This window comes from Hermetia illucens, chromosome 3 (genome assembly GCF_905115235.1).
Source record: "Hermetia illucens chromosome 3, iHerIll2.2.curated.20191125, whole genome shotgun sequence".
Lineage (NCBI taxonomy): Eukaryota > Metazoa > Arthropoda > Insecta > Diptera > Stratiomyidae > Hermetia > Hermetia illucens.
The window spans coordinates 50,744,810-50,816,898 of record NC_051851.1 but is presented as its reverse complement, the minus strand read 5'-3'; the positions used below and the strand labels follow the sequence as shown (position 1 = coordinate 50,816,898).

At 41.4% G+C, this 72,089-nt stretch overlaps 1 long non-coding RNA gene across 2 annotated transcripts; it reads right to left on the bottom strand.

Moving 5' to 3' along the window:
* Positions 1-37,745: 37,745 nt before the first annotated feature.
* On the bottom strand, positions 37,746-64,991 carry LOC119652535. Of its 2 annotated transcripts, none has more exons than XR_005249554.1 (3): positions 64,795-64,991; positions 38,293-38,511; positions 37,746-38,227 (listed from the first exon to the last, which is right to left on the bottom strand). It is a non-coding gene; the product is annotated as an uncharacterized LOC119652535 (long non-coding RNA). The 2 variants fall into 2 exon arrangements; XR_005249555.1 differs by having other exon boundaries at positions 38,293-38,508.
* Between the last annotated feature and the right edge of the window lie 7,098 nt (positions 64,992-72,089).

Below are 72,089 nucleotides of genomic sequence, written 5' to 3'. Positions count from 1 at the left end.
TGAGAGTAAAAGATTGAATAGCGCAAACTTCAAATGAGACAAGATTTATTCTTAAAAACCATCCTTTTTGGATGGTGGAAAATGGAATGGAAAATTTGAAGGAAGCTATAGTGGTGTCCTTACATAGAATCTAAGCCTCAAAATACATCGTTACTTGACATTTGCTTAAATTAAGTTAATAAGGGTACATTACTAAATTTTGCAAATTATCTAGAAGCCCCGTGAAATTTATCCTAAAAGCAAAAGATTTAATAGTTGTGTTAGTTAATTAATTAATTAATTATTAATAATGTCATAGAAAGTAATTATACGATGAAAGTAAATGTTCTACTGGAATGATGTAAATGAATACATTATCTTCACCATCCTCTAGAATATTTTTACATATAGTGTAGTGTATAGTGTAAGAAGTGCTAACTTTACAGTTTCCCATTTATTATGTTTCTTCTGGTGGAACGCCGAAATCTATGAACTTCGCAAAGCCTGAGTCTGAAGAGTTGTACAACCTAAAATAGTTATCTTATATATGGAATAGTTTTATTTTTATGTACAACCTATTTAAAAAGGCGATGAAAGAACTGGAAGCAGCCATTTTTAGAAGCAACAATGAACACTTCAAGAAGTGATGCAAGAATATCGACTCTGATCCATGGAGGGGTGCGTACAAGGTAGCCATGGCATCAATCAAGGGTAAACTCTCGCCACCAATCACTAACCCTGATTTTTTGCGGGATATAATTAGTACCCACCAGTAAGTTCCAAGTGAATCAAACCTGCCAACTGCCTATATAGATTCCAATGGAACTTCGGGGGTGACCACTGAAGAAGTCCTGGAAGCCGCAAAGAAGATTGTCGAAAATAAAACTCCGGGCTTAGATGACATTCCGAATAAAGCTCTGGTAGTGGCCGTTAAAACAGTTCCAAGGTGGTTCGCTGGACCATTTACGACGTACCTCAAAGAAGGGATTCTCCCGGAAAAGTGGAGGAAACAAGCTTGTCCTAATCCCGGAGCCAAATTAATCTTTGAGTGATCCCTCATCTCATAGGCGTCTATGCCTATTAAACGGTGTTGGCAAACTTTTTGAACGGGTCATCTACAATAGGCTTGTGCCGATTACAGAAAGAGAGGGTGGCTTCTCAGATCGGCAGTTCAGATTCCGAAAGACAAGATCTACTGTCAGCGCTACCGGTACGGTGACGAAAAGCAGTAGAGGCCAATAAATCTTGGGCGAAAGTTACTCTCGGCATCCCTGGAGGTCCTTCTGGGATTAACCCCTCTCCATCTGCACATACAGATGCAGGCAAGGAGATCAATATTCAGGATGGCCGGTAGCATGAGTGAGGCGGGGAGCTGCCTAAATCGAAGGAAGATTGATATCCTTTCTAGGCGGTATCCCGAATTACTGATACCGAGGGACAACATGACAACGAGGTTTCACTTCGATAAGAAGTTTGAAACACGTTGGAGTAACAAGACAAACTGGGAAAGCGTGGCTGTGACATACGGCTTAAACCAGCAACTGATTACTTGGTACACTGACGGATCCCTCACAGCAGAGGGAGCGGGTGCCGGTGTCATTGGTCCAAGGAAAATGTACTTTGAGCCAATGGGCAGGTACACTAGCATATTCCAGGCGGAAATTTACGCCATAGACAAATGTGCCTCCTTTAATCTGCAAAGGAACTACAGGGGGCAGAACATAGCTATTCTCACCGATAGCCAAGCAGCGATCAAGGCACTTAGGTCCAACCAGGTGAACTCTAAACTGGTATGGGAATGCCTTGAGAGACTGAATACACTCGGCTCGTCCAACAAGGTCTGGATACTTTGGGTTCCAGGCCATGCTGGGCTGGAAGGCAATGAGGCAGCGGATGAACTAGCCAAGAAGGGAGCAGGGATGCCTTTATACGGGCCAGAACCCTTCTGTGGAATCGGAAACGGTTTCATGGCTATGAATCTAAGAAACGAAGAAAAACGGTTGAGGGAACTATATTGGGCGGGCCTACCAGGGATGGAGCAGTCCAGGGTGCTTATTGGGGGATACGAACCCATGCGCACAAAGGATTGCTTAAACCTCACCAAAAAGAACCTCCGAATCATAGTGGGAATTCTCACTGGTCATTGTCGGCTGAACTACCACCTAGGGAAGCTAGGGATATCTACGGACACTGCCTGCAGGTTCTGTGAGGAGGAGGACGAAACCTCTATGCACGTCCTGGGACAGTGTCCAGCACTTGTGCAAAGTAGGTCGATACATCTGGGAGAACACTTAATACCAGATGCAAAGCTGAAACTTCTGGAAGTGGGGAACATACTAAAGTTCCTAACGGTTACTGGCCTGCTTGAGATACTATGATCAACAGGTACACTATAACCAGTAAAAGGGGCACAATAGTTCTTCAAGGACGCGGTGCGACTTTCCCTTAACAAAATAATAATAATAATACTCTCGACATGAAGAATGTCTTCAATACTGCAAAACGGAGCAAAATAATTCCGGGTTTAGTCAAACTGGGGCTCCCAAATGCTTGGCGCACACGATTCGCACGATGGATCTAAAATGCACAGAACAACTTGCGGGGTTCCACAAGGATCAGTCCTCGGTCCTCTCGGGTGGAAAATAATGTAAGACAGAATTGTAAAGTTGTAAATGCCCAACGGAGTAACAATGATTGTCTTCGCAGAGGGCATCGGAGTGATTATTGTGGCACAAGATATTGAGGAAATCGAGGTCCGCACAAACGAGGCAATTTTTGAAATAAGATCTTGGCTAGAAGAAATAAGATCTTGGCTTGAACACATCATATATTCGCAACAAACGCGTGAATGCCTAGGAGTTATGGTTGACCAAAGACTAAAATTCAAGCCCCATATTGATAATTTAGCAACCAAGGCTTTCGAGGTTCCTCCATTGTTGGCAAGAAGGTTGCCGAATGTAGGCGGCCCTAGACAAAGCCGTCGGTTCCTTATCTAGAGTGTTATCAGCTCCATCTTGTCTTATGCAGCTCCAGGCTGGGCATCGACAATAGAAGACAAATCGCAGCCGCACGTCGATTGAGTGCATTGTGAACGACCATCGAAATCTTCGCGAACGAAGGTCGACGCCTCTATGACCCATCACATGCAATCGGCGAGTCCTGTACCTACCGTCGACAATAAGCACGAAGTGAGGCTATTTTGGAGCGGCAAAAGACGGGATAATTCAAAATCGAACATTCGACGTCTCAAAATGGATTAATTGAAGGTACGGTGAAGTTAGCTACGACCAAACTCAATTCCTAAGTGGATACGGTGGGTCCCGTGCATACCTTCATTGCTTCGGGCGTGACGACCCCCACATTGCCCACATATTGTGGATGAAATGTTAGCCTCTTAAAAATCTTGGAGGGCGGTGGAAAAATTAATGAAGGCGATCCACAATCTATTGAGGAAGGAGGAGCTTCGAAGGAAAGTAGAAAATAACGACACGAACCACAGTTTGTAACATATCCTACCCCAGGACGTTATACGAAATGGCAGCCCCGCAGGATAAGCGAAGGAGAAGGAGAAATAACAAACAGTAGTATTTCCAACAATCCAACATTCGCTCAAGAGAATTCACTGAGGAAGATTGATATTATTTGTGAGTCGAATATTAATTTAAACTCCCTAAATGATGACCTTAATTGACTTGACGAGCAACCACCTTTTTGACAAGTTGAATTAAACTGAGGAAGATCACTGAAATTGAGGCCGACGTTTAAAATGTCAAGTGGCCTCCACATACTTGTTTCCTTTTAAGTTTTTCTTTTCTCTCCTTACTCCACTGTAACTTTCAATTGTCGAATATCATTCAATTGGATCCAAATAGGTGAACGAATCACTTTTAATGGCGTCACCCGTCACTGTTCTAATTTCTAGTAATCGCCGTGTCAGGATGCATTTCAAGCCCTGTCAGCTAGTATATTGATGAGCTTAAAGTTGCCTCAATGGTCTAATCTGTGGAAAAATAGACCGACTACGTTGTGATGACTGTTGGCCCCGAATATCCCTCGTGATTTCATCAAAAATTAATTTTCTAAAACATGGTATAAAATTTTGCAGGTTTTTTACAGGCTGCTCATGGAGTGTAGCATAACTATTTTGAATGAAAAACTGTATTGTTGAACTTGAGTTCTTTCTTGATCAACCATTTTCATCAGCGTGTTCCCCGACCAATTAAAAGCAACAATGGCAATCAACACGAACTGCCGCCACACACGAGAAAAATTCGCTAAAAACATCGAAGCTGTTTAGCTGCTCTCCATGATAGCAAGAACAATGTCAATGAATCAAAATTGATAAATAACTTTTCAGTAAGTGGAGGTGTAAAAAGTTTTAAGTGCGATGGTATCTTTGATAAAATTCACTTTAAAATAATTTTCAAGAACAAAAATTACAAAAGTATATTTTATTAATGGTGAATTTAGGCAGTAAATAGACAAACTAAGAAGTTAAGATAAATGGAATCTGACAAATCTGCTAGGAAAGAAAGAATTGACATCACAATTGCTTGAGTCATAAATGTCGGTTCTATATTGGTCAAATCTTTGAATTTACAGAACAAATCGGGTTTTCGGTTATACTTAATTCCAATATAAGCCAGGGTACGAAGGTATTCATACGAGAAGAAATTCCACATTATAAATTCATATTTAACAGTCAACCAGAAAGCTTCTGTAACTTAATTCTTACTCTGAATAGAATAATTGTTTCATCCTAATATTGACAAATAGAAGTACCTCTCCGGCTATCACAGTTTTTCTGAAGTCATATTTGCTTTATCCAATTTCGCCCCCAACTGTTTCCAAAATTGATGCCGGAGTGTTCCTGTTCCTGCTAAATTCCTTCCTGAATTTTATAATTTTCCGATAATACTCCCCATCATAACTTGATATCGTCTAAAAGTTCCCCTAAATTACAATCTACCTTCCCGAACTAATTTGAATTTTTATAGTCCAATCGAACGAATATTACGCCTGACTTACTCATGTTCAAACAGGAGCATGCCCCCACCACCGCGACACAATACTTTGCACCATAAACATAAAAAAGAATTCGATACGGAAGACTGATATCCTTTTGTGTGCCGTCGATTTCCCATCCCTCCAGGCCGTCTTCAACGAGTTTTTATCTCATATCGTATCGAATTCGACCTGTATGCAAATTTTCATTGCACATTCATTTCTCTCATTTGCGCTAAAATCTCTTCAAACAACGATTCCGAAGTCGAAGAAAAGCATTCAAAATGTGCTCGGATATGTTTGAATTCGGATGAGTCCTTTCGTATCCGCGAAATTAGTTTTTGTTTGAAAATTTATAGTCCTACTCAATATGCAGGCAATCTGAGATGGAGACACTGTGGAGTGAAATTTCGTAACTGATTTGAATAACATTTCGCTGCGCTTGGTATGTAGATACTTTTAACTTTTGATTAAGATACTCTAAAAAATATTATACAATAAATAAATGAACCACAGCTTATATCCTGGTAAAATTTCTAGAAACTGCTAAAAGCTGACGCCTTTTTTTTGAGCAAAAATTCTGAGAATATGGTCCAAAGCGAAGGAAATACTTGGATATCCAACGGAGGAAATACTTGGATATCTAACAAGATTACTCCTGAGTTAAACGATATGCGCGTCATTGTAATAATTCACTAGCGGTAGAAGAGCTTGAGAGTTATCGCAGGAAACTCACAAAGTTTAATAAAATGCCTTTTTCCAACAGGAGAATTTCTATTAAAAAGTTTTCTACTAAAATGATGAGCTAATATACGGCCAATCGAAAGTTCGGATAATGTGTGTTGAATATTCTCTGAGCACATTTAGAACCTCTACGCTCCTCGCATCCTACTACGTCCACAGAGTACATAAACACATATGTATCCTGGCGAAATTTGAAAATCAATGTGCCAAGGTTCCATGGCTGTCCGGTGTACAAGTGGACTAATAGCACTTCCAGGGGTGTCGGATTCGTAGGGTACGACGAAATGGTGAAAAGGACGACAATTATTGGGCCATAATGCATTCGATGGTATTCTGAGAAATTTATTTATTACTGCATTAATGCCGAACTTTCGACTATTGAATCAAACGCTTTACAGGGATTAAGTGGGGCGAGTGTACAAATTTCATAGTAGCGGTACCGAAAGCGGGGGATGTGATAATGTACACGTTAGGAATTTAATTCATTGATAGAAAAAGAGGCGGCTATAAATTTTCCGAAGACTAAAAGAACGATTCCAACGAAAGGATATAAATTGAAAAGTAGAAAATGGTTCAATGCAAAGGATATGATCATTTCATGTCAGCGCTGCACCAATTTAATGTTGTTTTAATTTGATTTAGGAGTTTTCGATCAGAGTTCCCCTCGTTTTGTGATGCGTTTGGCTCTAGGTTCGATTTCACTCTTTTCGGGAAATGAACAAATTTTAAATTTATTGCTTCTTCGAATCGTTTAATTTGCTGGTTTAAATTCGATTAACCAGTTTAATAGACCACATTTTGCAATAAAATGATAGTTTAAGCATTTGCTCGTATAGGAATATGTTCTTCCTCATTTTGAAATTTTATAACCAGCTGACGTAATGGTTTCTGTATTGGAAAAAGCCAATTTGAAAAATTTTAAGTTGCAAATTTGAATAAGTATCGCTAAACAAAGTAGGTTAGGTTTTAGGTTGGTCATACAGTTTGTAGAGAATGTAATGTTTTCAAAGCTTAGGAAGAGAATCTTCATAAGTATGTTGAATGTATCAGGTGCAAGCAAAGGTAAAAATTCAAATATGTCAACCAAACACAAAAGTCTGGAAAATGACTCACAATAATATTCATTAGAATGTCTGAAATCGTGATACCAATGTCTGACTATTTAAGGTATATCCATCAAGCACTACCATCTTCCTCGGCTTTATATATACATTAACTACCAATGGCTGCCATTCACCCCTTGGTGGAATATAGCGGGTACTCTGTTTCCACCGTTCTGCGGTGGCTTTGGGGCGACCCACTCGTTAACCATCTTGAAAGATTAGATTTCACTGCATGTCATAGCCCGCAAGGCAATTGTCGGATTGCGTAAGAGTGCCAAGCCTGTGCCCCAGAGAAATTATTCATTTGTAATAGTATCAAGTCGACGTGCTATGAAGCTAGAACACAAACAGGTACTGTTGAAGGACTGAAGGTTCTCAGTGGCAGTGCGGATCACTTTTCGTGTGCTACTCCCACATAGCAACGCGGAAAGGAACTGACACAGAACAGTCTAAACTTGATTTTGGTGTTAAGATAGCTGCATTTCAGATTTTGGACAAGGCAGCAAAATTGGATCTAGCACTGTTAATGCGTCGGCCAATATCCAGTTCGGTGCGAGCGTCGGTAGAAACCACGCTTCCTAGATATATAAATTGATCGACGTCTGCAATGCTCCGCCCAGTAATGCAGATAGGGAGAGTACGGTGACCCGTCAGACTAAATACCGTGGTTTCGTCGGCGTCTATCTTCAGTCCAACTCTACTTACCTCTCTTTCCAAATCCAGAACCATTTGGCCTAGGGCCATGAACCAATGAGAGAGCGAGCGAGCGTAGTCGAGACATTTGTCATTGTTCATTGAACATCTCCTCTGGACAAGCGCCCATGAAGAACTTCACCAACAACAAGATGAAATAATATTGGTGACAACATTCGACGCACTCCGCTTTGGACCAAAAAATCATCTGAGATGTTACCTCGGTGCGGCACATGATATTTTGCGCCATCATATATCCCACTGATAATAGCTCATTGGTATGAGGAGTCGACCTAACGTCCTTTAAAGGACCATCAAAATATTAGCATCCACATGCCAGTTATTTTATGATATATATGAAATAACTGGGTTCTGCGGCATCTTCCCTTTCCCCACAATAACAAATTCCCTTATGTCACGGCGCACTATACTAAGCTTCCCGGCATTTTGCTCAATATCGGAGTTCAAACATGTTACGCACACCATCCCTTGCGGCATGAATAGAGCCATCAACTCCTTCTGTCTATCGATATATTTCCACGATTCCGTAGTCAGCCAGATTTTATGACGCCTTTTCGTAAGTGACCGACGATTTGTGCAGCATTCGAGAAAAGAACATTTTTAATGGCGGCCTAATGCTCGTCGATCTTGTGTCCGGGGAGTGGTCGACAACTTGCGTAGGACTCGTTTTTAATGGCTACCTAATGCTTATCGATATTTTCTAAAGCGGGTTAGTCAGTGTATCTGCCATCCGATCAGCAAGGTAGCTGCCCCACTGTGAAGCGGCACCTAGATCATATGAGCAGTTGATGTTGAAATTGGGTAGTTGCATCCTTCAACCTTACGTACAGTTGTGGACACAATACGCAAACGAAGGTAAGAGACCATCAGATGGCGACCCCTTTCGAGGTTGATGTCAGCATATCTCTTGTTATGCACGTCCAGAAGACAATTCCTAAATCAATTGTTTATCATGAAGTGGTTGATTTGATTGCGGTATCGGCCAGTTGAAACCCAATTGATCTTATGGCAGACTCTGTGCACGATGTATGTGCTAGCAATGACGAGGCGGTGCAAGTTTCAGATATCTACAAACCTCCCACCGTTATCATTACGATCACTAAGACCGTGTTCTCCCCATTACATGTCCAAGCAAGGTGTTGTAAGAGCCTACCTTAGCATTTAGATCACCTATCATAATTTAACTGGGAAGCCTCCCCTGAACTGCGTTTAGTTGCCGGTAAAAAGCATCTTGCTCGACTATATCAGAAATCTCCATTGGTGCATAGTACTGTACACTTGTGATAATTGTGATACTCCTTAACCTGGATCGGAATTTTGCAATAAGAAGTTTGTCGAAAACCGGCTCCCAGGTCAAGAGAATGCGTCTTCCGGTAGCCGTTAGAAACAACCTGACACCAGATTCCCGTCTGCCACCACTTGACTTTCCAGAGTACAAAAGCACATTGGCAAAAGCCTGACAAGAGAGAGAGAGGAACACCCTTCTGAAACCTACCATGCTACTTTGCTTTTCTCAGAAGGGAATCGTTGGAATTCCCGCTTGAGTTGGAGAATGCAGGAGGATCCTTGTTATCGTTGCTGAGGAACGTAGACACATTCCAGAAACCTATTATAAGCCGTTTCCAATAGCCAAAGGTATTAGCTGTAAGATCAGTCCCTATTCGGGGTGTTCTTGTCGGTTCGGTGGCAGGCATTTAATTTTGCAGGTTGCTTGCACACAAATTTTTATCCCTTCTAGCCGTCTCTTACAACAATCAGGGAGGACCTTGAATGTATTCTCAAGCCCCAACCCACAGGGCTCAAATTTCATCACTTCTTATCTTACGTTCACATTTTTACAATACTTATAAAAACTGTAGAGCTGCTGGTTTTACGTTCAAGGGAGGATTGCTTTTCCAACTACGACAACTACGGGGGTAGTACTATCTAAGAACACAAAAAGAATGACAAAATTGTAGTATTTATAAATTCGGCACTAGCTCGTTCTTGAACGCGAGTTTCGTCGCTTGGAACTACTACCCTTCTTGTGAAATTGTAAAAGGATTATGTGTTCTTGGCCTTGAAAACTGCAGCACGATGGATTTTAAAATTGCAATATGGTATGGTAAGAAATTTGTGTGTTTGATATTGTTAAAATTTTAAAGAGATCGATTTCGCAAGATTGCTACATAGTTGCACTTGAATTATCAATTTTCACACACCGCTAGTCTCTTCGGATACATTCTTCCGCAATTCAATATACCACATTCTACCATTGAGAGATCTTTGGCTATAGAAAGTGTTCTTTCCATGAAGACTTCAGTTCTAAATCACGATTCCTCACATTAGCCTTATTTGCAACTGACTACTTTTAATAGTCCTCATAGGCGGTAGTCTTCATAACTTATGCATTTTCTCATACAGGTGCAAGCCCTCAGCGAGTATCCTAGAAACAATCTACAAAAAAACTATATCAGAGATGTGTATAGCAAACGCAGCGTTCTTCAAGGTTAAGGGCCAAACTGTCAGAGGCAACAAAGAACCTACGTCAAGCTATGAATGATTAAAACCAATAGAGTTTGCAATATTACCTCAGAGATTTAATTCTATAACGGACACCAACTAATCTCTTTGAAAAGGTCCGAATCTGAACTTATGTGGCTACGACAAAATCATAGGCAAAATGGTCAAAGAATCCCCACTAAACGCCACAAGCTCCTGATCAAGACTTTTAACATGATGACACGTATTGGTTACCTCTTGAATATGTGGAAAACTTCTGTTGTGATTGTAGTTACATAACCTGCAAAGGATCCGACGCTATTAGCATCATTCCGCCCGATAAGCCCGCTTCCTACCTTATCAAAGCGTTTGAAAAACTGTTGGCAGTCTACTTCCTCTTTTTTTAAGCCTTTCTCCCGTTCACAAACAGGGTCGCCTCGTCGTGATTGGTTTATTTTTTTTTCTCCTCATTTCGGATGTAAGCAAAGCGTGTCACACCACTAGTCTAATGCAACAGCTTCGTCACCATTAATGAAAGACGACAGTAATTGTCTTTTATAGTCAGCCATATGACAGGGAGTTAAATTTTAGATTTGAAACGTTTGTTGATACGACGATAACAAAGAAACCAGTTGTGGAACGCCACTTCATCCAGGTTGCGTTAATGCCTGAAGCGTTGACTCGAGGTATTGACATCACTCAGTTCTGGGCAGGTCACTGCCGCTGACAGTGATTGTGCCTATTTCAGGCGGATTGGTCGTCAAAATCTCAGTTTTATTCAAATTCATCTGAGTGTCAGATGAGGCGATTACATCATTTTTAGACAAGTTACTCGACATCATTTTTGCTATTAGACGCCAGAAAAACATCACCTGCATGAAGCAGTGTATAGGTCGCTGGACAAGAGTAAAGAGGAGTGGTGAAAGGGATTTCATTGATGAACACCAACAGAGACACGAAACGGTTTTGTTACACCCGCCACTCTTCCAACTTCACTTTTCGGATCGTTGTAGAGCAATTGAACCCAGCGCACGAGTTCTTCTGGCACTAAGTGTTGTCGTAGATCATACCAGATAAGTTCGTGTAGCACACGGTGAAACGCATTCTCTAGATCCAGAAATACAATGTGAATAGAGCGATGCTTCTCGTGGTGATTCTTCAGAGCCTTCAGAGCCTCGCTGCGACAAGCTACAACGGTACCAGTCTATACCGAATGCATGGCTCAGCATTCATATCGGTGGATGCAAGACCTACCTAAATCTCTACCGAAGGTAGCCCGAAGGTCTCTTCTCGCTTGAGCATCACCGACAACCCCCATGAAGCTCCCACTAGGAGGCCTACCGCAAACAACCGAGCTGTACTCATATACGGCAGGAGTTCTCCCGAAGTATATGAGTCCAGGGGCTACCCCGGTTCCCATGGTATCAGTATATCCCTGGTAAAATTTCGTGGCCGAAGCCACTTCAGATGAGTCCCCGTGCAGCCTGATCGCCCTAATTAAGCCTTGGAGCATTCGCCTACTGCATCACGGCCAGCAAGCCAATGCGATACAGCGTTTTCCGGTGCCACCACGTGGAGGTTCTCCTCGGCCACTTGGTTTTGGTTCAGCCGGCAGGGTTGCTGCCCCGTCTTCCTCCCTGCCACCTCTGAGCACCAGTTGCGCTGACAGTGAAGCCCATAGTGTTTTACGTAGGCACCTGTCGTGAGACTTAATCCTACGGTCCTCTTCAGACACGGATTGATTTTGTGACCACAATCAGAGCCCCGCTGAGACAAGTCACAACGGTACCAGTCTATACCAAGTGCATGGCTTAGCATTCATACTGGTGGATGCAAGAATTACCTAAATCTCTACCGAACTATGGAGTACGGCACCCGTGTTGATACGCAACACCACGTCGAGGCCCGAAGGTCTCTTCTCGCTTGAGCACAACCACAACCACCATGAAACTCCCACTAGGGGGGCCAACCGCAAATAACCGAGCTGTCCTCACATACAACAGGAGTTCACCCGAAGTATGTGAGTCCAGGGGCTTTCCCGGTTCCCATGGTACCAGTATACCGCTGGTAAGGTTTCGTGACCAATTTATCACTTCAGGTGAGTCCCCGTGCAGGCTCGGGTCTAATCGCCCTAATTAGGTCTTTGGAGCATTCGCCTACTGAATCACGGCCGGCAAGCCAAAGTAATTACAGCGTATCCCGGTGCCACCACATGGAGGTTCTCCTCGACCACTTGGTTTTGATTTGGCCGATAGGGTTGCCGCCCCGTCTTCCTCCCTGCCACCTCTGAGCACCAGTTGCGCTGACAGGTGGAATTGCTCCAAATGTCGGCAATGTTTGTGGAAGCGCAGGATGAACAAATTCTTCAGTCAGAATCTGCAGGAAATATCCTCGCCATCTATCCGTTGCAGCTCGACGGTCGATAAGCAAAGTACCGTCTTGGCATTTACGCAACAGAAGTGTTTGATATCCTGTGCGTTCATTACGGCTTTTGGCAAGTTCATACAGATCTTTCTTGCCATCCCGAGTATCCAGTTTATTGTAAAGATCTTTGTAATAGACTTTTCAGGTGACAATGATCGCTTTCTTTGCTTCCCGGTTGGCATTCTTTTAAATTTGCTAATTAGCGAGCATTTTATCATCAGAAATTTTTGGCGGAGGCGTTTCCTTTGACGGGCCTTTATTTTAACATTGTCATTCCAGTTTTCTGGTTGATGAACCGCTTACCTGGTTTGGTGACCCCGAGGGTTACAGAGGCCGCTTTGTGGATAGTGACTTTAGTTTCTTTTCGCAATTTTTCCACAATCGTAATGGTTGGTAATCGCGTAAGTGAGATCATTTCTTCTTTCTTCCCACGGTGGTATTTTATCGGTGGCTTAATTCGCAATACGGCAATCAACGTCGGATGTTGAAGTGCGATGGTCTCACAGGGAACGGCTTTGCAGTCAGTGACAGGGGTAAAATGTCGGTGTCTTACGAGAATATAGCCGATTTGCGTTTTACAATCGTTTGATGAACCATGTATTCATAAGTACAAGGTCATGGGTGTCCGCAAAATCGACTTTACGCTCTTCACTCTCACCCCCTTTCTTCCATGGCACCTGTTACTGTCTGCCTTTTCACCTACATGATCATTAAGGCCGCCTGCAATGGTGATATAGCCATCAGCAGGCACGGTACAAGTCTTTGCATCGAGGAGTTGCCAGAAGGCATCTTGCTTGCCATCGGGTCGACCTGTCTGTGGTGCATTCGCGGTCAAGAAGTGAATAGTGCGATCAGCTGATATAATGGTAACCTTCATCAGCCATAATCATTGTTCGAGTCCTTTAATGGCGTCATAGAGACGGTTCCGAGAAAAGCACGGTTCAACGAAACAGGTTCATCGTATCCTTTCAGCAATAAAACAAGCTTCCAACCAACATAAAATGTTACTCCTACGTCTTTCTTGATATAAACCAGGCTTCCGACAGAGTATGGCCCGAAGGTCTATTGAACAAAATTAGGAAAATTCTACTGGCAAATATATATATATATATCTATACATCCGAAGACCATCCTATCAAAACAAGTATCTCCCAAGAAGCATACTAAGGCCATTATTACATCTATGTTTCCGATTTATGCTCGCGGACTACACGGTGATCCTTAGCACTTAGGGTTGCCTCCAAATCTTTAGAATTTTATGAGAAAACTTTAGCGATGGCTCAATGTTTACTCTGATTAGGAAAACGTACCCATCCATTTCATTAAATGGAATCAATATTCCACAAAGTGACAATGTCAAATATCTTGGCTTCCACCTCAATCAACGTCCTACTTGGAGAAGGCACATAGAAGCTAAACGAAAGCAAAAGTAAAGAGTATCTACTGATTAATCAACCGACATTCTAGTTTATCTGTGGACAACAAGTTACTTTTGTAAAAGTCGTTAATGATTCCTTTCTGGATCTACGCAATTCAGTTATAAAACGCATTAAAAAATTCCAACCTAAAACTGCTCTAACAAACCCAGTCGATGAGCCTTTGAAGGTAGCAGATGCACCTTTTTATTTCATTGGAGCTTCAACACGTATTTCGAGAAAAATGCATCTCAAAATTAAAATTTGAATATTAACGATAAAACTTAAATTGACCATTAATCTTTTATTCCGGGTTCATTAACTTTTGGTTTCTTCAAAAAAGAGAAGTGTAATCTTGGTTTCAATATTCGCTCTTTTTGCGAAGTTATTGGAACGTCGTTTGGGCCGGCAAATTCGTGGTAATTTACGGCAGTCGGGATAAACCTGACATAGGAAAGGTTACATTTCCGAAGACTGAGGATTCCTCAGACTCGACACACGGAATGACCTTCTTAAGTTGTATGGATGGCTCATTGATTAGAGCGCTAGGTTGTCGGTCGCGGTTCAAATCTCGCTGATGGCAGTGGAATTTGTATCGCGACTGGATGTCAGATACCAGCTGACTCAGCTGTGAATCAGTACACGAGTTAAATCAAGATAATACTCACGGATCAGCGCGGTGCTCACCATATTGGCTCCTACAGGGTACCGTAATTCCGCAATGTAGCATTACTTTTGAATGAGGTGCTCTAACACGCTTCAAGGCCCAGATCCATAGACTGTCGCGCCGACGATTATTATTATTATTTTATACTTAAAGTGCCAAGTTTTTGGTTTCCGACTTATTTTATGCCTCTAGGCAGGTAATTATCGACCCATAAAAAGCCTAAAAACCAATTAAATCAACCACAAAGTGACTAAACAACATTAAAATTAGCTGCTATTGCCAGTATCTGCCAAAAAAGGGTGTCAGCTAATGTCGTCACCTTTCTGCGATCCAACAAACAAACAAGAAGGAAAAAAACTTGATAAAGGATACTTCACAAAATTCAAGGATGAAAGTACGAGAAATAAAGTAATTACCACTGGCATGAGCTGTGCTTCTCGCCGAATCGAGAAAAAAAGTCGCATAAATAAAATTAGTCCTGATGATAAATCCTCCCCCTTTCTTTCTACCCGTAAAGCAACACCTCGGCTATAACATTCCAGTAATACAGATTGAGGAATTTTTTGGTGAACAATTAAATTATCGTGAGCTGTGAATTAGGGCTGCAGTTCACGAGCATTACTCGGAGTTGGTCAGGGTGGGAAGAGGTAATCAGGAAAATGCCAAATTTTCTTGCTTCGGTTTGTTTTTCCTGGTTTTTCATTACGGCTATGTACATGTGTGAAGCGTGTAACCATATTTTGAAAATCACGTTAGAAATTTTCACGCTTGGTTCATATGCGCTATATTTAAATGCCATGGGAAATATCCGATTAAATATATTGGGCGATGGCTTGTTCTCATTGCAACTGTCAATTTCATTAAAAACATCAATAATTTATCTCTGGTTTTCTTTCATCCGTAATAACCTGGAAACTTTCCACTATCGAAAAATTGCGAATTTTGACACCGTGTTTAAAGTATTCAAGCTAAATTCATTGAATTCGACGCTTTTCTTTGACATCCATTATAATTTGACTGAAAACTTTCCTAATTAACAAAACTTTGATTCAACATGAACACAGGGAAAAGGATGTTCTTCCTCTCAGTGACGGCATTATGACGTTATTATTTGAGCATAGTGCAACGTGAAAATTTTGTTTTCAAGTCGGATACGTAGACTAAGGGTACACCTTTATGGAAATAGGCAAAATGTCTTTCATCTGCAGTTCAGTTTCAGAATGTGTAAAAAAAGTTTGCTCATTTAAATTTCACATTTGAATATATATTTGCAATACAAGACCAAGTTTCAAGGTTATTACATATTTAGGAAATACTATATGAAGCAATAATAAATGCACACCAGCCATTAGAACGGACAGTTTCCTGTCAACCTTAAAAAAGCTTTCATAGCTGGAACTATATTTCATTTTGATATAACACTTTCTATCATGACAATACACAATGAGAGAAAAAGAGCATTAATGACGGTGCTGCCTGCTGTACTGGGCGGCAATGAGTTAAACCACTACAATTTTCTACCGGCAGTGGCTGACCATAAACAAAACCGCTTACTATCTGTTGTCCAGAGAAAAATCTGACCGTAAATGTATTACAGGAAAAAGGATGCAGAATTCATAAGCGTGAAGCATAATGTAGAACTTTAGTTTACATTTTTTGTGGGAATCATACGAAACAATGCTTTTCAGAACAATAAAAAGATCGCAATACATCAGGGTTGTACAGGAAATAATATGTCCAAAATTATGGTGATAATTATATGAATTTTCGTGTTGGGGCTCCGTTTTTATCTTAACATAAAATACGAGTTTTAACAGTCAATGTTAAATTGTTCTGTGTAACATTTACGGTTTATTTATATGTTGCAAATCTTGATACTATTTTGGTAGCCAAATTGGATAATCAAACATTTAAACTGAGTACTTTTGGAAATGGCTACGTGTACTTCAAAACCAAAGATTTCACGCTGATTAGTTGTTATCTAACTTAAACTAATAGCGTCCAAGAGGCTCAACGGAAACCTATTCTTATCGAAAATAAAGCGGCAAACCTTTCGTTTCAAGGCGGTTGAATGAGGGAAGAGAACGACGAACTCAAGGAGCAAACGTACTTCAGATATGAGAGCCAGACTGAGGCTAATTATAACCAATACCGGTACCACTGCAATATTCAGGATCATGATACATGAGAATCATCATATACATCAGGCCAGTCTCTACGGTTTACATAAGTTGCTCACAAAATGGAAAGTCTCAGAAAATTTTAACAGCGTTAATCACCAGCATACCTTTTTTTTGGGAATAGGGACGGTGAATGCGTTTACGCACAGAGTGTTCGACTCCCGCAACAGTACGCTGTCGGACTACCAACTAAACACCTCCCTGTCATCAGAGAACTAGCGTGAAACCATTTGGCACATTACCTCGGGCTAGGCCTTGCGCTCTTCCGGTTTTGGGAGTCTTCATGTCAGGGAATCGCTTTCACCAACTGGAGGGTAGGGGAGGAAGGCAGTTGTTAGTTCAGCGAACCCTTTACCATCCGGTCCCTCCGCCGGTCGAGTTCAACCTTTTTCGCAATAAGATGAGCCCGAACATAATGTGCAACACAATTCCAGCTGTTAGGGTTCTTTAGCATTTCTCTGACTCCTCTCGCTAGAGAAAAGGTGCCTTCAGGTAAGCATGTAATTAGTCTGACCGTGCGTTCGGTTCAACCACGGGTCTAAATTCTTGATGCGCCGCGCAGTCCATCTGCCCCGTGGCTCGTTTTGCCAAGAGAGTTGCCACTCGGTAAGGGTGCGTTGATGTTCTTCACGGGCAACTACCTCCCTTAACTTCTCGCCCTTATGGCGGCAGATAGCTTTGTGCACTTGGCAAAGAGGTCAACGGGGATCACTCTCGCGATCACGGTCACGGCCGGTTCGAAGACAAGGCGGTAAGGAGACGCCACTCGCAAAACTCCTCGTCGCTGCACTTGAGCAACGCGCTTGCGATGCATCTCCTTGTCAAGGGCATCAGCCCATACCTCCGTGCCATAGAGCAGAACCGACTGCATTGCTCTCATAAGCAGACGTTTCCTAGTAGATAACCTAACCTTCGCCATTAGATGCAGCGCTTTGATTTGCTCGAAGAAGCTCATCTTCGAGTCAAGCACTAAACCAAGGTATTTAACCTCTGGTTTTGACTGTTAGTCAACTCACCGATCGAAATGGGACGCGGGGTCATGATTCTCTTTCTGGTCAAGATGACTACTTCGGATTTTACCAGCTCAAGGCTGAAACCGTGAGCAGTCATCCATCCGTTAACCTGTCGTAACAATATGCTATGTCTGCTTTGCGCCTGTTCAACAGTACGTCCGGCAATAAATGGCGCTAGTCTTCCGGCAGATCGAGTCTCAGCAGTCTATCATAGGAAGGTTTCGAGAGGTCTGACCCTAGGGTGGATCCCTGTGCTATTCCCGAAGTGATTTCCATCTACTCTGGCCCCGTAGCGTTTCATAGAGCAGGAAGCGGTCTTATATAATAATTCCGCAATATCCGCAAGAGATAGCTTGGCACGTGGAATGAGTTTGGGTTTCATCCTGTAGTGGATTTCTCTAAGGACTTCCGCAAATGGTTTGCCTTCCGTCGGCTTAATGAGTAAAGCCGACGCTTTAGTCCTTCTTCATTTCTTCGTCTTTTCAGCTCTTGGCTTTTGGTTTGCAACCTCCTTGCCTTTGGACAGACGTCTCTCTGGTGTTATAGTCAGTTGTTTCTTTTTTCCTTCTTCGCCTTCTTTTTTTAGGCCCTGGAAACTACTTTGATAAAATCTCCTTGAGGCATGTCGTCCTCTTTCCCCTTTTTCCCCAGTTCGCCTTGCAGTGGGCTATTTGCGGTCCGTTTAATTCAAGCAACGTTCTCAGCGGGGAGTGCGGCTGTTTTTGTTCTCCAATCGTCTTCCGCTGCTCTCCACGTTCACCTATGGAAGAAGATGCCATCCAATAGTCCTTCCAGTTCCGTCAGCCCGTTTTTGACGCCTTTGCTGGCGTTCCTCTGCAGGACGGATTAATTATCAACATTATCAACGTTGTGTCCGGATGGCTACAGTGGTTAGAGAGTTGGGCCGTCGTAGCGGAAGGTCGCGGTTCAAATCTCAATCGTAGCAGAGGGTTTTTTTATCGTGACTGGATGCCGGATAACAGTCGACTTAGCTGTGAATGAGTACCTGAATCAAATCAGGGTAATACTCTGGGTGAGTGCAATGCCGACCTCCGGTTTTGCGTCGAGATCCACCAATTCGATATCCTACTGTCTGGCGTCCTGATCTACGCCATCACTCCATCTCAGGCAGGGTTTGCCTCGTCTTCCTTTTCTCATGGCAGTGTAGAATTTTATCCTGGCAATACTGTTATGGGTGGCGTTGAAGGCAATGAACCAATGATGCAACTGATGTGCATATTCCAAAAGTTGCGTATGTGGAGAAGAAATCTGATTCGTAACTGATTTGCCAGGAGTGAATCGTCTTTGGTGTGGACCGATGATGTTCTAAGTGCATTGGGTTATCCAGCCTATCAAAATAGCGGAGAGTATTTAATAGATAATGTTCAACTGCTTGATATCTTTACGATTGCTTCGCTGTGACATATCCCGTTTTAAAGGTTCTGTATATTACAAAACTTTATTAAAATCGGTTTACTGTGTGTCTGTCTATCTGTCTGCCTGTCACATGCATTTTTTTCAGAAATGGTTATGCCAATTGACACCAAATTTGGAGGAAACGAGGAATTTAAGGGGGGTCTCCAGTCATGCAAATGGAGGGTGGGTGTAATTTTTTTTATCGAATATGGTAATGTGGGGTATCAAATGAAAAGTCTCGTTTAGTATTTTCCGAAGCGAGTCTCAATTGTGACATTTAATGCATAAGGGGGGCGGCCGTGGATGAAAAGTGGTCATTTATTTCACAAGGCCATTCTCAGAACGTACATAACCGAAAAATCTTGAAAAAAAATTACGAATATGCCGCTATACGGTGCCTAGGCTCCAAAATACCCAATCTGTTCAAATAAAATAATATAATAGGTTCATCCTTGAATTGTAAAATTCAGTAATATAGGCTATCATATATAGCATAATCCTACCAAATTTGGATGAAATGGCGCTATTGCTTACAGAGTTATAATAGGTCAAAATTTTCCGACTTGTTATGTTTTGGACAAATAATATCTTACTGCCAATCATCAGGCATTGATAGACTGTCCGAAACCTTTGCCATAAGTTGATGAATTGAATGATGTAGTTGGTGGCCAGTTCGGCTATAAATCCATTGGTTCCTTTTTCTTCTTTTAGCCTTTGTTCCTAGTTGTAACTCCCAAGCTGATAAATTGTCCAGACTAATTTTGCCATGCTTGGTGGTGCAAGCATTTGCTCTTCGTTTTCGTCTGGCGGGACCTCCAACTTATCGATATCTTGGTTGTTGAGCAGTTAATCAAAGTATGCTCCAATATGCCTATGCGGTCTAAAGTCGGTCGCGGCATGAAGAGCATTGAAGTATATATGGCTCCATCCTGCTGGGGAGATTGATTGGCTGACGCTATATCTCCTCAATCTTCGCGCCGTGTGAATTTACTGCATTTAAATGCATCTTAGAATCACAGACTAGGATTAGGTTAAATTGCTTAATGTAGTAGAAATGTGAGAAGGTGGAAGAGATGGCCCTGCACTTCATATGCAGCTGCTCGGTCTCTTCTGACCTAAAACGATGTTACCTTGGTAAGGTTTTCTTTGACGAAGAATCTGCGCATTCCCTATCTCTGGAGAATGTTCTCAGATTCGCGAAAGCCTGCGAACACTGTAGGTGAGACGCCGATGAATAGACGATCTCCGGGGATAATACAATTAGCCTAACAAAAGTCTGAGTGGATCTGCGGCTCTCCCAACTAAACTAAAAATTTCTTGTTCGCCTGAGCATTTACTGCTTCCTTTTTATTTGGTTTTTGTTGCATATTGAGATAGATACTAGGTGCAACCAACAAGATAAATAGACATTATTAGATTTACGGTCTCCTCATTCAATACTGTGATGTTAAGATTTTCCGGAATTATGCCTATTGCATGTGAACTTCGGGTGCTTTTTCCTGGCCTCCATTCAGATGATAAATTATGCAATCCAAACTCCTCAAAAAAACTCAAATTCATTAGAATCTTGTGAATTTAATACCTGGGAACATTTTCTTCCCTCCCTTGGTGTTTTTTATTGGAGCGTAAAATGCTGTATTACTGAACGGCCTAGAAACATCAATCCAAGTAGTAAACAAACGATGGCAATTATTATTGCCCACGATTTAATTACCTGTATTTAATTTTCTCATCAATCTACATCCTGATTGCTTTGTTTAGATAATAGGCCAATTTCAGTGATTCTCATCAGTGCTTCCTAAGCTTCCTATTAAATTCTATCATTTCCTACCCGAGTCAATAAAAGTACAAAATAGCTTTTAATAGCCCTCACATTAAGAAGCCTATACGGGTGATGTTTTGGTAGTATCCTTGTTGTTTTCCTTACAAAGACTTTGGTAATTTCGCCAGTGTTTGCTTAGAATCTTAGCAATCGACAAGTAACTTGGCTGAACTTAACAAGTAATCAACTTGACATATTATCTACAGGGAAAGGTATTTGAGAGAAGCTCGGATGAACTTGTGAAGTATCCTGAGGTAGCTGGACACGTGCGCAAATTTATAAAGTACTAGAACATTAGTCACAAGGATGTGATATTTTTTGTAGGTAACCAGGGAATAGAGTAGTCTTGGTTCTCGTTGGAAAAAGTTAAGTTGAATATTTAAGAAGATATTACTGTTTGAAAAACAGCATGAATGTGTATGCATGTGTAAATATATCACTATGTGACAGCCCTGACTGTCTGACTGCTGAATGGCCTGGGTACCGCTAAAACAGATACAGATTTATTTTGGAAACCGTCTTGCAAATAATTGCCTATATACCTCAGTTTGCGGTACGAAGGTCATTACTAAGATGTCTTCTATTGAAAAGATTAACTTTAGCTCTCTGTCCAGTCACACGTGGATTTTCGGTTCATCTCGATATTCGTTTTCCGCAATTTATTTCATTGGACCTTTTTTGGTTCATTTTTACGGTTAAAATATAGGAAGATAACTAGGAAAACACCGGAGAAAATGGGAATAGACGGAAGGGAGGTAGAGATAAGTCAAGCGAATGTCGAGGTATGGGGCTCTATCGTCCTTGGTAAACTGTAGAAAAGTCCGCCCAAGAGAATAACGTAGATATTCACCCACGTAAGGGATAAGATGTGTGTCGAGAAGGTAATTACATGAAAAACTACACAGGAAAATGGATTTCAAATTGAGACCAATTTCTCTTACACCCTAAGGGGCATATAGAGTTAATGATGTGAAATTTACTAAACGTTCGTGTGTGTTTCTGATACTTTGTTCATTTTTTGGGAGCTATATCTGATATTGGAGAGGAAGATAAATACGTGCAGGTATTGCGTTAAGTAGTAGGAGGACTACGTTTTGTATTGATTTATATTGATGTTTGGGATTAAGTTGTCTTGCCGAGGCAGTGTCTTATGTGAACACACAAACTTGGGATATCTAATCAAGTGTAATCGGTGTAATCGCATATCCCCATTTTAGGCGCATTGAAATATAAATTCAAGGTGTTCTTCTAACTGAAGTGTAGACATAGTCATTACACAAACGAAGAATGCCAACTTCAAAGCATACAATCACTCAGAAGAAAAATATTGTACAGGAGTTTAGTACCTCAACTAACCTTCAATTATGCAGCTACAAGGCTCCCAATTAACCACCAGACTTCGACACTGAGGCTTTTGTAATAATATATGGTGTTGGTTGATGATCAACAGACCGTCCTAAGTGGCCGTAGATGACCCAGAGTTGAAAACGATCCAAGAAACTAAAATAAGGAATGTTGGCGAAATTGACCGTGAAGGTCCGCCCGTAAATATTGATATTATAAGGAAGCGTTCTGTCGATACGCGCTTGCTTGCCTCTATGCTATCTGGAGGGAAGATCTTTTGAATACTTCAATCCCGCATGTGTTATTTTGCGATTGCGTGGGTCCGCACCGGAATCTGAAAAATCAAACAACGACAGGATAACTTGCGTACCTATCGAATGATCCACATACGAACTAAATCTGGAAATGAAATAAAAGAAATAACGACTTGACCGCCTGCGCGGTGCCGTAAAACTCCGGGCCCGAATGCAGCGATCGAAAAGGGAGATCAAAGATGGATTCCATCCTTAATTGATGCTTCTCCGCCACAGATGTGCAATAAGACGTGGCCTTTGAAGTCACACCAGCCCTCCCCCCCTTTGCTTTGGCATCCCAAGGCCAATATATTATATTAGAGGACCATCCTCCATTAAAGTGAGTTTTGCGGGGTAAGAGAGGAGGATGGGAAGAGGAAGTCCCCATATCAATAAGAATTTGTTGAAATACATGGATTTGTCCATGTCCTTAAAAAGGTGGTAAATTTAAAAGTTAGGATAAAAATAAATAAAAAAAAAAATTGAATAGACTTAAAAATACAAAGAGAAATGAAGATGAAATCTATAAACAAGAAAAACAAACTAAAAGAAAATAACAATTTTGTTGGCTGAAAAAATTTAAAATAAAACGAAAATCCTAAAATAAACAGTTTATAAACATAACATGCCCTCCCCCTTAACAGCTCGTTCACAGTGTGACAATGCAGTAATCCAGTTGGTAAGAGCAAATCAAAGTTCCTATCTGGCTTAGGATTGATGACATTTATCTACTTTAAAATCTATCAAGTACACCACCTCACAATTAGCCAAAGCAAGAATAAACAACTTTCTTTTGAGGATGCTTGAAACACTATCGGGGTTTGGAAGACAATAATATTCTCCGGTTTGTCACTTGCTAGTCTTTCAGAAGTTTCAATTGCACGTTGCCCGTATTGTGGTTCAATCTGTCCTAAATTTTGTTCAGAGAACCAGCCATACAATACTTTTTGGTACCAATATTTTGCGTCCTAGTTTCCTTGTCTTTCATTTGATCAGGAAACTTAGGCTAAAATCTATCGCGATCTACATATAATAAAACTTATGTCGGAAAATGTAAGCTTGTCGCTTCAGGTATTTGGGAACATGATGGTTCCATTTATAAATAGCACGTAGTGTATTTACATTGAATATACCCGAATTCGATATGGTACTGAAATTTTATTCTCTAGGGAGTGATAATTTGCCGCGAAAGAGGCAACTTTGACCTACTATGACTTTGTTAGTATCAGTAGGAGCAGGAGCAGGAGCAGAACCTGTGTTACTATGGGTCTAGTATGAGCTTGAGAGGAATTCACAATACATTTCCACAATATGATAATACTGTGTATTATTATTGACAGACAGATATCGTAACGAAGAGTTTTTTAAAGGCTAATTACAATGCCCATGGATCATCATAATTTTCTTCCGATTTTTCGGTTGGGTATTTTTCGAGAAGAAGTCTTTGAAACATTTGATCCTTTTCGAAACCTCGCATTCTTTTCTTTTGCAACCAATCAAAAGTGCGTGTAACAGGCAGACAGACAGCTACTAGAGATAATCTTTGGTAGAATGGACGACAGTGAAGCCCTGAACCTTGACGGAGTACTGCATAAGGCCCTGGAAGTATTCAGTGCTGCTAAGGGCTGGCTAGAGTGTATTGCGGTGACACTTGTAAAGAAAAACGCCCTAATAAAAATTGCGGCCGCATTCAAATTTTGTGATTTCACCACTTCCAAGCTGGCCACCAAATACTTGGAAGTGATGATTGACGGAAAGCCCAGTTATAGGCAACGCGTGCAGTATGTTTGCAGCAAAGCTTCCACTACAAGAGTGGCCCTGGAAAGGATGATGCCGAATGTGAGAGGGTCTCGGTATACTTCTAAGGTGTTTGAAGAAAGCTGGTTAGATCGAACATGCTCTAAGCAGCCCCAGTTTGAGGAGAGCATGGTAGATTTCAGTTAACGCAAACAGAGTGCAGTATACAGTGCAGCATAGGGGTGTGCGTTGCCTTTAGAAGTGTCGCAGATGATACAGCGTTCGTAATCTCAGGAATAACGCCGATTGACATCTTAGCAGATCAGATGTCGAATATATTTAATGCGAAGCCAATCTCTGTTTTATCGCAAACGAAGAACGCCGGAAGGTAGAGATCTATATTTACATGGCAAGAGCATTGGGGACGCTCTGGAAAGAATCAGTGGACTCACAGGTTGATTCCTGCCATCAAGGAGTGGTTGGGGAGATGGCACTGTGAAATCAAACATAATCTTTCCCAGCTTCTCAGAGGCCATGGAGGATATCTGCAGTACCTGTCTTGTCCAGGTCAGTGTCTTTTCAAGATTCCACGCTTCTCCAAAAAATGAACAAGTCGGAAAACGAAAGTTCGCCCCTTCAGGTATGAAAGGTTTTGTTGACTTTTTATGTAAAAATATTTTGATACACAATGGCTACAATTATATCAGTATATAGCTCGTAGTTTATATACGTCGAATATATCAGATGTTCAATTCGATGTGGTTGTGACGATTTATCTATTAGGGAGTAGTAGTTTGACGTGAAAGGGGCAACTTTGACCTACTATAACTTATAGAAGGATTTTTACTTTATAATAACACCCTATAAAATAAAAAAGTATATATAACTGCGTCAAACACAATATGTTTCAAGGAAACAACTAATTGATAAATAGTTGTACTAACCACATGACGGCGTAAAAATCATAAAATTTAATTAAACCCAACCTAAATAATCTCGAAATCAATGCAGAATACGTGCACGTCCAAGCAACTATTATATCGTAAAACGCCAATGTTCATTAAAAACTACGTTCAAAAATGCATTGTCGCCAGAACATTCAAAAAACTATGACAATCTATACAAGAAACATATACCTTTCAGAGACAATTATAATGACAACTAAATAATACATATTTATTATGAAAAAAAAACCATGTTCTTAAAATTGGATTGAAAATATGACTCTAATAATTTGGTCATCCTTTGTAGGCTTTAAAATATTCTCTATTTCGATTTCTGTATATAAAAAGTCCATAAAACATTTCATACCTGATTTCGCGAGCTTCCGGTTTCCAACTTATTCATTTGTAGTTTCGATTATGAGCCATGGTAAATGTTGAATTCTCAACCCTACCCTTTGATTGGAAGGGTAACCCCGTTGAAGAAGTGTGCAGTCTTAGAATAGAGCTAGCTTGATGTTAGGATAAATTTTGAAATCCTTACCCTTTCTCACTCGCATGGGCGGGGTTAATAAATTAAATTTACCATGATTGAATAATATCCTCGCCTTCCCCTTCCCCTGCCTTTGAAGCGCTATAAGTCTTTAAGGGTCAAATCGCTACGGGCTTTACTTCGGGCTGAAAAGCAGCAACCTCGTCCTGTCCCTTACATAAGCCCCTCACCTCGTTAGAGAATGAGGCCAAAGATCTAACCTTTACCAAGACAAATTCTGTTAGTTCCATGGAAATCACATGACTTTTTATACTTTTCAGTCATAATTTGGGTTCTTGGAATTCTCTTTCTTGCTTTTAAATTAGGTTTTGTTTTGAAATGGCAACGTTCGAAATAAGATTGGTAGTTTCTATAAGCATTCTTAAGGGGAAACCACATTAGGAGGTTTTGAGAATCAAGTTTTTTATGGCATAGGTCATTAGCTTAGCTATCCCCGCATTCCTTTAGATTTAATGAGTTTAAAGCAGAGCAATTATGGAGCACAGGGTCAGTCTTGAGTGCTTCATGTGCCTACGTACTTATAAATACTTAGTGTCAGTTCTTTGTACTAGTGCATTTTTATTTTTTGGAACTGTTTCTTCTTTGTAATTACGGGGACTTTTTAAACGATTCCTTTCTTTCAAACCCGCTTTTCTCAAAATTACTTTTTCATATTTGCCAGAATTCTACTTCAAAAAGTGATGAACTGGTCATTATGAAACTTGAAGTCTGCTTCCTCACAAATATATGGAATGAGATCATATTTTAAGGGTGCTTTATTGCATAATTAATGAACAAGTCAGGAAATCGGAAGCTGGATGCTTCAAGCATGAAAGATTTTGTGTATTTATTTTATAAAAACATTTGAGTGTGGATATGCTCCATATGCACCTGGCATGTAATATATGCATATATCACGGGTGATATGAATTTGCAAAACACCACATCTTGCACCTATTATAACTTTGTTAGTAATAGTGCTATTTCCACCAACTTGGTAGGATTATTCTCCATGTTACACCCTAGGTTGATCCATGGTACTAGAATGAACGTTAACGGGGGTTATGCAGCCAATTAGTAAAAATTGTAGTAATATACTATTATTAACTTTATTTGGGCAGGTATCGGTATGGATGGTATTTCGGAGCCTAGGCATGGGTAGTTTCGGAAAATGGTTCCCTTAAAGAAACCATAACTTTCGACCCCCTTCACTCCCTATCTTTCCAACAGATTTCAAAACTAAGACCGGACTCGGAAAGTGTTAACCGAGACCTCTCATTTGATACCCCACATGGCTATATTTGATGAAACAAATTTACACCCCCCTTTTGCATGTATGGGGATCCTCCTTAAATTTGATGTAGAATTATGTAACTCACTGTATGCGTGAGCGTTCAGAGTTCCTATCTTTTCACCAAATTTGGTGTGAATTGCTATAACCGTCTCCGAGAAAAATGCGTGTGACAGACAGACAGACAGTAAACCGATTTGAATAAGGTTTTGTTTTACACAAAACCTTAAAAATGGTGAAAATTGAAATATTTTTTTTTAACACCAGCAAAAATTTTTAATTTTGGCTACTTTTACCTGCATTGGGGTGCGTCTAAGAAAGAAAGTAAGCAGCGTACCTTTTTGGTTTCAGATAAAAATTGGAATCCCGTCCCGAAGTTAAAGAACTCTAGTTACAACAATCAGCGGACTAATGCCGCGTAACTTTGTCATTTCTAGCTTATATTATTAGTTGTCCGAAGTATGATTAATATGATGACTTTTCCCACAAAAAAATCTCAAAAGTACATGAAAGAATGGCTTCTAATATATCATAGTTCTCTCCTTTAAGTTAATTTTTCTAGTTATCAGCAATTTGAGAATTGTATGGTTAAAATAGAATTGTGATAGGAATATTTACTAACATTCTGGGCTACCCAAAAGTATCTCTGCCGATTTAACTAAATGGAAGTAGGAAAAACATCTAAACGAAAATGCTCAACTTATGAGCTAGTTGGAGGCTTCTAATTTTGAAATAAAAATTATTTTTTCACAAATCACAAAGATAAATCTAAAAGTATAATAAAATCGCGCTCTTGCAAATATCTTATTTTTTCACTATAGTATTCATTTGATGATTTCCATACAAATATATTCCAGGGAATAGGTTCATTTCATACCTTCAATGTTCCTCTACTCTCCAAAAAACTCTACACATCAAATCAAAAAACAATTTATGTATCACTTTTAAGCTCATCTTTGCGAAATAAGCAGATTTTCCCTTTTTCGTATGAATAAAGTTGACATCCATCTATTTTTTCCTCTTTTGTGGGCTGCAATAAAACCAAGATTTTAATCTCAACATGACGACTGTTTGGTTTCCTTGCTAGATTTTTGTATCCTTTCGTAGTTTACATGGCTCAATTCTCTAGTCGCCAGCTACCAGCTAACATGATTTTCTCAAGCAAATTTGTTTATCTTGATGTGAATGAGAATGCGTAGGATAGCAATTGTTTCGGTTCAAGTTGACTTTTTTTAGTCATTCATTTCCCATTTTTTCACTGTCCTGATTCCATCTGAATTTTGTTTTCTTCTGAACAGTCGTAGTCAAATCGTTTCCAGAACTATTATGGTTACATATGCATGAAGAGGAAAAGTGCCAGCTTAAGCCTTTTAGCGTATATAGTACAGTTATGGGGGGATAAGGATACGATGTTATAAATGTGAATGATAAGACACATGCTCGCAAGTGTCCAGATAAATCTCAGAATTGTGTAATATAGAGCGCGCTTTACAGGTTGAATTTTGTTCACAAGCCCGTAATATACTATCTTATGCATCTTTCGAAAGTGTATCCTTTATTTCAAGCAAAAATGAATACGAATTTCATATTATTTGTCCTTGATAGCTCTAGCCTGTCCTTCAACATGCTAATAAATAGATGATGACAACAAATGAAATATGTCCAGAATTGTGGAAAAACAGTCAAATCAAATCACGGCACATGTCACAAATATGTGGAATTTCTATAGATTTTATTGGAAATGTGGAAATTTTTGGTTGTCCATGAACGGTTACAATGCGGAAGAAGGAAAGTAGAGCGTAAAATCAAAGATATCAATATATTTCCAGTGAAATAAAACAAAGCAAAAAATTTCACAACTCATTTAATCACATATAATACATTAAATAAACGATTTTCTGAAGTATCCCCAAAAATATTGAAAACTTGATTCTATATTGCTAGAAACACTGAAACTGCTTGCCCCATAATATGTAGGTATGGAATCCTTGAATCACTTGTCCGGTTGGCTAGTTTTGTTCCGTATAATTGAAGATTGGGAAGTATCTTCGAGAAGTATCTGTAAAGGAGCTTCATGTGTTCGCTAAGAAATCCAAATGGCTCGACTTTGGGAATTGAAATTTTCGATTTGTTATCATGAACCATTGATGATGGTGTTTGCCTTATACCGGAGGCAATAAATTTTCTCATCACTGTCCATTACTTCCTCTTGATGAAACGGAAAAATTTGTACGGCCTACGTTTGAAGACAAATGTAGTAGGAAGAGAAGTTATACAAGGGCTGAATGTTTGGCTTATGAAAGGAGGGAAAAGTGAGTGCTTTTTTCCGTTGCCTCAATGGCGTCGCTTGAAAAATAAATTACTTTTGGGAAGACATTTACATTTATCTATGCTTTGTAACGAGAATGAGGACAGTACAATGCAAAGCACATATATTTCTTTAATCTAAATAGAGCATTTAACGACGATAGTACTACTAACAAAACCTAGCAGTTAATCCATTCCAGGAAAAATTATTTACAAAAAGCTCATAAAAATTAGTAATTTCACTATATTCAAGATAGAAGAATTTTGCATTCCGTTAACTGCAATTTATCCATCACTCTATCGTTTACTATCCAAAATGTTCGCTTGATTTCAAAATGCATTTTTCAAGAGAGCCCCATTGCACTTTCGTTGTTTTCAACTTGTGAATGTATCCATTAAGAGGAAATATGTGTATATTGCAAATCTGCATGTTGGGTACCATTGTAAAAACTGCTCAATCAAGAGTTGTGTACGAGCTCCAAAAAGATAGAGAGACACATTACCGGTGTTTTTATGCACAAATTCGAGGTTGAAATTGCAACAATACAAACCAAGAGAGGGTTGTAAAGTGTTGAAGCTTTTAACTGAAAATTGCATTCCGGCACTAGTTGAAATGGAAAGCCCGATGGTTACGATTCCAATGTTGTAAGGTAATAGCCAGGATAAAAGTCAGGAAATCGGAAGCTGGATGCTTCAAGCATGAAAGATTTTGTGTATTTATTTTATAAAAACATTTGAGTGTGGATATGCTCCATATGCACCTGGCATGTAATATATGCATATATCACGGGTGATATGAATTTGCAAAACACCACATCTTGCACCTATTATAACTTTGTTAGTAATAGTGCTATTTCCACCAACTTGGTAGGATTATTCTCCATGTTACACCCTAGGTTGATCCATGGTACTAGAATGAACGTTAACGGGGGTTATGCAGCCAATTAGTAAAAATTGTAGTAATATACTATTATTAACTTTATTTGGGCAGGTATCGGTATGGATGGTATTTCGGAGCCTAGGCATGGGTAGTTTCGGAAAATGGTTCCCTTAAAGAAACCATAACTTTCGACCCCCTTCACTCCCTATCTTTCCAACAGATTTCAAAACTAAGACCGGACTCGGAAAGTGTTAACCGAGACCTCTCATTTGATACCCCACATGGCTATATTTGATGAAACAAATTTACACCCCCCTTTTGCATGTATGGGGATCCTCCTTAAATTTGATGTAGAATTATGTAACTCACTGTATGCGTGAGCGTTCAGAGTTCCTATCTTTTCACCAAATTTGGTGTGAATTGCTATAACCGTCTCCGAGAAAAATGCGTGTGACAGACAGACAGACAGTAAACCGATTTGAATAAGGTTTTGTTTTACACAAAACCTTAAAAATGGTGAAAATTGAAATATTTTTTTTTAACACCAGCAAAAATTTTTAATTTTGGCTACTTTTACCTGCATTGGGGTGCGTCTAAGAAAGAAAGTAAGCAGCGTACCTTTTTGGTTTCAGATAAAAATTGGAATCCCGTCCCGAAGTTAAAGAACTCTAGTTACAACAATCAGCGGACTAATGCCGCGTAACTTTGTCATTTCTAGCTTATATTATTAGTTGTCCGAAGTATGATTAATATGATGACTTTTCCCACAAAAAAATCTCAAAAGTACATGAAAGAATGGCTTCTAATATATCATAGTTCTCTCCTTTAAGTTAATTTTTCTAGTTATCAGCAATTTGAGAATTGTATGGTTAAAATAGAATTGTGATAGGAATATTTACTAACATTCTGGGCTACCCAAAAGTATCTCTGCCGATTTAACTAAATGGAAGTAGGAAAAACATCTAAACGAAAATGCTCAACTTATGAGCTAGTTGGAGGCTTCTAATTTTGAAATAAAAATTATTTTTTCACAAATCACAAAGATAAATCTAAAAGTATAATAAAATCGCGCTCTTGCAAATATCTTATTTTTTCACTATAGTATTCATTTGATGATTTCCATACAAATATATTCCAGGGAATAGGTTCATTTCATACCTTCAATGTTCCTCTACTCTCCAAAAAACTCTACACATCAAATCAAAAAACAATTTATGTATCACTTTTAAGCTCATCTTTGCGAAATAAGCAGATTTTCCCTTTTTCGTATGAATAAAGTTGACATCCATCTATTTTTTCCTCTTTTGTGGGCTGCAATAAAACCAAGATTTTAATCTCAACATGACGACTGTTTGGTTTCCTTGCTAGATTTTTGTATCCTTTCGTAGTTTACATGGCTCAATTCTCTAGTCGCCAGCTACCAGCTAACATGATTTTCTCAAGCAAATTTGTTTATCTTGATGTGAATGAGAATGCGTAGGATAGCAATTGTTTCGGTTCAAGTTGACTTTTTTTAGTCATTCATTTCCCATTTTTTCACTGTCCTGATTCCATCTGAATTTTGTTTTCTTCTGAACAGTCGTAGTCAAATCGTTTCCAGAACTATTATGGTTACATATGCATGAAGAGGAAAAGTGCCAGCTTAAGCCTTTTAGCGTATATAGTACAGTTATGGGGGGATAAGGATACGATGTTATAAATGTGAATGATAAGACACATGCTCGCAAGTGTCCAGATAAATCTCAGAATTGTGTAATATAGAGCGCGCTTTACAGGTTGAATTTTGTTCACAAGCCCGTAATATACTATCTTATGCATCTTTCGAAAGTGTATCCTTTATTTCAAGCAAAAATGAATACGAATTTCATATTATTTGTCCTTGATAGCTCTAGCCTGTCCTTCAACATGCTAATAAATAGATGATGACAACAAATGAAATATGTCCAGAATTGTGGAAAAACAGTCAAATCAAATCACGGCACATGTCACAAATATGTGGAATTTCTATAGATTTTATTGGAAATGTGGAAATTTTTGGTTGTCCATGAACGGTTACAATGCGGAAGAAGGAAAGTAGAGCGTAAAATCAAAGATATCAATATATTTCCAGTGAAATAAAACAAAGCAAAAAATTTCACAACTCATTTAATCACATATAATACATTAAATAAACGATTTTCTGAAGTATCCCCAAAAATATTGAAAACTTGATTCTATATTGCTAGAAACACTGAAACTGCTTGCCCCATAATATGTAGGTATGGAATCCTTGAATCACTTGTCCGGTTGGCTAGTTTTGTTCCGTATAATTGAAGATTGGGAAGTATCTTCGAGAAGTATCTGTAAAGGAGCTTCATGTGTTCGCTAAGAAATCCAAATGGCTCGACTTTGGGAATTGAAATTTTCGATTTGTTATCATGAACCATTGATGATGGTGTTTGCCTTATACCGGAGGCAATAAATTTTCTCATCACTGTCCATTACTTCCTCTTGATGAAACGGAAAAATTTGTACGGCCTACGTTTGAAGACAAATGTAGTAGGAAGAGAAGTTATACAAGGGCTGAATGTTTGGCTTATGAAAGGAGGGAAAAGTGAGTGCTTTTTTCCGTTGCCTCAATGGCGTCGCTTGAAAAATAAATTACTTTTGGGAAGACATTTACATTTATCTATGCTTTGTAACGAGAATGAGGACAGTACAATGCAAAGCACATATATTTCTTTAATCTAAATAGAGCATTTAACGACGATAGTACTACTAACAAAACCTAGCAGTTAATCCATTCCAGGAAAAATTATTTACAAAAAGCTCATAAAAATTAGTAATTTCACTATATTCAAGATAGAAGAATTTTGCATTCCGTTAACTGCAATTTATCCATCACTCTATCGTTTACTATCCAAAATGTTCGCTTGATTTCAAAATGCATTTTTCAAGAGAGCCCCATTGCACTTTCGTTGTTTTCAACTTGTGAATGTATCCATTAAGAGGAAATATGTGTATATTGCAAATCTGCATGTTGGGTACCATTGTAAAAACTGCTCAATCAAGAGTTGTGTACGAGCTCCAAAAAGATAGAGAGACACATTACCGGTGTTTTTATGCACAAATTCGAGGTTGAAATTGCAACAATACAAACCAAGAGAGGGTTGTAAAGTGTTGAAGCTTTTAACTGAAAATTGCATTCCGGCACTAGTTGAAATGGAAAGCCCGATGGTTACGATTCCAATGTTGTAAGGTAATAGCCAGGATAAAAGAGTATGCAGTAGCAGTAATAATGACCATGATGAATCTTCCCATCTAGCACTAGAGATGCAAAAACTCAGCCCTGTTGGCTATATTAATCGCGGCGATTTTGCAAGGGCACAGTGTGCTTCGTAATGAGTTTTCCTTGTGTTTGAATACTACTTTCAAGTTTTACTTTTTAAATTAAAAAGGAGAGGTAATGAAAAGACAGAAGGTAAACGGATCGTCCTGAAATTTATATCAAATGGGAAGCAATGCTCTCGAATATTTGACTGTATGGTTGCAGGTTGTTGAAAACATCCCTGCAGCCCAATGAATTGTAAATTCGCTATAGAAATGCTGCTAATTCAGAGACGCAGAATCAATTTTTCAACTGTCGTATTTTTTGGGTGTACACTATAGGCATAAATGCAGAGCCGATTTTTGTTGACTTTGTAATTCACGTGCATATGTGCCATTTCCACTAAAGCGTTTGTGCACTTGTATTCGCAGTTATAACGTGCAAAAATTTCAATTTGCATACCGAATTTCTCTATATGGCTGGCAGCTAAAAGACTAAATGGCAATTCAACACACGATTCGCGAAAAAGGAGAGCATTGAAAAAATTCACCACTGCAAATTAATCAAACACTAAAAATAAGTTTACATTTGTGGAGGAAAAAATAATTCAGACAGCTTTTACCAACTGTTCATGTAAAGAGCACTCGAAAGATTGCCAATTGAAAAATTTGGTTTCTAGTGTTGCATTTTTTGGATGGAAAACCAAGAATCAAAGTATGTGTGTTGAAAGCCTAAAATAAGGTCTCAGGGGGCGTTATTGTAGACTGAACCCGTCCGATTATTTATTTGGAAATGGGAACATCGTACTTTTCCTTAGAATTACAAAGAACATGTATAATATATATGGTTGATATTTAACCCTTAGTTACAGGATTTCCCGAGTCGCCCGCACTTCTTCTCCACTGTTCTGTGCTAAGTGTCATTCGGGCGACTCACCCTGCCGGTCATCTTGGGGGTTCCACTGCATGGCGTAGCCAGGAAAGCAATTTTCCACCCTCCTAATAGTGTGGTCAATCCACTTCCACCTTCCGAGCATATTGCGTACGGGAGCCTGGCATGTGCGCCGAAGTGCTTCGTTTGTAACATTACCAGGCTAGAGCGTTCCGATGATACTACGCTGACGAAGCCATGGAGCTTTATTGCAACACAAAAACAATATTATCACAGAACAATCTCAACTTAATGTAAATAGGAAAAGTGCGATGATCCGGCAGATTGAAAACCTAGGTTCTGTTGGTGTTTATCTTCAGTCTGACTCTACTTGCCTCTCTTTCCAGATCAAGAGTCATTTGCCGAAGACCATCATTCGGTGAGAGAGCAAATAAATGTTATCAGCGTGGTCGAGATGTTTGAAGAAAGATGCCATTGTCCATTAAACTCCTCCATGTCGTCCGGACAGCATGGAAAACATTACCGATAACGAGAACAAGTAATATTGGCGACAAGATGCAACCCTGGCGGATTTCGTTCTGGACCTGGGAGTCCTCTCCGATTTTACTTCGGTGCAGTACGTAATTTTTGCGCCATCATACATACATACATCTTCTTCTGAAAGTAGCTGTTAGTTTTTCTGAAATGCCGCTCCTTCGTTTCTGCTTCAAAATTATCCTCGGGGTGCGGTCAATACTGGAATATCCGGAGCGGACACCATCATGTTCTCTGGTCTTCAAGCCTTCGATGTGTTCTTAGATGTGTTTCAAGATTATTTAAACTATTATCTTCCCGACGGCATGGACCACGCAAAACAGGTGCCCTTCTCTAGGATCTTAACGATCATCCTCTTCTTCAATTCCCTAGGAAAGGTTTCCCCGCATAAGCAGGTAACAGATCGACAAAAAATGAGGAACAACGATGAGTGGCTCTGATAATGATTTCGATTAGATTTGATTCGGAAAGCAGTCCGTATCTGGATAGCACAGTGACAGGTCGTTTTGTCCATGAAAGGCGGAGCTTCATTGAGTGTGATACGATTAAGAACCATTGGAAAGTCCATGAAAGGCGGAACTTCATTGGGTGTGATACGATTAAGAACCATGGGAAAGTGTTTTCTAAACATCTTCACCTAATTCATTGTGAATGATGAAGGTTAACGTCATCCAAAGGGCAATCAAAAGATTTGTGACCTCTTGCAAGTTATTTCTTGATGCCGTATACGGTTCTGAAATCGTTGCTATCTGCGGAAGCTTCTGTTCAGGTATTATAAAATTGTAAATACGCCGAAATATGATGCTGTTCTCAACAAAATTATGGAAAAGTAAATCTGCCCTTTTTGGGTAAATTTGCAGCATCCTCATATGTAATGCGTATACATTACGACCTATGCTCAAATCTAAATATCGTCTGGAAAAAAATGCTTACGTAAGAAATTCACAGAATCTTCTATACCCGAAGCATCAAGCTTTTAGTATTCAAGTTACTTCTTCTAAGTGACGGGAATCCTCAAGAGATATTTGACCTGGACATACCAACGTTTAAAATGTTTACTCATTAAAACCGCCTCTTCTCTACCTCCATCTTGTAGAATCGTTCCTTCGAAGCTTACAACAGTGTCTTTCCACTTCCTGCGGTGTTCACAGTATGTGTTTGTTAGATCCATTTTTCAATCATCCTGGCAGCTCGTATCGTCTGGATCAGGTTTTCCAGTGACGGCACTTCATCCATTTTTATGATTTTTACTTGGCTGAGAATTATGCAATTAATAAATATCCTTTAGGTAATTAATAACTATTAGATTGATTTCTTGGGCTTTGCGGAAGTTGTCTTCAGTCAGGCTATATTTTTTCATACTTTTTAAATCAAGCCCTATTCCCTAAAGCCCATAACCCGGTTGTGAACGGGACAAGAGGTAAAGAAAAAGAAGATGGTAGCATACATCACTGTAGTACCTTTTTGCGATGGAATATTTGAAACAATGCATACAATGTTAATCTAATTTGCCAGTCATCAATCTCAATCGTTTCCTCGTAGTCATCCACTTTACCTCAACTATCACTCCCTAAAAGAACCATCACTTAACAGGTCAATCTATTATGCTATAAAATCACACTCTCAAATAAAACGAAATCCAAAGCACATATATACATAAATCCTCTTAAAACGTTTTTCTCAAACTTCAACGCTCTTATGCTTTCAACCCAGTTTATGTCAAAGCAAAATGCCACTAAAATAAATAAAATTTGCATTTATCAAATGCGATAAACGATTTTCCAACCGTACAACACAACCGTTGGTTAAGAAATGGTGAAGCTGCTACACGCATAAATATCGTACACTAGCGGGGTTAAACCTAAAATATTCGTATTTTGGTGGTCTTTGGTCTCGAGCACATATCTCCTGAGATATTCACATGGGCATCCCAAAGTTTCAATTTGAATTCAGCAAAACCCCTGGCAGAGTAACACCTTTTTCGTGTCATCGTCATAGCCAAGATATTTTGCACATATTTCCGTTGTCCTCCCACGGCAGGAGCGCCAAAAACCAATTGTAAAATCTCTAAAATGGAATAGTTCCTGTTTTGGTAACGGTGACAAGGGTTGTCTATTTTGTGTAAAAAATATAAAAGGGGTTCACTAGCCCTATAGTCTTCCTGGACTAAATAATTTATTATAATGGTATTGGCGCAATTTGTGTTTACTTAACGATAAATTTGTTTCTTTGAAAGGACATCTTAAGTAGGGAATTCAAGCAAAAAAATCCTCATTTTAAATGAGAAGTAATATCACAATTGGTTACACTTGTAACGATTTGAATTTTCACGTAGACTTCAAAATGAAAAGGATGTACTATAAAGGCACAGGATATATTTCGCAAACGATGGTCGAATATCCTTTATGCGCTTTATTAAGAAAAAGTGTGAGAATTCCTTCGAATTGCAGGACCTGAATTGCCAAGAATAAGTAAGTGCACTGTTTCCTGTCTCATGAAGCGCGGAAATGTATTTATGTATTCAAATGCACATATATATACATATATATGTGAGTAGAGTAAATTTACCTCGGAAAAGTGCTTACTTAGAGAAGGTTAAGTCGTTACGGGAGTTAAAATCCTGATCCGTTGGAGCAATTTCACACTGAAATGAAAAATATGGAACAAAAATTCAAACATGTAAATCATAGCAATTTATCTAACTAGTTAATACTTGTAATCTTGGCTACAATTTTATAAATTGTCTCTGGCACAAGCCAAGCTATCTCCCCTGTAGGTACATTTCGATTTTTGAACTTCATTCTGAGAGAAGGAAAATGGTTATAACCGCCGAGGACTTTATTATGCTTCTTATTTCCAAGTAACCTGGCATCTGGTATTCTCCCTGGTCTCCCAAGTGCCTTAACCTACTTTTCACAAGTGTCGGACACTGTCCCAGAATATGTGTGCAGGTTTCATCACTGTTCCCACAGAATCTGCAGACAGTGGCCGTAGATATCTCTATCGCTTCCGGGTGATAATGTAGTATTCCAACTATAATTTGGAGGCTGTTTTGAGCGATATTTAAATAATCTTTCGAGTACTTGGGTTCGAATCCCCGCATGAGCACCCTGGCCTGTTCGATTCCTAGTAGGTTGGCCCAGTATAGTTCCTTCAGCCATTTCTCTTCGTTTTTCAGTTTCATAACCATGCTCTTTTCCTAGCTAGCCTATAATTTAGAGTATCCAGAAATTATTGAGCGATTCGGATATATTCCATCTGTTAAAACATTACCATTCTAGTTTAGCGTTCTTCTGGTCGGACCTAAGTGCCCTAATTGCTGCTTGGCTGTCGGTTGGAATAGTAATGTTTGACCCTCTATATTTCTTTTCATGGTTGAAGAAGGCATTTTATCTGTGACGTATATCTCCGCCTAGATCATACTAGTCTGCTTGCCAATTGTTGGAAACTACATTTCCCTTGGACCAATGATTCCGGCATAAGCTCCATCTGCTGGGAGAAATTCGTAAGTGTACCAAGTTTAAGCCATGACTAAAGTTTTCAAGTTTGTCATCTTGCTCTAACGTATCTCAAAATCCTAATCGAAGTTAAATCTGCTTGTCATGATATCCCGATAATAATAATCGTTGGCGTAACAATCCATATTGGATCAGGGCCTTGAAGTGTGTTAGAGCACTTCATTTAAGACCCTAACGGTGCACTACAGTACACTGTAGAAGGCAATGTGGTCAGTATTGCGCTCGACCGAGATTATTACCCTGATTTGACTCAGGTACTCATTCACAGCTGAGGCGACTGGTATCCGACGTCAAATCACGATACAAATTACACTGCCACCGGTGAGATTTGAACCGCGACCTTCCGTACGATAGCCTTGTGCTCTAACCACTCAGCTATCCGGACACTTCTTCTTTTTCAAAAAGAGGACTGCTCGCTCCAACACTTTTATAGAGAAAAATGGGCAGTCCTCAGCGATCTCCGCGCCGACGCCATCATTCTGTACAGGGTGCGCAGGGAATAGTACCCGTAAAATGCGGTCAATCTGCTCGGCCTTAAGTGAACAGGATTTCCGCAGTGTCCCGATTTTTCGGGTTATCAGTTTGTAACCGGGTCCCCACGGGTCGCCATTCACCTCGTTGATCAGATTCTGCCAGCAGCGAGCTTTTATCCTGTTTATTGTGTTGCGAAGTCTCCTTTTGGCTGATCTGCACTCTGCAATTATAGAACGCGCCTCTGCTCGGTTATTTACACCTTGTGTCAAGTGGCGGAGTCTTTGATACTCCTTTTGGAGCTCTGTACTTTTGGTCATCTACCAATACATAGAAGGTTCGCTACGCCTCGATATCCTCCTGGGTATGGAAGCTCCGCAGGCCGTTGTTATCAGCTTCATATATCAGGTCCATAACTGAATTTACAGCAGTGTCAGTTGCAGCGCTACCACCCTGAGGAGTACCCTCCAGCGTGACCCCATCTGTTCCAATAGTTTTGACAAACCCCTCGCTGTTCACCTTCGCGACGTTCCATGTACAGAAGGAGCGCGGGAGTGGCGAACACCAAGAGTTTGTGTCAACCACTTCGATGGTCGCTTATCGAGAAGTCTTTCAGTACTCGTTTCCCGTCCACCAGTGACATAAGTGACTCCGACGCGAAGATGACGTCTGGAATGCTTCCCTTGTGCCGTGGGCGTCGGAACATTGGGGTGCTTCTAGTGTTTAGAACTACAAGTCCTGTTCTCGCTGCCATTTGGAAAATTCATTTCTCTCTGCCTTGGCATTGAAGTCACCCCCGACCAAGATCAGCCCCTCTGTGCACAAGATAGCGTTCTCGAGAACATCAAGACGTCGATAGTCCGGTACCGTTTCATTCGGTGTTAGACAGGCAATGAAAAACGTTACCGCTAAGCACCGAATCCAGACAAAGCCGTCCTCTTCGTCTTGGACAAGAATCCAGAAGCCCCTTCACTGCTTGACAGAACGTATTTTTATTTTTTGCCCCCGCACTTAATTCGACTAGGACTCCACTGCTCTTTGTGCTTTGAATGGAAGACACTTCTGCTCCACTATCTTCGGGTTTGATCATGTAACGGATTTTACTGAGGACTTCCGTAAAAGTCTTGCCTTCCGTCCGTTTAATAAGCAGAGCTAGTGGTCTAAACCTTCTCCGTCTCCCCACCTTTTCTTTAAGTTCCCCATCCTTTGAAGCAGAGGTTTTCCTGATGGCGCGCCGTCTTGTTGCTTCTTGCCTCTCTTCGTCTTCTTCTTTTGAGCCCTGGAAAGTATTTGACTCCTTCAGATGCCCTTTCTTCCTTTCGTTTTTTCCCCGGTTCGCTCTGCAACGGGCTGTCTGCGATCCGTTTAGCGCTCGTGGTGTTATAATTGGGAGACGCGGTTGTTTCTGCTTACTGTGCATTTTCTCTTATTCTCCATAATCGCCCGTAGCACGAAAGTCTGTCGAGGAGCTCCTCTAGCTCTATCGACCCGTTTTTCGGGAGGAACGTCGCAGATTGCATGCACTTCACAACTGCGCATTTCTTAACAAGCCCTTACAATAACAATAAGTGTTGGCGCAACAATCCAGGATCAGGCCCTTGAGGTGTGTTAGAGCACTTCATTCAAGATTTTAACGGTACACTACAGTACACTGTAGGAGGCAATGTGGTCAGCATTGCGCTCGTCTGAGATTATTATCCTGATTTGACTCAAGTACTCATTCACAGCTGAGTTGACTGGTATCCGACGTCAAATCACGATACAAATCCCACTGCCACCAGTGAGATTTGAACCAGTATGACAGCCTTGTGCTCTAACCACTCAGCTATCCGGACACATAGCGCCCCTACTCAGTTTATATTCGAAACCATCTGGTCAGTTTCGGCAGTTTCCATTGCGCCTATTTCCGCGTTGTACTCTCTAGGTTGCCGTCTCCGCCGCAGGTGCAGCACCACTTTGCGAGTCCTCTTCTTTGTTTGCGCATCCCGATGTCTCGTCGGGTATTTCAGCCTTTGCTGCGCTCTTCGCTAGGCGCTGGGTCGAGCGACGCACTTCCGTGCTGCGTATAATCGCAGCTCCATTTCCACTATCTCCTGGTTCGTATTGTTTGTATTAAAGTTTTTACCAGCGCATCGTGTGCAAGGGAGCGGGCCGCATTAGTCAGGAACGGGTATACCCTCGTCGGCAAAGGCGCTACCCTAGTTGTCTGAGGCTTGACCTACGTATAGCTGATCCCGGAACTCCCGGAAGCGCTCGATCGGGGCAAGGCCGTCTACTGATACCAGTTCAATGTACAATATCCAAGCTGGGTTCCGAAGGGGCTGGCTCCTGATACCAGCCACAACTGCCACCTTGGATGAGCTAGGCTCACATTACTCCATCGACGTCGACAAGGAGTTGTCGCTGGCTCCGGGGACTCCCAGTCTGTACCGGCGTGCATCGGCTAGCAGTCCAGTTAGGTATAAATAGTCAGTAGTTGTAATGAATGAGATAAGCTTGAGATTTTGAATTAAATCCCGCTAGATTGTGATTTTCTTACACTGTGCTTTGGTTGCAAAGAGGAGGAGTGCAGGAATCCGAAAAGGGAGAATAGGTTCTTAGAAACTACCTAACCGAAAAATCCGAAAGAAATTAGAGTGGGCCGTACACATGGTATCTGCTACTCAAAATACCCTCCGTTAAAATATCTGTTCAAATAAAATTTATAATAGTATATTATTATATTTCGAAAATGTTCATCCTGAATCAGTAATATAGACTTTAATAGGAATTACTTCGGTTGTGTGTGTCATTTTTTCGGCTTATTTTATAATGAATGTTAAACAAGTCGGGAAACCAGAAGCTGGACGCTTCAGGTACGAAAGGTTTTGTGTATTTCTTAATACGTAGCACGTAATATATGCATATATTATGTGAGAATATCCACTTTCGGATGATATTGACATTCATAGTCTTGAATTTGCAAAGAAGCGACAACTTTGACGTATTATAACTTTATTAGTAATAGTGCGATTTCCACCAAACTTGGTAAGATCATGTTCTATGTTATATCCTATATTGTTGCGAAATTTCGTAGTCCTAGCATGAACTTAAGGGGGGTCTTGCAGCGAATTACTAAAAATTACAGTAATATACTATTATTAACTTTATTTGTGCAGATATCAGTGTGGAAGGTATTTCGGAGCCCAGGCACCATATAGTGGCAGCCTCTTGATTTTTTTTCAGATTTTTTGGTTGGGTAGTTTCTAAGAATGGCCCCCGTAAATAAATGGTCACTTTCAACCCCCCGCCCTCCCTACCTTTTCAACAAATGTCAAAACTAAGACCGTCTTCGAAAAGTACTAACCGAGACCTTTAATTTGATACCCCACATGACTATATTTGATGAAAAAAAAATCTACACCCCCTTTTGCATGTATGGGGACCCCCCCTTAAATTCATCATTAAAGGATGTAACTCACTGTATGCGTGAGCGTTCACAGTTCCCAGCTTTCCACCAAATTTGGTGTCAATCGCTGCAACCGTCTCCGAGAAAAATGCGTGTGACGGACAGACAGACAGACAGACAGACAGACAGACAGACGGACAGACAGACAGACAGACAGACAGACCTGTGAGGAGTGGCCAGATCTCCCATCAGGCGCGACCCCAGCTGGCGGATAGGGGCATACCTATTGATGTGTAAATATGTGTTCATGCACTTTTCTTTTTTGACTGTGCATGGGCTAGTGTTTGCTCATCTCTGGTGCGCGGACCAAAATGGCTATGGGAAGGATACCCAGAACATAAAACCACCATGGAAGACGAGAGAAGGAGGAAACTTACGGTGCAGGGGCTCGGAACCCCAGTACCGGCGGCTTTTGGGAGTGAGCAAGCGGGCTCCCGGTCGTCGATATCCCTCGACCGCAGTGCCTCGGTGGTGGACAACTTGGCCACCTTGGCATATAATGCTACAAGTGATTTGGATCTGGAGAAGGAAGTATTCAAGCGAAGTACGACTTTACCGAGAACACCAATAACAAGACCAAACAAAGATGAACTAAAAGCAGCTTTTTGGACAACAAAAACCGTGACAACACCCACCGCACATGTTCAAGATGCTCGACAGCAGGAGGTGCTTCAGGAACAAGGAAGAGATCCATTCAAAAGAAGCTCATCAACTTTGAGATCTCCACCCATGCCAAAGACGATTAAGGATAAAGTACAGGCCAAAAGTGAAGGACCATGTAAAAGGAGTAACCCTGCCGGGACTTATAGGGAGCAGAGTCCCGATCCGGAGGAATTACCCTTCATCCAGCTTGGAGCAAAAATAGTTGAGTTGTCCGAGTTTATCAAGGACAAGCACAACGTGCACCAAGCCATAAAGAATATGGTGAGGGCTATTAGAGTTCTCTATAATAGATCACAGATGGAGGAAAAGAATAATAAGAACACGCCGAACCCCGCTGTGCCAACAGTATCACAAGGGACCCAAGTAACGCCTAACCGTTCTACCATCGAATCCCAGCGAAATAAGCGAGTACGTGAAAAAGAGGGGGATCCTTTAAGTAATCAGCAGGCGCCTAAGAGAAAAAAAGGCGGACAGGACATCCGGAAAACCAACAACAACAGGTCAGAAGGAGGAAACCCTACAGCGAATCTATGAAACTCGACCAGCGTTGCGAAGTCTAAGACCAGCGAAAACGATGGATGGACTAAAGTTACCAATAAAAAAGCGGAACGAAAGGCAAAAGTGCGAACTCGTCCAGATGTAATTGTTATCTCCAGTAAGGGCAATCTGTCCTACGCGGAGATACTCAAAAAGGTCAAAGCGGATCCCGACCTAAAAGATCTGAGCGGAAATGTAAACCGAATCCGAAGAACCCAGAAAGGGGATCTCATGTTCGAGCTGAAAAGATCCAGCGTGGGCAAAACTGATGACTTTCGCACTCAAGTGAAAAACTCACTTGGGGAGAATGCCGCAGTGCGTGCCCAAAAACATGAGATCTACCTTCAATGTAAGGATCTCGATGAAGTAACATCGAAAGAAGAAATTTGTATTGCTCTGAAGGAGCAATTCAAGTTGAATGAACTCACCGAGGAGTCTATTGTGGGCTTACGAAAAGCCTATGGTGGTACTTAAACAGCCACAATACGAGTACCAGCGGAGGCAGCGCAGATGTTATTGGCTGCCGGAAGGGTTCGGATTGGATGGGTTGTCTGCCGTTTAAGGGAACAAATTTCACTGAAGAGGTGCTTTAAATGCCTCATGTTTGGACACTTGGCGAAGGCATGCACCAGCAGCATTGATCGATCCGATCGATGCAGAAGGTGTGGGGAGAAAGGCCATATTGCCAGAGAGTGCAATAGGGACCCCAAGTGCCTATTGTGCGAAGTAAAAGAGGGACAGGATAACCGGCATATTGCCGGGAGTGGTAAATGTCCAGAATTTAGGAAGGCGCTCACTGCAATGAGAAAATGAGGTTTATTCAAATAAACCTGAATCATTGCAGGGTCGCTCAGGATTTACTTGAGCAGGCCACGTTCGAATCTGAGATGGAAATCGCCATCATAAGCGAACCGTATAGACACCGTCATGGTGGCATATGGGTCAAAGATTCGACTGGTGGAGCGGCGATATGGGCTTGCGGTCGACAGGCCATACAATGTACTGCAAGTCAGGCAGGCAGTGGCTTCGTGTGGGCGAAAATAAGTGGTGTATATGTATACAGCTGCTACGCCCCGCCAAGTTTGACACTGTCTGAATTCGAGCCAATGCTTGATAATCTTGTTCTCGACGCGAAGGGACGAAGTCCAAAGGTGATTGCTGGTGATTTCAATGCTTGGGCCCTAGAGTGGGGTAGTAGGGAATCAAATGCTAGGGGGCGCAGTTTATTAGAAGCTTTTGCGCAGATGGACATAGTTTTGGCGAACGAAGGTGCTGTAAACACCTTCCAGAAAGGGGGATCAGGCTCGGTTGTAGACCTGACCTTTGTCAGCCCTTCGCTGGCGCGTGGTATGTCCTGGTGCGTCAGCGAACGCTACACCCATAGCGATCACCAGGCAGTTTTCTTTGAGACATGTGTCGAACCTCAGGGCAAAGAGCTATCATGCCCGAAACCGAAAAAGATTTCAGGCTGGTCTGCAAAATCTTTGGATGAGCAGAGCTTCTTAGAGGTGTGGTTGGATCAACCTGATATAGCAGGCGCCTCTACGGAAAGAGCTGTCCATCTGGCTCAATGCATCGCCAAAGCATGTGACGCGTCCATGCCTAGGAGGTGCGCATTCCCCCGTAGAAGACCAAACTACTGGTGGGATGATGAACTGACCGGCCTTCGATCAGCCTGCCACCGAGCGAGAAGAGCGGCTCAGAGGGCGGTAGGTAGAGTCGATCAAGGGCAGAAAGAGTGCGCCTACAAGACAGCCCGCAAAACCCTCAAGCTCGCCATCCAGCGAAGCAAGAGGAAATGCTTTAGGGAGCTCTGCTCAGAAGCGGACGTAAATCCGTGGGGGAGAGCTTATGGAATCGTGATGGGACGATTTAGAGGCCGTTCGTCTCCGCAGATCACGTGCCCCGCCCTCTTGTTGAAAATCATCCAGGGGTTATTCCCCCAGCAAGAGGAGAACACGGACACATTCCAACCACCTCTGAATGTGACAGCAATCCCGCCAGTCACCAGAGACGAGCTCCTGGAAATCTGCGGCAGAATAGGAGACAATAAAGCACCGGGTCTGGACGGAGTACCGAATAAGGCCCTTAAGCTTGCCGTGAAATCCAGGCCGGACATGTTTGCTGAGTTGTTCGAAGCGTGCATGTCCGAGGGAATATTTCCAGCGGTATGGAAGCGGCAGAAGTTGGTGCTTCTGCCTAAGCCTGGTAAACCACCAGGTGAACCATCCTCATACCGACCCATATGTCTTTTGGACACGGTGGGGAAAATGCTAGAGCGGGTAATCTATAATAGATTACTCCTAGTAGTTGAGAGCCAAAGCGGCCTTTCAGATCGGCAGTATGGGTTCCGTAAAGCCAGATCAACCATTGATGCCATCAAATTGGTTACTGGCTTGGCCGAAGATGCAATCCACGGAAAGGGTAGTACCAGCAAATATTGCGTGGTAGTAACCCTGGACGTGAAAAATGCATTCAATTCGGCCAATTGGAATCTAATCCGGAAATCCCTAGCGAAGGTTGGTATTCCCGCCTATCTCGCTGCTATCGTCGATAGTTATTTAACTGAAAGGAGGCTCTGGTACGACACTGATGACGGACCGCAGGAGTACGTTGTTTCCGCGGGCGTCCCGCAGGGCTCCGTATTGGGCCCACTACTGTGGAACATCATGTACAACGATGTTCTTAATCTTCCCCTTCCGGAGGAAGCCACAGTGGTGGGTTACGCTGACGACATTGCACTGGTTGTTGTCGCAAAGCATCTCGAAGATGCTGAGTTATACTCAAGCGAGGCAATCAGCGCTGTCAAATGCTGGTTGGAGAGCTCTGGTCTGACGCTTGCGGAGGAAAAAACGGAAGCGGTCCTCATCACGAAGCGCCGGAAGAGAAATTACGCCTGTGTTAGAGTCGGGAATCATATCATCACTTCCAAGCCGGCCATCAAATACTTGGGGGTGGTGATAGACAGGAAGCTCAGCTATAAGCAACACGTACAGTATGTTTGTGATAAATCATCCACTGCCAGTATGGCCTTGGCCAGGATGATGCCGAATGTGGGAGGGCCACGGCATACCTCTAGGTTGCTTATAGCCAGGGTGGTGACCTCAATCATGCTCTATGCGACCCCAGTTTGGAGCGAGGCGTTGCGGATGTCAGTTAACACTAGCAAACTGAATGCAGTCTACAGGAGGACAGCTCTGAGGGTATGCTCTGCCTTCAGGACTGTCTCAGATGATGCAGCATTCGTCATCTCTGGAATGATGCCGATTGACATCTTGGCAGATGAGATGGCGAATATATACCATGCGAAGCCAACCTCTCCTTTATTGCAGACGAAGAAGGCTGAGAGGGAGAGATCCATAAATAGATGGCAAGAGCGGTGGGAACGCTCGGGAAAGGGTCGGTGGACTCACAGGCTCATTCCTGCCATCAAGGAGTGGTTGGAGAGACGACACGGTGAGGTTAATTATAATCTCACCCAGTTTCTCACGGGACATGGAGGATATCTCCAATACCTTCACAGGTTTAAATTGGAGACCTCACCCGACTGTCCAAATTGCGATGGAGTCCCAGAGGACCCAGAGCATGTATTCTTCCACTGTCCGAGATTTGTGGAAGAAAGGAGGAACCTAGAGGAGACTCTAGGAGAGGTGCTGGTACCAGAAAATCTGGTGCCGAAAATGCTAGCACATCAAGAGAATTGGGATGCGGTCAACTCCATGATCGCATCAATTCAAGATAAATTGCGAAAGGCAGAGGAAAGGAGAAAAACGCGGTCACGTGCGCCGCGTATAGAAGAAAGGGGATTAAGCTAGAGTGAGCTGACTCCGCCCCGTGATGTAATACCTTATGGTGGTTCCGTGGGGCAGGGAGGGAGTCGGGGGTGGTTTTAGTGGGTAAAAATCCCACACGCTGGTGTGTCCAGACCAGTGTCTTTTGAAGATTTCCACCTCCTCAAAAAAAAAAAAAAAAAAAAAAAAGACAGACAGTCAGACAGTAAACCGATTTGAATAAGGTTTTGTGTTTACACGAAACCTTAAAAAAAAGAAATTTTATTTTTTAATGCGGAATAGTGAGTTTTTTATTCCCCATATACCGGTATTTCGAGGACCAGCTAGTCGCCAGCAGCTTCGGTGTCTAGGGCCAAGGTTGTCACAACATCTGGATGATGGCAAGAAAATGTGAAATTCGCTCAAACACGATCCGCTTTCGTTTATGGCACCAATTATGTTTTCGTCATGCTATATTTAATATTTGAAAACGATATAGTTATGATAAGTACATACATATTCATATCCTAGATAAGATCCATTTTTTTCCAAGATATAAGGTAATACTATGTGGAAACTGACTCTAAAACTGCTAATGTTCGTTGTTTCTACTTTTATATTTCAGCATCAATTCCCTGCGAGACAATTAAATAGCCTAAAGGTGCATATAATAATTTAACGCAGCAATCAAACGGAACAGCTTATCTCACCTAATATTTAATTCCTCTTCGTTCCTGTATACGGGGTGATGGATCTATTAGATACCCCTGTCAATTCATCGTTGATGGCTTCCTAATTTACGACACCATACGTTCGGCACCAGGACGTACCTATGTATTAAGGATAGATTGCATCGCTTTGGAGCCCGCATACAAAAAAGGGGGATGAAAAAAACGTAAACACGTTATGGCAAACATTGATGGTAAATACCTCGGAAGCTTAAACAGTTTGAACCTGATGTGATGGATTACAGCATCGATTAAGGTTGATTGCTGCTCCATAATTCCGAGGGGAAGCGTTACATTCATATGTGCGGTTCATATGAAATGCTAAGGGGGGCTATATTAAATATCTGAGATGAATTAAACTTTCTTCCGCATATGTACATTGGGAGAAGATTTCATTCCTCCAACTGCAGTGTCATGCTCGTATAAATTTCAATATATTCATCTAAATTTTAACATTTCAGTTGATTCAACTACTTCTTACTTGTTTGAACCCGAACATACATTATCAATGGGGCAGATAATATATTTTTCCCCAATTTTCAAGATGAAGCCTCCTTAGGTTGCTCTTCACTTTTCTAGGCAAAACGATGTGAATCCTGGCATGTTGACTATACATGAGCACATGTACCTTTGCTGGTAGACGTTAGGTAGTACGGGAAGATATTGGATAATTCCTGTACGCAGCGTTATACTGTGTGCAACCTACGTATAGCAGGATCATCACATAGCAATAACGTTCGTTACTTACGTTATGCTATCCACTGTATAATACACAGGCATTCTTGTGAGTATGTAATCTTTCTGTGGGATGTATTATTGGAAGTCAAGATGAAAAAGTGAAAACAGATTTTCCTAGACAATGTGAGCTTATATTATTCCAAAGTCATTTCGTAAAGTTCAACTAAACGATTATGAATGCAGCATACTCCACCTTGGAAGGAATTCCGTAGCCACAGGGATAAGTCGTGAAATGTTATTTGAATATTTGTGTTGATATTGATTCATTTTCGTAAAGTTTACAGTCTGGGATGGAAAACAATTTCAGAATCACTAGCAATACCGCGTTGTCAAAGATCCATAGTTGGGGGTTGGTCAAACAAACCTAAGTGCCATCGGAGTCGATTTCTGACAATATGTTCCAACTGCCCCCATGCTCCTAAAAACAAAACTTGAACCAAGTAATTATTCAGGTTGAGTTGGGGGTTTTGCAAAGCTGCAGAAGGGGATTCGGAATGGATTAATAACAGAACGACGGAATCTGGGAAGGACTTACAATTTACACATTTTCTTGTGGAACACGCCCTCTTTGTATAGAACAGGAACCGCTAAACATCTAGTCGATACTCTATCCCAATATAAGGGCGATGTCACAGCGTTACAAAGGATGCGCGGCACAGGGACTGGCTCCCTATAGAAAAGCCACTATATCATTATATTATACTGGCCATCCATCCATATGCAAGCAGTGGAATTCCTAGCCAACCAGAAAATGAAACCTACTGTTGTCGCCTGTCAAAACATAAGCGAACGACTATGCACCCTGCGCTTGTAAGGCAAATTTCGAAATATAAGTCTCATCGCCGTTCAACATTGTGGTGTAGAGCGAAATGAAATCTCTGATGCCTTAGCAAGAGCAGGTCCATTTTCTCCATGCCACAACCGAAACCAGCGATCGGAATATTAGTAGAATTGGGCAATGCTGCTATCGAAAACCGGGAACAAGCTTCTTATAATAGCAGGTGACAGAGATTCGTGGTGCGAAACGAACCACAGTTTTCCTGACAAAACCAAACAAACATATGGTAAAGTTTATTCGGTCGAAGAGCGGGAAGATTTTCAGGAATATTGTTTGCACTCTGAATGATCATAATTTACTAGTTGGACATATATTTAGAGTAAGGATCCTTCAAAATGATACATGTTTATCCTGTAATGAGGAAGCAGAATCGATGTGAGTGCCCCACCTATGGGCACACCAGACATCAGACTTTGGTGTTGATGTGCTCCAGCAGCAGCGGGTAGCATCAGACCGACTTCCGGAAATCCTGCGATATATAAACAAATTTGGGATATTCCGTTAGACAGGGTAAACGGGTACAATGGACCACTAGAGTCTGACTGCGCAGAGGCTTTCCCCCTCCCCACTTAATCCATACATACACACCGTTCACTAAAAGAGTAGATTGCAGGGTTGAAAAAAGGATACCTTCTACGAGGCTGTATAAGGAACCCTACCCCAAGTATCATATGAAAGTCATTCTTGGAGATTTTAACAGCCAAATATTGAGGGGTTCCAGAATATGCTCTGATATCCTGGCTTTCATAGCATGCAAAAAATTACTAATGACAACAGACTGCGAATTATTCAGCTAGGAGGGTCGCACGAACGGTTGTTTGAAAAATCTGGTTGGTACTGAAAGATGTCCACAAACAAATATGACTGTCTTCAAACGAAACCACTTTCAACCAAATTGAGCACTGAATGTTGTCACCTCTCAGTTTTGATGAATGTCAAAATGTATAGAGACGCAATGTAGATTTGGATCACTATCTCATTAATACTGTGTTCCAAGCTCGAAAAACGACATCAGATCAAATCCTCTCTTGCACAAAAGCCATGCACAAAAAAGTCTTCGATAACATTTACAATGCTGTCAGATATCCTGGAGATGAAGCTACGAAAAATGATCTTGACAACTACCAGGTGGTATCAAACATATTTGGTATCAGTCGCACGCTGTAACGCGCAGAACCCCATCGCGTGCTAAAGCGACTTCATAGATGGAAAAAGGAGTCCTGGGAGAACAAACCGCATTGTGATCTACAGATAGTCAGCAAGCAACCACACCAGGTGTGGAAGTTTCATCCGCCAGTGAGGAGGATGAAACCATATATATTTCGATATTCATCCTATCCAACTGTTTTGGAGTGATGACAAAAACAACAACAACCAGAAGATAGTCGAGATGCAGGTCCGGTAAACTCCAGACAACGTACAACTACTGTGATCATCAAGTATCGAAGAAAAGCGATGGAATTACAGTCAAGGTGACCAAATACAGAAAGCAGTTCATCAGCTTTAGCTCCAGGTTTAGGTTGATAAACAAACAGAGAAGGGACGATGCCACTCGGGGCAGCGTTTATAGTAGTAATCTGCTATCTCAGTAGGATGGATAGCTCCGTACTGCCAGAACATCTTTGGTTTGTAACAAAGAACTCTAAGCACATCAGCAATAAATAAAATTTTCATTGCGAGGCCGGGCGAAAGCAGGATCACTCTCCAGACCTTGCACCGTCAAGAACGATCTAAGACAAACTGATTGGTTAAAGTGCGGAACTTTCAATCTGGCTATGGAGACAGTCTTCCGTGATGCTGATACTACAACAAACACTATCATCTAAGGTTTCATCCATATTGATATAATGGGAAGGATAACCCGAGATGTACAAACTGCCTGCATTCAGTGTGTGAGATCTGGTACCTTGGTTTTGTTGGTGTCTAGCTTCAGTTCAACTATACTTACCTCTCTTTCCAAGTCCAGAGACATTTGGCCAAGGTCCATGATCCGGTAAGAGAACTAACAAATGTCATCAGTGTAATCGAGGTGTTTGAAGAAAGATGTTATGATTTATTGACCTCCTCCGTATCCTCCAGACAAGGCAGCATGAAAAACATGCGTCCCTGGTAGACTCCCCTTTCGATCTTAAAATTTTATGAGATTTTATCTCTGTGCAGCACATGATATTTTGCGACATCACATGTCGCTCTGATAATAGCTATCAGTTTTCCATAATGTCCCTTGCATAGAGTACATCAGATGCATTCAATGTTCACGCTATCGAAAGCTGTCTCGAAATAGATGAAGAACAGGTCCAGCGAAGATCTAAATTGCGCGCACTGTTCCAAAATGATTCGTAGAATGTTGATGTGGTCAATGTAGGAGGATCTGGAGCGGAAATCTGGCTGCTCTATGCCGATCAACCTTGGAGATGTTCTTTGATGCGTTTTAGGATTATTTTAGCCACTTTTTTGCGACGGAGATCTATCCAATTGTCACACTCAAAACGGGTGTGCTTCTTTGGAATTTTAACGATCATTTTCTTCTTCCTCTTCCTAGGAAAGGTCTCGGATTTCCCAGCTTTCTGCATGAGTGGAAGTAGCAGAACTGCAGAAACTGCAGGCGCAGCAATAAATAACTCTGCGGGGAGACCTTCGAGCCCAGCGAATTTACTCCGTTTGAGTGCACTGATAGGCCAGATGATTCCACTTCTGTTTGGAGGAATAGTCCGTATCCACATGTTACGATGATTAGCTATTTCCTCCATAAAAGGAGCAACATCACCGAATGTGATACGATTAAGAACCGTGCTGAAATATAATTTCTACCTGTTCAGCTGCTCGTCATCACGAATGAGGACTGAACAGTTAACGTCATTCACACACACATTGAAAGATTTGCGACCACCTGCATGACGCAGTATATACTTCTGAAATCACTGCGTTGAGCGGCATCTTCCACTTCCCTGACCAGCGCAATAGCAAATTCTCTCTTGTCACGACGTACACTACGCTACGGTATCGGAGTTCGAGCGCGTCACGCCCACCATCACTCGCAGCGGTCCAATCTACAAGATAACTCTCCCATTGTCGAGCGACAGCTGGATCATACAGGCAGTCGATTTTAGGGGGAGGGGGTCACAGCTTCCAATCCTCCGAGAAGTTGCGGACGCAAGCGGCCATCAGATGGTGATATTTTTAGAGACCGATGTCAGGGCGTTTCTTGTTACGCACATCCAAAGGACAACCTCCAATTCTACTGCTGATCGTAGGGTGGTTGATCTGGCTGCTCGTACATTGTTGGTCCGAGGAAACCCAACTGACTTTATGGCAGGCTCTGTGCTCAAACAATGTGCCACCAATGACGAGGCTATGGAAGCTGCAGAAAGCCACAAACCTCCCACCGTTATCGTTACAATCGCCAAGGCCGTGTTTCCCCATCATATGTCCGAACAGTCCGGTCTTGTCAGAGCCCACATTGTCATTGAGATCACCCATCATGATGACAATGTCGAGAAGGAGCGTGCGCATATTCCTGAAACCAATTAAAGAACGTTTTCGATAACCAAAAGTCGTAGTCGTTAGGTTAGCCTCTATCCGAGGCGTTGTCGACGTTTTGGTAGTAGAAAGTTAAAATTTTGCAAGTTTCTTGCATACAAATTTTTATCCTTTTATGTCACTTCCTAGGATATGCAAGGAAGATTTTGAGTTATTTTTAAGCTCCAATTCACGAGGTGACACGCAACATAAATATTCTATATCTTGCGTGCGTCTCTCTTGTCGTCCCGAGGGTCCAGTTTATCATAAAACAATTTGTAATGGACTGCTGGGGTAATAGCGATCGCTTACCGGTGGACATTTTTTAAATTTGCCAACTGGCCAGTATTTTATCTCCGAGAAACTTCTTCCCATGGACCTTCATTTGGACATTGTGATGTCAAAGCTAAGTGTCTCGGTTGATGAACCGCTTATCAGGCTTTGTGGCCCCGAAGGTTGAAAGAACGAACGATATAATTAATACCCGAAAAATTACGTACGCTTATTCAAAGGTGAAAACAAGGATTACAAAAACGATGGACAAATCCAAATCGAAAGCCTTTTGGTCGAGGTCCATGATTCAGTTTGATTACAACTAGATGTCCCCAGCGTGTTTAAGGAAAGGTGACCCTTCCAAGGCGGCGGGAACGACATCATCGGTAAAGGGGGGAAAAAGTACGGGTGACAGAATGCAACTATAGTGGTTTGGGCTACAAATTCGTCCGCTATATGTGGTTTTGATAATAGTTATTAGAGCACCCGAAATATACGTTCTGCCGACCCCGTCGAAGGACTTCCCGAAATTGACGAAGAGCGAATGGCCCGGGAATCTAAACTCCGCCCACTGGACCCACTAAGAAAACTAGCAATAGAGAGGACGCAACCAACGCTGAATTAATCACCTCATCCACAATGTATTTTATAAGTAAGAGTTTATGTTTTTGGCACCATTTCTCGAAGATCAAAGCAGACGAAAAATGTAGTTTTCCCGAAAGTAGCAATTTGACATATTTCTCAGAGACATGGACTAAATATAAGTACTTTCAAGGAATTTAAGCATGTGACTGGCAGTGTGTATACCCCTTCATATTCATTGAGACAATAATTCCTCATCTACTTCAGAATATGAATCTTATTGAGCCTAGGATACAGGATATTTAGGTAGTTTGCGTGTTATCATGTCCTTTGAGTCTATCATTGTGAAGGGAATATCTCCGTCTACTATTCCGTATGAAGGTAAATCCACTTTAAGTATTCACAACGGACTAGTTTCAAAATTCATCATATCGACGCTGTGCAGTGGAAGATATTCGGAATGAGGAGCTCAAAACTGAGATTGAAACGCCTGAAGGTCCTATCATCATTATTTCCTACTCCATAGAGGATTCATAGCTGTTTGTCAGAGGGAATGGAAATGTTACGTTTTTTGATCCTTTTATTTCCTTTTGCGTTGGCCTGGTTTCCTTTCTGCTCTCTCCTTGTGTTCTCGCCGGTAATGGCTTTCGTCTTTAGGCGACACAATAGCGCAAAAGGTATCCTACGGCAGAAAACAACCAAAACTTTCGATAATAACTCTTGGCTATAATCTTTTACGAACGTTGTGCAGGGTGGTTGTTAATAAATTGTCAATCTGTTCCAAATTTGCTTTAGATTGACTATATTGAAAACCATTTGAAAAATCAAAGCTTTTCGTGGTATGCATCTTTTCAGTTGATGAAAAATCTTTTGAAGTTTATTAAAAAGACCGAAAATTCTTTAGCTGGCATAATATCGGAGATATGAATTAGGTATGAAAATGAATTGTAAGCACCCTATATCTTATTGGACTGAACGCTAATATTTCCAAGGGAGTAGAGAAACACCTCAAGGAAGAAAAGTAGCAAACACCGCCAAGTTTTTTTCTTGATTATTACACACATGAGATTAATTGAGTGCACGCCTCCGACCTGAATACCGTTCCTGGAGCCTCTTGTTGAGTTATGCATTCACCCTTGAGTGTCCTCCATCGGTAAACAGCTCAAGAAAAAATTATCCCCCAGCCAGGAATACATTCACCCCATCTTACTTTATACCCTCCCACCCTTCAGAAAACTTACATCTTCAGGAGCTAAGCATGGTTGATTCGCATTCCTTTGGCGTGTTGATATATCAATTCTATTCGGTTATTTGTAAGCTTTACCTTATTTATTTCGTATTAATGCAAATACAGACAAGTTCTTTCGGAATAAATATTCGGGTTTTGGTTGAACATAAAATGGAACGTGTATCCATCATTCTAAGGATATTGAATTGATATCATAAACTCACTAAAACTGGTTAGGATCTTTCCGTGTTGACGTGATGCTTGCGAATTTTAGATATGAAATTTTCACGGGAAAGTTTATGGGAAATATTTGTGTTTCCGCAACATTCGTAATGCATATCATACAAAAATATTTGTTTAGAAATGATAGTAAACTGATTTGGAAAATTCAATTCTATTTTATGTGTTCTATTTCAATGGATGCTTTTTGGGAGATTTTATGAAATTTATTGCAATTCCAAACTTTAAATTGTGCCATAAAAAGACCTTTGCAATTTAATGAACCGTAACGTTTTGACTTGGAAGTATTCAATACAGCTATGCGCATACATGTATGTACGTAGTTTTCTTGACAATTATGTGTTTCTACTTTTTTTTATTTTAGTTTTTGGCAGCTTCTTCATCTTAGATTTATGGAAAGCTGGTAGAGGCTTTTGGTACGGAAATTACGTGGTTAGGAGCACTAGAGATAACGATATTCGATTCATATAAATATTATTTTTAGAAAATTGCGTACTGGATATATCGGAAAAATGGAGAACATACCAAAAGGAGGCATTGACTTCTTCCTGCACAAAATGTATTCCCTAAACGAGACTCAGAATAAATAACAAATATCTTTCTTGATCGCGTGAGGTATGAAAAACAGGGACTGACCTACTTCTACTTTTTTTTAGTCTCTGTTCCGCTCGATAGTGGGGTTGGCCCCTTTTTTCCACGGCCGGTGCGACCTCTTATCGATATTTGTTTCCAATACAGCGGCGCAGCGTTCATTGCCTTTGGTAGTTTGCAATCACTCGAATCATAGCAGGCGACAGAGTCACAGGGCGGATACAGCGAGAGTTTATATTCGAAACGTTGGTCGATAGGATGAGCACAAGTTGTGGAATGCCAGCTATTCCAAGCTGCCCATATACATGAAGCAATTTCAAGGCGCAGTCTACTATTGGTTTAGGGTACTAATGTGAAATACTTTGATCACTCCGCTCGCTGGCACAGTCAGTAATAGTGTCTGATAGGACCGGCCAAACTCTATATTGTTCGATTTTAGTCGTAGAACATGGTGCAAGAGGGGGTTTTTGAACAAATTGCTCAAAATTAGTTTTATTATGAGGCGCTAGAAGAACATTATCTTCATAGAGTAGTGTCTAAGGCCGTGGACGTTCTATTTTCTTTTCTAGACCCTAGAATCACCATAATCATCAACGGCGGAAAAATCGGTATCCGGTCTAGGTTTGCATTAATAAGACACTCCAGAGAATCCGCTTTTACGTCGAGGTCCACCAATTCGATATCACTAAAAGCTGTCTAGCGTCCTGGCCTACGCCATCGCTCCATCTTAGGCAGGGTTTGCCTCGTCTTCTTTTTCTACCATAGATAATGCCCTTATAGACTTTCCGGGCTGAATCACCCTCATCCATACGGATTAAGTGACCCGCCCACCGTAACCTATTGAGTCAGATTTTATCCACAAACTGACGGTCATGGTATCGCTCATAGATTTTGTCATTGTATAAGCTACGGAATCGTCCATCCTCATGTAGGGGACCAAAAATTCTTCGGACGATTCTTCTCTCGAACGTGGCCAAGAGTTCGCAATTCTCCTTGCTAAGAACCCAAGAATATATGAGGACTAGCAAGATTATTGCCTTGTACAGTAAGAGCTTTGACCCTATGGTGAGACGTTTCGAGCAGAACAGTTTTTGTAAGCTGAAATAGGCTCTGTTGGCTGACAACTACCGTGCGCGGATTTCGGTTGTGATTTTCGACCCTAGATAGGAGAAATTATCAATGGTCTCAAAAGTTGTATTCTTCTATCCTTATTCTTCCTGTTTGACCAGTGCGGTTTGATGTTGTTGGTTGGTTCGTTTTCGGTGCTGACGTTGCAACTAACTTTGTCCTTCATTGATGTGCAGCCCAAGATCTCGCCCCAGTTGCCGCCTCCTCGATCTGGATGAAGGTAGTATGAACGTCTCGGGTGGCTCTTTCTTTGATGTCGATATCGTCAGCATAGGCCAGTAGTTGGATGGACTTAAAGACGATCGTACCTCTTGCATTTACCTCAGCATCAAGGATCACTTTCTCGAGGGCCAGGTTAAAGAGGACGCATGATAGAGCATCCCCTAGTCGTAGACCTGTTGCTTTTATCTGGCCTCGCACATTGGTCAGGGTCAGCCTAGTCAGTCTTTTCAGTTTCGATGGAATACTGAATTCTCTCATGGTCGTGTACAGTTTTACCCTGGCTATGCTATCATAGGCGGCTTTAAAGTCGGTGAACAGATGGTGCAACTGTTGTCCATATTCTAACAGTTTTTCCATCGCTTGCCGCAGAGAGAAAATCTGATCTGTTGTTGATTGGCTGGGGTGAAGCCTCTTTGGTATGGGCCAATGATGTTCTGGGCGTATGAGGCTATCCGGCCTAGCAAGATAGCGGAAAATATCTTATAGATGGTATTCAGCAACGTGATACCTCTATAATTGCCGCACTGTGTGATATCTCCCTTTTTATGTATGAGAGAGGTAATGTCTCGTTGCCAATTGTCAGCCATTGATTCGCTGTCCCATACCTTGAGCATCAGTTGATGTACCACTTGGTGTAATTGGTCGCCTACATATTTAACCAATTCGGCTGTAATTCCATCGGCTCCTGGCCACTTATGATTTTTGAGCCGATGAATCGCACGGACTGTTTCTCCTAAACTTGGTGGTGGCAGTATTTGTCCGTCGTCTTCAGTTGGCGGGACCTCCAACTCGCCGATGTTGTGGTTGTTCAGTAGTTCATCGAAGTACTCAACCCATCTCTCCAATATGCCCATTCTGTCGGAAATCAGATTTCCCTCTTTGTCTCGGCAGGGTGAGCATCGAGGTGTATAAGGTTTCATCCTGCTGACTTGTTGGTAAAACTTCCGCGCCTGGTGCGGTTGCTCCCTGTACTTTTCTTCTTCACAGACCTGTTGGTTCTGCCAGACTTCCTTTTTCCGTGTGTGAAGTCGCTTCTCCGCTCGACGGAGTTCGTGATAAGTCTCTGCGCGTGCCCGCGTTCTTTGAGAATGCAATATTACTCGGTATGCGGCATTCTTCCGTTCCGTTGCTAGTCTACATTCATCGTCAAACCAGCCGTTCCGTTTCCTTTTGTTGCTGGGGCCAAGTATGTTTGTGGACGTATCAATGATAATGTTCTTCAGGTGGTTATGAAGATCATTTATTGATGCGTCGTCTCCAGGTCCTCTGTTGACAGCGGTTATTGCGACATCCATTTCCCTCTTATAGGTGTCGCGGAGAGCTGTGTTGTGGATGGCTTCAGTGTTAACTCTCACGTGATTGTCAGAGGAGATTCTAGGTGGTCTTGTTATTCGAGCTCGGAGCACCATGCCAACGAGATAGTGATCCGAGTCTATATTGGAACCCCTATATGTTCTGACATTCATCAAGGCTGAGAGATGGCGGCGTTCTATCAACACGTGGTCAATTTGGTTGAAAGATCCTAGAATACAAAGCTATTTTTTCTCGGGAATTTTGTTGAGTAAATAGTTCTCTTGATAAACGAGATTAACAATGGCAAGCAAAATTTTTTTCCGTATGAGATGAAAAACCGAATCGGATTTCAATTTAAAAACTCCGCCGGCTTGCTATTAATTTTCGGTACTAACACGGCTATGTTTGCTTGCTAGACACGTGATGTTACATACACTTTAATGATACAATTTAAAAACTCATTGAGCTGAATTTTGGGTCCCCATTCCTGGCTTTCCAAAGGAGATGCGCACTTTTTCCTTCTCCCGACTTTATTTCTTTCATTACCTCTTTATTTTCAGTGGCGTTGGCAGTTAAAACTGCTCAAATTATCGGCAATGCTAGCAGAAGTGGTAGATTAGCAAATTCTTCTCAAGAAATCTGTTCGAGGTAGCCTCCCTAGCTGTCGTCAGTACTCGTTGATCGGTATGCAACGTACCGTTACTATCATTGACCAACAGGATATTCGATATCCAGTGTGCGCCGTGTCGGCTTTTGACAGTGTCATAAACAAAGTTTGGAAATCAGAAACACGGCTTTTGATAGAATCAGAACAACGGCAATGACCTTGGTAAAGAACAGAGGAGTATTCTACTGGATTTTCGAATGTTCAAACTCTCAATAGAGCAGATGCGTTAACGGAACTTCTTCTAGCAGTTTAATGAATGAAATGACTTCCATCCAAGATTAGAATTGATCGTACATTGTCGTTTCAAGTGTGGTATTGTCGTTTCCTGTGAGCCAAACACGGAAACCAGAGTGTTTGAAATAGCGTCCATTCCCCATAACTTTTCTAACATCGTATTACAGACTTTAAACCCATCCACATACGGATTAAGTGTCTGTTGTGTCGGATTTTATCCACAACCAGACGGTCGTTGTATCGCTCATAGACATCATCGTTATAGAGGCTGCAGAACGTCTCAGATCGCGATAAATGTACGTGAAGTGAAAAATTTTGACCTTCTATAAATTTGTTAATAATAATTGGATATTCTTCAAACTTCCCAAAATTGAGTTTTATATTATTATTTATAATGAAAATCTAGTACCAATAGGATAAACTGAAGGGGGTTTCAGGTAAATTTCTAAAATATAGTATCACTCTCTTATTAACTTTATTTGAGCAATTTCTGGAATGGACGTACTATATTTTGAGGCCTAGTTTTCGTGTAACTACACCCCTGTTAATTTTTTTAAAATTTTGCTCCCTGACTTTCCTGTGTTCCAGTCACTATCAGAAATAAGATCATTTTCAAAACAACTAATCGAGCCCTTTCATTTGATACCCCTTACCATCATCTTATTGTGTGAAATAAAAATTATACCTCCTTCGCTACTTACTATATGTAAAGGGATACAAAGGGCCCCACATTCACACCAAATTCTATGACAATAGCCATAGCTGTTTCGAATAAATCGGGTATGACAGGCTGACAGACAGACATTAAATAGACACTAAAAAGGTTTTATTTTACACCAAACCTTAAAAATATTAGAGCCAATGGTGGAGGGGACTATAGGATTTGCCAATAGCCTATAAAATGACCGGCTTGACAAGGATAAATGCATTTAGACATTCCTCGTGAAGGAAAAATAATGCAATCAAATAATATACTGTTACTGTCAAAATGCATAGAGAGGCTTATTTGAGTGAAGAAAGAAAAAGATGACAAATTATATAGGCAGACCAAAGTGAAGCGAAACAATAATGTACGCACCACATCTTCAATAGCGAAACCTTTCAAATAAGGATACTATCCAAGCACACGCTTCCATGAAAACAACGGAAGGGACATTATTCGTAACCCAGATGTTAACAAGGCGGGGTGGATACTCCTCCTAAACAATCATCCCAGAAATCTAAGAAACTTCGAAGCTCATTCATTAGTCCTACCATTTAATAAGGTTGAAGCAACTCTACATGATCAGTGGAGTAATAGAACTTCGGCTGATGATGGGGTACTGGGAGAACTAAGGCAGAGGATACTTGAAAACTCCCTTCAAAGGTTGATTGGCATGTTGTGAACTTATGAATGAATACTTGACGACTGGAGCAAAAGGCTAGGATGCCCGTTATATGAAAAGGGAAACTCACTCCACTATAACAATCACAGAAGAGCTTCATTTTCACTGAAGAAAGTCGGAACAGAGCGTTGGCAAAGACTAAAGTTACTCAGAATTGAGTGCTCTACGATTGATCAATCAGTAAAACAGCTGCCTAAGAAGTACCGGGAATTTAACATTGACATATATCAGATTTTTGTAAGACTTCAAGCGAGCTGCGTACTGTATAAAATACTCGTTATTTGGACAAGATACAAGTCAAAAATCCAAGGAGAGTTAATACGGAGCTTTAGGATAAGCTCAGGTATGAAGCATGGAGGCAAGCTCGCTTCAACTCTCCTTAACAGAGCTCTGGCGCATGTTATTCGAAGAATCCCTATCGATACAAAAGATACTCTGCGAATATTAGTCTGATACTGACATTGAAGTCTTAGAATTTGAACCGGCGCGGTAAATTTGACCTACCATAACTTTGTTACTAGTAGTGTGATTTTCGCCAAATGTGGTAGGATCATGCTTTATATTACAGACTATATTACTGATTTTAGGATAGACGCAAGGGAGTTCTACAGTCAGATACTAAAACTTGTAGTTATATATTATTCTTAACTTTATTTAAGCAGTTATGGTTATGGAGGAAGCAAGGTGGAGGGTAAGGGTACACTCCTCACGAATGAAGTAGATAACCGATCTCTGGAGGCAATCAAACGTCGGAGTTCATCACATCAACTATCGATTCGGCAACATACCTGTGCACATGCACATGGAAAAGCCGGGGGCCTTGTGGCTATCCAAGTCTCATTGGAAGCCGGAAGGAGAACTCGAGAGGCAGCCGTGGCACCGGGATACTTCCCTGGAGCGACATCCGGGTTTCCCCGGCATAAGTCGCAAAACTGGTGAAGTACTGTGAGAAGAGGACGCTACCATTTCTCCTCAGCTGCGATGCCAACGCTCATCACGAAGTTTAGGGAAGCAGCGACACCAATAGAAGATGTGAGCACCTTCTTGAATTTATTTTTATTAATAAGTTGGAAATATGTAGCTTAGAGAACACTCCAACATTTGTGACCAGCACAAGGCAGGAGGTACTAGACTTAACCCTAGGAAATACTCTAATGACCGGGCTAGTCAGGAATTGAAGGGGTGATCACCGAATAATCAGATTCAACATTGAGGGTAACTCCGAAATAAAAAGAATAATAACGAATCCCAGGAGGACCGATTGGGAATCCTATGCAATGCACCTGAGAAACAACATGGCCCACCTTCAAGGGGCGGTGACGTCAAGTGACGTCCAAGGATGCCCAACGGCATCCCTGGAGGTCCTTCTGGGATTAACCCCTCTCCATCTGCACATGCAGATGCAGGCAAGGAGGGCAATATTTAGGAAGGCGGGAGTATCAATGGGGCGGAAAGCAGCCGAAACCAAAGGCAGATTGATATTGTTTCTACGCGGCAGGGATAACATGACAACGAGGTTTTTCTTCGTTAACAAGTGTGAAACAGGCTGGAGTAACAAGGCAAACTGGGAGAGTGTGGCTGTGGCATAAGGCTTAAACCAGCAACTGATTACTTGGTACGCTGATGGACCCCCCCACAGCAGAGGGGGCGGGCGTCAGTGTCATTGGTTCAAGGAAAATGTGCTTGGAGCTAATGGGTAGGTACACTAGCATATTCCAAGCAGAAATGTACGCCATACACGAATGTGCTTCTTTTAATTTCCAAAGGGATTACAGGGGGCAGAACATTACTATTCTCAACGACAGCCAAGCGGCGATCAAGGCACTTAGGTCCAACCAGGTGAACTCTAAACTGGTATGGGAATGCCTTGAGAGACTGAATACACTCGGTTCGTCCAAAAAGGACTGGGTACTCTGGGTTCCAGGCCATGCTGGGTTGGGAGGGAACGGGGCAGGAGACGAACTAGCCAAGGAGGGAGCAGGGACGCCTTTACACGGGCTAGAACCCTTCTGTGGAATCGGAAAAGGTTTCATGGCTATGACATTCAAAAATAAAGAGGAACGGTTGAGGGAACTACACTGGGCGGGCCTACTAGGAATGGATCAGTCCAGGGTGCTCATTGGGGATACGAGCCAAAGCGCACAAAGGATTGCTTAAACCTCACCAAAGAGAACCTCGGAATCATATTGGGAATTCTCACTGGTCACTGTCGGCTAAACTATCACCTAGGGAAGCTAGGGATATTTACAGACACTGCCTGCAGGTTCTGTATGGAGTGTGATTGAACCTTTATAAAGATTCTGGGACAGGGTCCGCACTTGTGTAAAGTACGTCGGGGCATCTGGGAGAACACTTAATACCAGATGCAAAGTTGACAGATCTGGAAGTAGGGAATATACTAAAATTCATAACGGTTGTAGGCTTGCTTAAGATACTATATTAATAAGTGCACTATAACCAGCAAAAGGGGCACAATAGTTCTTTAAGGACGCGGGACGACTTTCCCTTAACAGAATAATAACAATGGAGGGTATTTCGGAGACTAGGTACCTTTTAGTAGCGGCTCCGAGACAGATTCAAATTTTTCGGCTGGATAGGTTCTGAGAATGGTCCCTTGGAAAAAGTTGAGAGATTATTTTGACCCTGATCAATGTACGAGGCCAGATCAAAGCAGCGGGATCATACGCGGGACCATTCAACGACGGTCTCAAGAGCAGGATAATGTCTTATCATGCATCCTCTTTAACCTGACCCTGGAAATGTGATCCACAAAGCGGATGTTAGTGCAAGAGAAGCCATCAACCAACTATTGGCTGACGATATCGGCAGCATGGGAATAACAAACTGCCTTTATCCAGATTGAGAAGGCGACGATTGGCACGAGATCTTCAGCTACACATTAATGAAGGCAAGACGAAATACGCGGATGCAACGTCAGCAAAGAACCATCAGCATCAAATAGTACTGGTCAACTGATAGCAATCCTATCAACATAAAGTAGTTTTTGGTAAAATGCGAAGGGTTGCGCCGGGCGGCTCACTCAATATGTATGGGTAAGGGCGATATAATCTGGAAACTCATAACAAGGCAATATCTATGATGGAAAAGGAAGAAGTGGCAGACCATGCTTTAGAAGGAGCTAGAAGCGAAATAGGGATATCGAATTGGTGACCCTCGGCCCAAACCGGGATGTGTTGAGTTCATTATTAAGGCAGGCGTAGACCGCATGTCGGTTGTTGCTCTTTTGACGATGATGATATCTTCAAATGTTGTTAACTATGGGTATTTTTTAAACAGTGCGAAACTCAACAAAGAAAGTACGATAAATATTGCAATTTTTGCTATATAAAAAAATCCAAAAGCTAAACACTTACTTATGCTAACAATTATCTGAAATCAAAAGCTCCAGTGACTGATCATACCTATCGAAAAAGCTTTGCATTTGAGTAATTACTGGGTTATTTATAAATTTCTCTTATTAACTTTACTAACATTCTAGATACACTAAAGCTAAAAAACATTTTTCAAACCGTATCAATAATGCCTTGTGTTTGAAAAACTACCGCAACCATATGTCTCATATGTTTACATTTAAAAAAGAAGCAAGTTCCCCAGCAAAGGAAACCATAATTCCTTAAGTACACTGCAGCAGAAAAACACATTTCTAACCATCGTCACCGTGCTGCATTTCTACCTTTTTACCTTGCCAAGTTATAGTTGAACTTTTGACCGGAACACCATATGTGTGTTGGCGTGAATCCAATAGTTTTTTGCTAGACTTTCTACAACTTCAGAAGCTGAAACTGCTACGCTTTTCGTAGTGTGTAGATAAAATTTATCTTTTCACAAAAATTGGCGAATTTTGGAAATTGTCAAATTATAAAAGAGAACTGACTTGACAAAAGTGCATGAAACTCTCAGATCATTACTGAATTTTTCATCGCATGCTCCCATTTGCGTAAGCCTCAATAATTGTGCAAGGTAAGCAACACATGACAAAATATGCAATACAACATGTACGTAGACTTTTTATTAAACAAATTGTTTTGTCTACACGACACGTAAAAAGCAAGAGTTACTTGCACAGGAAGGTCTTCGAAAAAGCGTCCCATTGATAAATGTCTTGACTTACATCCTTTCTCCAAACGCAACTGTGATGTCCTGTGTAACTTTCAGACGAATGAATTGTTTAGCAATGGACGAGGACGATATACGAGTACACTCACAACAGGCTGCGGAAAACAATCCGGAAGACGCAGTTTATCTTCGGTGTCACCAATCATTCTACCTAGATAACGTGTTTCCGCTTTTCTTTGTCCTTGTCCATGAAGTGGACTCGGCGACCTTTTCAACTTAATGTCGTCGCACGAAAATGTCTTTTTGGCTTGAAATATTTTCTGCTTACTTGAGTACGAAATTGCTCGGTGAATTGTGTTCATTTAATAAAATAGTGTCCCGAAAGGGCTAGAGCGAGAATTCCGGGTAAAGTGAGGAAAATATGACTTAAGGCGAAGCGGATTGGTTACGGTCAGTAGCTTCGTTCGAAGTAAAATATGATAATAACAGCCTTAATGGTTAAGATATTTACTTCCTAAATTAGAATTGCTGATCGCTAATACTAACTTCACATTTCCACAGTCAATAATATATGTATATAGCGATCCATTGTACTCGATTCCCCCATCTAACGGAATACCCCGGATTCATTTATGTATCGCAGGATTTCCGTTAGTGGATGTGATACTACCCGCTGCAGTTGAGGCACATCAGCACCAAAAGTCTGATGCCGCATGCTTCCATGGGCGGGGCACTCAAATAGAAAATGTTCCGTGGATTCCTCTTCCTCGTTACACGATGGACAGGCATCATCTTGGATAATTCCTATTCTGAACATATGCCTAACTAATGAATTATGGCCAGTCAGAATGCCCACAAAACTTCTGCAAGTCTTCCTGCTTTTCGACAGTAGAAACTTTGCAGTATGTTTGCTTGGTTCTGACAGGGAGAGTTTGGTCTGTCTAGCAGCATTAAGCTTCGCCACTTGTCATTATGGGAAGCTTCTTCCCAGTTTTTCATAGCAGCGCCAGCCAGTGCTACCGACCGAAAGCTAAAGCCTGTTTTGCTAAGGCATCCGAAATTTCACTTCCCTCTATACCACAATGAGCAGGTACCCAGAGTAAATTCGCCGTATTGAATCTAGAAACAGAATTCAATCGGCTTCTACATTCTTGGACAATTTTTGAAGTGATCAAAGTACTGCTCAACGCTCTCAATGCAGCTTGACTATCGCTACAGATTGCGATGCGCCTGCCCTTCAACCGCTCGTCAATCATCCAGGTTGTAGTCCTTAGGATCGCATACATTTCAACCTGAAGAACCGTTGTGTATTGTCCCAAAGGAAAACCCCACTTCTCGTTTTTATTCGAGAGATTGACTCCTGCTTCAGAACCATTTTCTGTTTTTGAGCCATCGGTGTAGAAGACGTCACTATATCCTGACACGCATTCTTCTGGTCCTTCCCAGTTTTCTCTTCGTTTCGAGGTAACATCATATCTTCTACCAAACAGATATATGGGGAGGGGGGGGGGATCTGAGAATTAGAAGGCATTACGAAAACTAGATTCAGTTAACCCAATGACTCTTCCAATACTCTGTGCCCCCCACGTTAATTGTTTTCCCATTGATCTAATCGAATTAGCCTATGAGCTGCCCTCATCGCAGTGCTCTGAATAAACAAATCCAAAGGCTGCAAATTGAGTAATGCATTCAGAGCTGTACCGGATGTGATGCTCATGGCATTGGTGATACCTAGACACATAGTTCTTTGCAGTCTGGCTAGTTTACAGCGAAAACTCTTTTGTTTCATCTTAGCCCACCACACTACGGATGCATAGGCGAACATCGGCCTAATGATAGCAACATATATCCACATTACTTCTTGAGGCCTAAGTCTCCATGTCGAGGCAAAGGTTCGCCTACACAGCCCATAAGCGGTGAGAGCTCATTTCATCTTTATCTCTACACGTTTGTTCCAAAGAAGCTTCTTGTCTAGGTTAACTCCCAAATATTTCACTTCACTTCACGGCGAGTTGAAGGGTTTTACCCCTCATCTCTGGAAGGCAAAGACCATTCAGTTTCCTCCTTTTTTTAAATAATACCATTGTGGTTTTTTTTTGGATTCACTGAAAGTCTATGCCTGAGATACCAACTACCAATCAAATCAACGGCGCGTTGTGAATTTCTACACTCCATTCCGAGATCTCGACGAACAGCCAGGATAGCCACGTCTTCCGCATAAGCTTGAACGTGTATTGGCAGATTTTGCAGTTCATATAGTTGTGAGTTGATCAGCATACTCCACAGAAGTGGCGATAGCACACCTTCTTGAGGGCAGCCTTTCGTCCCACAAAAATCTCTGCGTTAGCATAGCGGAAATGCACTTTATTATAGTTTGTCAACACCATGTTCTCTGGCGGCATCACAGAGCTTTTGGAAGGGCGCACAGTCAAAGACCCCTTCACGAACACTCCCATCGCGTACTCCTCCTTCAGAGTTGCATCCTCTATCTTTAAAACCAAAGAATGAAGAGCAGAATCACAGGACCTTCCACGTTTGTAAGCATGTTGGTTTCCATTTAGGGGGTGCGACTTTAGCCCCTTTTCGCGAATATGACGCTCAACCAATCTCTCCTGACATTTTAGCGAAAATGATGTTAGGCTGATTTGCTTGCAGTTCTTTGGATTTGAATAGTCATCTTTCCCAGGCTTTGGTATGAAGACTACCTTCATATTCCGCCAAGAGGAAGGCACGTAGCCCAGAGTAAGACATCCTGGAAAAATATTTCTTAGAAGTTGTTCCAAGTGCTCTATACCCTCCATTAGCATGGCTAGGTAGATGTCCTCCATGACAGGTACTTTGAAGTGTTCAAATAATAGTATAGCAGATCTCGCCTTTTTATTGGAACAACCGCTCTCGCAGTGTCCCAATTCCCTTTGCAACAGCTTCGTGTTGAAGGGTTTGCAGAAACCGCCAATTTATTTGTTCCCACTTCTGAGACTTGTTCTCCTGGGCGGTGTACTTCCAAGAAAGTCTGTATAGACTCAACTTTGGAGTTCGTACAAGTACCATCCGTTTTTTTAAGAGAGTCCAACTTGGCCGACTCATCCTTATTAAGGACTCTGAATAACCTGGAAGTCTCCCTTTCACCTTCCAGTTTCTCATAGTATGCTCTGAAAGAGAACGTTTTACAAGCCTCTTATATTCACGCTGTGAGTTCCGGAAGTTTAACCAATCTTCAACTTGCTTCAATCGTGCTTGCAAAAGCAATATTGCAAGCACGATTTAGAAGTCATCAGGTTGGCCTCGAGAAATAGGACAAGCTACTCTGAAGCACCCTAAAAGTGTGCGATTCACAGTTTTCAATTGATCTTCTATCGCCAAAGGGGTCCTTAGTCGCCTAGGGGACTCAACTTTGTCGCCAAGAAGTTCATTGAACTTCGACCAATCCGTTTTCCTAGGATTCCGTCTTTGTATTGCAGGCTGTTCGCCTGCAATAGTTAGACTAAATTCTAAGTAACGGTAATCTGAGAGTGAGACTTCATCTAGCACTCGCCAGTTTCTAGTCAACTCTAACAACTTTGAAGTGCAGAGTGTTACGTCAATTACTTCACTTCTTTTGGCCCCACGAACCTAGGGGCGCACCCTACGTTCGCAGTCATCAGACCAGCTGAAGTGATAAAATCAAACAGCTTCTCTGCTCTAGGATTGCATTTGATACTGCTCCAACAAATATGTTGGGCGTTCATATCACAACCAATTAAAAGTTCAACGCCACTTGACTGTGTGCAGAATCATACCAGATCCTTTAGTTCTTGCATCAGAGAAGGGCACAAAGAATCATAGGGTAACTAAGCAGAATCAACAATGATACTTCTCCTTTTACCATTAACCTGGTATTGTAAGTTGATCGCAACAAGGTTCTGTGAACAGAATTGTCTCAGGCCCTCGGTCTCGATCTCGATCTTTCATCGAAGAAGATCCTAGTCCCTTTAACTGACCCAATACCACAGATTCTGATAAAACGAACCCATGGCTCTTGAACCATAAATTATAAGCACAGTCCTGCAGTCTTGATTTAACTAACTCTTATGTTTGTAGCCATAAGTGCAGTCTAATATGAAAACCGCCGCTAACTGAAAAGTCTGCTCCATTCAGTGTGGATCTCACCAGGGTTATCAGCTTGTCCTCACCTTCCGCCGAAAGTTCCACTTTCTTGCTTCCGATTTCTCTGGATATCGCCACACTTGGTGGTGAAGCAAGGTCCATGACCTCATTCTCAAGAAACTTTGCCTTCTTTCACAGTGCCTTCCGTTGTCGTCGGCTAGAAGCCTTCCCAGGTTCACGGAGTCCGCTTAAGACCAGTTGCGTCCACAATGCCAGCTTCCTTTTCTCCCGTTTTTCCTGGTACAAGTGGCAAGCCTGTAGTCCCTTCTCTTTAACGGCTGAAGTTTCCTTCTGCTGAGCCTTCCTCTCCCGTATTTTAGAAGAGTTAGGAAACAGTGTTACCGACACCGGCCGTAGTCTGATTTCCAGTTCCTCTCATTAATGGAGTTGCTGTACTGTCCTTTTTGGCTGACCGCGCCGTAGACAGCGGGTGTAGGTTTTCCACTGAAGTGGAGAGCCTGTCTTCCACAGATTTCTCCGTGGGGGAGCATGAATTAGGTGAGGCCTCCAAAATCCATGTCTCGGCCACGACCTGATTTCTCAAAGTCGCGAGTGGATTCGAAGTCTGTGATTCTTACCAGTTGGAGAGTTATAATTCTTTTTTTCCATCGTCATGTGTTTTTGGACATCCTTATTGTAGTAGTAAACTACCACAAGTTCTCCAGCCACGACAAGGTGGTGTCCGATGGGGAGTAAATAGAGGCTACTAGCTGCTGCGATTTTAGATAAAAACTGAACTTTTTTCTGAGTGCCTTATTAATGGGCTTTATATCGCAACAACCATTGTAAATAATATTAGTCAGATAATGTCATTGAAAAAAACAAAAAGCGGATCTTTTAGCATCCAAATTGTATTGAAATTTTTTGAGCTCACATTTTCCGCTGTCCCTCATCACAATAAACAAAATATATCTAACTAAAATATATAAAATTCAGCAAAATTACTTATTGTGGAAATTCGTGCGCAAAGAAATAGATAAAACTGAAAAATAGATAATCGATTGAATACCGCAAATAATCGAATATTGAATTAATTGTAGAATTTTGTTATCTTCACAGTTCCTGAACCGCCAAAATGAGATTGAATTTGAATAATAGTTTGAAGCCAACAAAAAGACGCAGATCTGTGGCTCACGTGGTAAGCGGTAAAAATAGTTACCTTATTATTGGGGAACATACTAAAATTCCAATCCAGAAGCGATCAGCATGCGATTCGCTCTCAATAGATTCAAAATTTTTTGAAATAGCCGATTTGGAATATTGGAAGCAACAAGGTAAAAAATTTGGAGTTGATTTGCTGAAAAGGAAAATCACAAAGGTTGGAAAAATTTCTATGATAAATGGACAGAAAGGCGTCGGCGTGGCTGCGCAAGGCGTAGCCAGTGGCCGACAACAGTTGACAATACGCAAGCGACGTAGGTCGATTCGCCAGCAGAGACAACAACAGCAGGCACGCCGTATTATGACGTTAAGAAAGCAGTCCCAATGCTCCCTAGACCTAGTAGACCCAGACCAGATTTCGCAATGGTCGGTGCCACTGGCTGCTAGTGGTGCTGTAGTTGACGATGACCACCTAGAATCTGACCTTTTCGCTAGTCATAGTCACAGTTTGCCATTAGTGCGTTCCCACTCTCAGCAAAATTTTTGTGATTGTGATGAGACAGAAATCTACTGTTACCAAACGGCTCCCATAGAAATGACGACGGCTGATGATACTGATCGTGACTATCACGAGATAGTGTCCAATGTCGAGCCGCACTTAAATTACTATGTAGAAAATTGCAGAAACGTCCAAATTCGTGACAGCTCCATCGGCGAGGAAACCAGAGGCGAGTATGAGAAACAATACGACGATGAGGACGTTTACCATGACGGTATCACGCAGAATCATGTTAGAGATGAGGACAATTTGTTTGACAGCCTCTGCCACTCAGGATGTCAATGCTCAGACAATCCGCAAAATTCCAACAATCAACCGGATTTGTCACGCTGTGCCGAAATTCAAAAGTCTGAAATTACCGCCAAAGCTTTCCTAGTCTATGTTGACTACTATGCAACAAAGTGCGATGTCAAGATCTTGAATGGCGACGATATCAGCTCTCAGGCTAGAGATAAGTGGCAAAATCTAACCCAAAAGGAGAAGTTACCGTTCCTGCTGCAGGCCTATATATCGGATTATATGCCGAAAAACTAAAGATGAACTCAACTCTCTCACTCGAACGACCCTCGAGATTTTTTACAGCTTTCACGACCCGTCGACTCCAATATTATTAGCGAAGCTGGACAAGGATGCAGCGGCTATGGTGAAACCTTCTATAGCTGGTAGTTCAGTAGATACCAACGGTAGAAGTTGTATGTGTGTGTGTAGGTTTTACATTTTTTGTTACGTTTCATACTAAAATAATTGAGTTTAACGTATCATTCCCATCCACCATGTGATTGTGATTGTATTATCTTTGATTGCATTTTAGTGTTTATCTTTAGATTTAAACCATTCTATTTTGTATGAGTTTATTTTTATTTCGACAATATATGTGTAAATATATAGATCTTAGGCATTAGCATTGGCTGTTTTACTGCTTTTTGGTTAATCTGTTACTAGGCCTCAGTTCCCTTTCCGCATTCGACAGTATGTATTATAAGGTAAGTCAAGCCTGATGGCATGGTTTCCTATTGGGTAATGATCAATACAAATCGCTGCGAATACTGTTCGCTCTCACATGTATTTGGCTAATAGACTTCCGTGTCGAATTTTGCCACAAGAGAGCCATATA